The 72,089-nt window shown below is 31.7% G+C and overlaps 4 protein-coding genes across 4 annotated transcripts; 2 read left to right on the top strand and 2 right to left on the bottom strand.

The window, feature by feature from the left end:
• The first annotated feature begins 1,136 nt into the window (after positions 1 to 1,136).
• On the top strand, positions 1,137 to 6,304 carry LOC133304171 (alkaline/neutral invertase A, mitochondrial-like). The gene is made up of 5 exons (XM_061504158.1): positions 1,137 to 1,301; positions 3,897 to 4,265; positions 4,658 to 4,817; positions 4,973 to 5,185; positions 6,096 to 6,304. Exons 1-5 carry the CDS (start codon positions 1,137 to 1,139, stop codon positions 6,302 to 6,304), a joined length of 1,116 nt encoding a protein of 371 aa, XP_061360142.1.
• Positions 6,305 to 24,671: 18,367 nt separating this feature from the next.
• Positions 24,672 to 28,277, bottom strand: LOC133304181 (heavy metal-associated isoprenylated plant protein 39-like). Its single transcript, XM_061504175.1, has 3 exons — positions 28,034 to 28,277; positions 27,420 to 27,495; positions 24,672 to 25,367 (listed from the first exon to the last, which is right to left on the bottom strand). Exons 1-3 carry the CDS (start codon positions 28,037 to 28,039, stop codon positions 24,949 to 24,951), a joined length of 501 nt encoding a protein of 166 aa, XP_061360159.1. The 5' UTR covers positions 28,040 to 28,277; the 3' UTR covers positions 24,672 to 24,948.
• A 14,702-nt stretch (positions 28,278 to 42,979) lies between these two features.
• Positions 42,980 to 43,744, bottom strand: LOC133304170 (uncharacterized). The gene has a single exon (XM_061504156.1). It carries the CDS (start codon positions 43,742 to 43,744, stop codon positions 42,980 to 42,982), a length of 765 nt encoding a protein of 254 aa, XP_061360140.1.
• Positions 43,745 to 55,208: 11,464 nt separating this feature from the next.
• Positions 55,209 to 67,944, top strand: LOC133304182 (C-terminal binding protein AN). Its single transcript, XM_061504176.1, has 9 exons — positions 55,209 to 55,913; positions 58,453 to 58,692; positions 59,754 to 60,340; positions 61,467 to 61,620; positions 61,722 to 61,852; positions 65,805 to 66,581; positions 66,722 to 66,769; positions 66,995 to 67,108; positions 67,681 to 67,944. Exons 1-9 carry the CDS (start codon positions 55,334 to 55,336, stop codon positions 67,750 to 67,752), a joined length of 2,703 nt encoding a protein of 900 aa, XP_061360160.1. The 5' UTR covers positions 55,209 to 55,333; the 3' UTR covers positions 67,753 to 67,944.
• The last annotated feature ends 4,145 nt before the right edge of the window (positions 67,945 to 72,089 follow it).

Below are 72,089 nucleotides of genomic sequence, written 5' to 3'. Positions count from 1 at the left end.
TTTTTTTGTATATTTTTAGGTGATTAGATCGAATTTTGGGACAAAATAAGCATTCTCATGGAAAACATGTTTCCAAACATTAGAAAATTTCCCTAATTCTTTTTTCCGGACAAGTTATTGTATCAAAGATGATGGATTTCAATCTTGAAGGCTTATAGAAGTTGTAGATTTTTCTTATATCTTTTAAATGAGACCAAAATCACATTAATTGAACGAGTATAGTTCAAGTTACGCCTGGAATACAAGATTAACACGGATTAGCTTATTTCCTACTTAGGCATGTCAGTGGTAGAAAACACTAATTGTTGCATGCCAGGTGGCCATCATCATCCACCTAAGCACGTGAGTGGTTGAAGCATATTGATATATTTTGGACTCTGGGCACCTAAGCAAGTGTTGTCTTGTATTTGAGCTCCCACAAACTATAAAAGAGCAAAAGTTGTGATTTTAAATTATTTTTTCGAGAAACTCATCGGTTCATGAGGGAATATAGCTCAAAGTGTGAAAACAATGAGATCAACTTTATCCCTCAATGTTTATAATTGCGTTTTTCTTTAATCTTTCTCTTCCTTTTTCTTTTATAACTTTCTAAATTTCTTTAGGTTAGGGTTAGATGAAACCCAACTAGATCTTCATGAAACTTAATTTATCTTTTTAATACAATATTTCCTTTCAATATTGATTAAATTATTCTACGCATAATGCTTCCATGAGTTTTCCTTTTTGGATTGATCTTGGGTTTATGTTTGTAATGCTTACGACCTTCTAAGATATGCTAAGACTTTAATTTTCTTAAAAGGGAATAAGGAGTTAGGATAGCAAGAAATTGAGTTTTAATTATATGTGTTGAATTGATTGGCGATATTAAAAGGGGAATCAATTGCGAATTTAAATTGAGTTACGCATGTGAAAACTGTGGGAAATCAAAACCTTAACTAATCATTGTTACTCTTGATTTAGTCTTTGAATTCTAAAAAGTATCAAAGGATTGATCATTTCATTGTGGATTCTCCAAATCAGCCGATTGTGACGCTAATTGAAGCTCCAGCAGTATATGACAAGGCCCTTATCCACTACTGGAAAAGTCGCGAATAGCGAGGGAAATTTGCAAGGGAAAAAATTGCTTGCAAACTGTGATGGAATTTGCAAGGGAAAAACATTTGCGAGGGAAAATAAGCAAGATTTCCGTTACTACATTGCCGTCTCAGAATCCCTTGCAGTTCGGTCGCAATTCCGTCGCAATTTGCAATGGAAATGGAATCCCTCGCAAGAATCATAAGTCTGTGACGGAAATAGCGAGGGTAAAAATTGGCGACGGAAGTTCCCTCGCAAAATCTAGGATCTGAAAATTGCAACTGAAATTTCATAGTTTCCCTCGCTGTTTCCCTCACAAATTGTGAGGGATTAATATTCCATCGCAAATTGCGAGGGATGTATATTCCCTCACAAAATTCAAAAATAACATATAAATCAAATTTAAAAGGGCATAAATTAGGTATTGTCATTATAGCTAGGTAAGAGAAAACTATATAGAAAATATGCAATATGCGTATGAGAAAAAGTCATTAAATGCGTCATCGCATCCTTTGTGGCAGACATTGAGTGCATGTAGTGATAGTATCACCAGAAATTCCAAACCAAGGTGGTTTGTGTGTACGATTCTACTGTAGGCAACGATCTTGAGAGAAAGTTCTTTTTTTCTTAAGTTCACCGTTAGATCGTGCTGAAATACTTTAAGCAAGGGTTACACTCATTATACTTCATATCTAACGGTCAGTTTGTCGATTGGAGCTCTCAATAGGAATTCGTGCAATTGCAAACAGAGAATGTCAGTATTCCTACTCTAATTTTGGCAATAAGGTACAAAAGGGAATATGTCTTTGCTCAACCGTTGGAATGTTTTCAAAATTAGTCAGTGTCCTTCCTATCTTGTATTTAACTAACTTGACCGTTGTGATTTTGGAGTTGTTACTTCTGGTAGTTGGAATACATATTGGACAAGAAGTTGTTTATATATATATACCTCTTTAGTTTTTCGTATAACTTGTTGTTGAGTTATTTGTTTAATGTTACTGTTGGGATTGTGTCGTCTCTCCATATCCTTCAATTGTTTACATATTCTGGAGTTATGCAAACGAACATCATTTAGAACGTGCAATTGTACGAGTGTGGGTGAGAATAAGAGTGGAATATTTGAAATAGACACACTCCATCCACCCTTATCGTCATCATTATACAAACGAGTGGAAAGTGACACTCAAATATATATATATATATATATATATATATATATATATATATATATATATATCTTTGAATGTGTGTGAGTAGCATTTTGATTACAAGAGTAGAAGCGAAATCAATCACGACAAGAGAAAAGAGAGAAATAAATTCCAAACTGAAGTGGTGTGTGTAGTAGTATTTTGCTGTAGGCAGCAATATTGAGAGAAAGTTTTCTCTTAAAATCACCGTTGGATCGTGCCAAAATATTTTTAAGAATGGTTACACCCATTATACTTTTATATCTAACGGTCAGTTTGTCGATTGAATCTCGCAAAGAGGGATTCGTGCAGCTACAGTCAGAAAGGGCAGTGGTCTTGGTTTTTTGTTTCTCAATATAACTTTATATGGTAAGGAGGAAACATAAATAGAAAACGCATGAATTTATTCTTAATTTCTATTTTCTCTTCATATGGCCCTGCATGGGGCCCACATATTTTCATATGAGTATTCGTGATCAAATTATCTTGTACAATGAATAAAAATACATGCATTGTGATGAAATACTTTAAGCAGTGTTACACTCATTAAGATGATCGGTACTAAAAATAAAAATTTTGATGAATAATATTATAGAATTTAATTTTGTTAAATAATATTATAACTAATGAAAGTTTTAAATTAAAAATATTATAAATTTTAATATATATTATAAGTAAAAGATATGTTAATAAATATTGTAAATAACATAAATCATACTTAATATTTTAATTAAATGAAATTTCAATTATTATTATACATTAAAGATATATATAATTAAGATTATACATTAAAAATATTTATACAATATAAAGATTATACATTAAAAATATTTATACAATATTGTAAAAATATATGGAGGCTGGTGCACCCACTATGTTGCTACACAATTTACCAATTTGACTAAAGGAAGAGTTGGAACTAATGTCACCGCCCAATTTTATTAAATTATACCAACTTTTCCAAAATTTTAATTATCCCTCCCAAAATTTTGGTTTAGGGTTTTCCCACTTTATCTCTCTCTGACTTCGTCTCACGGTCATTTGGGTGAAGAAAGCATTGAAGCACGAGTGAACCACCGTTACCCACCGCTAGTGAAGAAAGCATTGAACTTTGTCTCTTTCATACTGGACAACCACCGTTCCCACCGCCGGTGAGCCACCATTTCCGTCAAGGTACCATTTTCACTATCATTCCCCTTCTTCTGTATATCTTATAATTTTTGTTTGGTTGAATGTATCTTCATATCTCTTTCTCTTAGGATTCTGGGACGGGACCTTAACTACTCTGTATCTTCACATTTTGATTTTTGATTTTTTATTATTTTAAAGAAAAGTATACATAGAAAAGGAGATGCTTCCAATCCTAGTTTGGCAACCTTTCATCCTATAAAAAAAAAATTAGGACTTGTGGGTGGAAAAATCACGAAAGCGAACAAGGACAAAGACAAGGATAATAAGAAAAAGCGAACAGGTAACCCTTCTTCCCTGTCATCTCTTTCGAGTTGGTTATTGTTCTTTGGTTAGGATAGTGTTCAAATGAATACCTGATTAACGGAACCAGATCTGACCATATATATGTTTGTTAATTATTGTGTTCTATTTTGGTAATATTTCCCCCCCATATAAATTGTTAAGCCATTGGTGGTGGAAAGTATTCATAAGGATGATGAGAAAGTTGTAGGAGAAGAAGAGTTCGGGTTAGGAGTTGGAGTTGAAGATGCTAGCACAGAGAATAAAGATGGTGGTGTGAATGTGACACTGGTCAAGACCAGAGGCGAAGACACAGATGTTGAAAAACAAGCATGGAAGTTGTTACAAGGAGCTGTTGTGACTTATTGTGGTAGCCCCGTGGGGACAGTGGCTGCAAATAATCCAGGTGATAAGTCACCCTTGAATTATGATCAAGTCTTTATTCGGGATTTTGTCCCTTCAGCTCTTGCCTTCTTGCTTAGAGGAGAAAACGAGATTGTTAAGAACTTTCTTCTTCACACCTTGCAATTGCAGGTAGTTTATCCTTTTTAGAGTCACCTAATGATTCAATCATGTGCTTTGTAAGTCTAAGCTATAAATGGCTGGCTGGCTGGCTATCAATTGAATCCATTTTCTATTGATTTTCTTCTCTTTCATATATTCATCCCAACTTTTTATATGAAGAGTTAGAGGTACGTAACCATTGCAGTAAATACTGATGACTAATGGTAAATCCGAGGATTAGATGCTAAAAGAAAGTATATTTATTATGGTGATTACATGCTAATTCACAATTCTGTCTGTACTTTGATTTATCCCAAAAGAAAGTGTATTTATGATTACAAAAGTCACAAGTGTTTTAAAATTTTGTTATATATTGATTGCTAACATTCTACTTTTTTCTTTTCCCTATTTACTTGTAAAAGAGCTGGGAGAAAACAGTGGACTGCTACAATCCCGGGCAGGGCTTAATGCCTGCTAGTTTCAAAGTTAGAACTGTAGTTCTTGATGAAGATAATCAAGAAGAAGTTCTAGATCTTGATTTTGGGGAATCAGCTATTGGTCGTGTTGCACCTGTAGATTCAGGTTAGTAGTTCGCAGTTTCGTATAATATGTCTATAAAAAAATAATGTTATTGAAAATTGCTTGTGCATTGTGAAACATATGCATTTTCAAAAATATTAGTTGAGTAACATTACGAATGACTTTTCTCTATTGTTACAATTTTGTTTCTTTGATAGGATTATGGTGGATCATCCTTTTGCGGGCTTATGGGAAGCTCACTGGTGACTACAGTTTGCAAGAAAGGGTGGATGTTCAAACAGGCTTAAAAATGATCCTTAATTTGTGTTTAACTGATGGTTTCGATATGTTTCCTTCTCTGCTAGTCACTGATGGGTCTTGCATGATAGACAGGCGGATGGGCATTCATGGTCAAACTCATTTAACCCCAAGTAAGCTCAAACTCATTTATACGTCTGTTTAAACAAAAGAAAAAGGTTAAGAACAGAGAGTACTTTATAGTTCATAGAGGAGGTTTTCGTGGGTGTTAGGAGTAACTATAAATATAATGTAAACAAAAACATAACAAAAAAGTCAAATCCCAATAATAATAGCAAGTAGCATGCTTCACACACATTTATATATATGAAATAATTTATATTATGTTATTATATTTAAATTTATTTTATATATTTATATATTTATAATGAGAATTTAATATTTCTAATGTTATAGGAGATAAAATTAAACGTAATAAAAAAAATGTTAAACCCATGTACTGTGTTATTTAGCATTTTTGTTATCCAAATTATCTTATGTGGAAGTGCATTGGAGGATGAGCCGAATCTCGTTTTTTACATGCTAAAATTTTAGTAGCTAAAAAAAATGATCTTCCCTCTAAACATGTTTTCAATAAATGGTGCAAATATGAAATTTTATATTTATATATATATATAGAATAGTTTATTCATAGAAAAAAAATGAGCCAAAATCTGGACAATATATTGATGTATCCTTCAATATATCAACATCAAAAAAGAAAAGAGTAGTAAATACATGGTGCAAGTATGCAGGCTTAGCTAACTTGAAGGTCAATTTCAAACAATTTATTTAATTTGTTAGTATAGAAAGACTTAGATTAATTGGATTGAAATATTTTAAATTAGTTGTTATTGTAAAATGAATATAGATTTTTTTTTGATAGCCAAAATAAATGTAGAATTTTAAAACGAAACCTAAATTGTTTTAAAAGTTTATCATTAAACTCTTAAAAAATAATCCAATTAATTAATTTTTAACTTACTATTTTATAATAATGTATTTGCAGATGAGCTTAAAAGGATGAGAGTGTCCCACTCCCAGATTCAGGAGCAATTGCATGCTGCGACAGAACAGCTAACTCAGCAAGCGAACTTATGAAGCAGCAAGCTGATATTATGAAACAAATGCAGGAACAAGTCCGACTTTTAATGCAGGACAAGGAAGCCAACTGCAACAAGTCGAAGGGACCGGCGCCGGATGATGACCCTGATGATGATGATGACTTTGCTAGGACTTTAGAGGCATACTAGTTGTTGGTTGTATGTTTTACTTCTTTTAGGACTTCAGAGATATATCAGATATTTTTTGTATGTTTTATTTTGTTTAGAACTTTAGAGACATTTTAGTTGTAGATTTGATGATTTTTGTTGTTCACTTTTGTTGATATACTATTTAATTTTAATTTAATTGTTTATCCAGTATTTTTTTGGATTTCTGTTGCTCAATTTATGTATTTATGTTCATTTGGAATTCTTATTGTTTACAGGAAAATTAACAAAAGTTTAATACATTTTTTTTATTTTTTTTATTTTAATTCCAGAATTTGTGGCGGAAATGTTCAAAATTCCCTTGCAAAATTCGTAGCCTTTTGCGAGGGAAAATCAAAATGTTTCCTTGCAAAATTCGTTGCCTTTTGCGAGGGAAAATCAAAATGTTCCCTTGCAAATTTTGCAACGGAAATTTAATACAGCCCTTGCAAATTTTGCTACGGAACTTTGCGAGGGAAATTATACTCGCAATTTCTATCGCAATCTGCGACGGAAAAACACTGTAGATAAGTATGTTGTTCGCGAGGGAAATTTACTTTTTTGCAAGGGAACTTTTCCGTAGCAATTTGCGAGAGAATTGTCATATGACAAATTTTCCTTGCAAATCTATTTGCGACGAGGGTTTTAGCGAGGGACTATGTTCCCTTGCAAATTCCGTCGCAGACAGTTTTTGCAAGGGAATTTTGCTGTTTTGCAAGAGAATTTTTCCCTCGCTGATTGTGAATTTACTAGTAGTGATCTATGATGAATTTGATGGAAAGCATGACATCGATGAGAATCTAAAGGAGGAAAAGGTCCTTTATATTAATTCTGGAGAGTCCCTAATTGTAAGGAGAGTTTAAAATGTTGTTGTAGTAGAAGATGAATTGTTGCTTATGCATGATATTTTTCATACTAAGTGCACTACTGGTGGAAAAGTTTGTAGCATCTATGATAATAGATGTTGGATTGGATCATTCTCGTTATACCATCATTGAAAATTAATGATGAAAGTGTTCACGAAAGTGTCTCACCAAGTTGAAGTTCTACCCACATATTTGGAAGAAAAAAATATTAAATATACGAAGAGTGCACTGTTAGAGTTTCAAGATGAAAGGCTGCATAAATCCCAGTATTTTTCAAAGTTGGAGAAGCAAGTTTACTTTTTCTTTAATATTCATCACTCTTAGGAGAACTGGATAGGTTCTTAAATTGTTAAAAATGATTAACTAGAAAAATCATGGAAAATTTGACAATGATCTAATGCAAGATTATTTTTATTATCTAATTTCAGATGCCATAAGTGATAATCCCTCATTCAAGAAGCCTCCAATTCGAAAGCAAATATTGAACTTGAGTATAATGGACATAACAACTTTGGTTTATATGGAGATAATTATTTAGCTTTTGTTGTAAGTTTGATTGGAGATAACCTGCGACAATGGGACTTCGAGTTACCTGAGCAAAATTTGTCTACAATAGATTACAAAAGTGAACTAAAGTCCTTTTGAAGTAGTCTGTGGGCATAATCCAGTCATTCCTCTTGCACACACTATTGTCAATTCACAAGTGGTTTAATTTAATTGCAAATGATCATGCCAAATAGATAAAAGATTCACTACTAAAAAAACATCAATTAGTGACGGAATAATTCTGTCACTAAGTAAAATATTTCCGTCACTAAGTAAACTAGTGACAGAATTAGGGACGGACAAAAATCCGTTACATTATGGCTCGTCACTAACAGGTTGAGACAGAATTATGAATCTTTCTCTAATAGAGACAAATTTTAGGACGAAACAAATCAGTCTCTATCTGAGACGGAAAAAATTCTGTCACTATCAGAGACAAAAGTATTTCCCTCCCTGATAGTGATGGATAAATTTGTCCCTGAGATATTATTTTCTGTCACTAATTTATACACGTGAAATTGTGTAATCTGTTTCTATTAGGGACAGAAATTGTTCGTCTCTATTAGTGATGGATTTTTTTTCGTATCTATTAGTGGCAAAAAAACTTTCGTCTTTGTTAGCGATAGAGAATTTCCATCTCTGTTAGTGACGAATATTTTTCCTTTCTATTAGTGATGGATATTTTTCTCTCTATTAGTGACAGATTGTTTTTGTCTCTGTTAGTGATCGAATTTTTTTGTCTCTGTTAGTAACATATTGTTTCAATCTCTATTAGTGACAATATTTTCTATCTCAATTGGTGACAGATATTTGTCTCTAATTTTCGTCCCTAATATTTGAATCTTTTCAAACTAAATTACATTGAAAATTTAATTTTTATTGAAACCTAATATTAATTATAATATAATATTCTTGCAACAAACTAACACAAAATATGAAGTAGCTAATACTAAATTAAAATGAAGTACTAAATCAAATCCAACCATTGTTATACAATAAGTTTTAATGTGAATTCATGAAAAATAACAAGTGTATAAGACAACAAATAAATTCACAAATGAAAATAAGAAAAGAAAATATGTATCCTATCAATTATCGTCATACAACTGAGTATCAATATTATCATCATAATCATCACTTTGTGCATCTAGTGCCGGAGCCATAGTAGTGGAAGTGCGCACATCCCCTCCTAAACAAGCTATCAACATCGCCAGCTGCTCTTTCATAATTGTCATCTCTCAATTTGTTTGCTCTTTCATAATAGTCATTTGATGCTGTGTGTTCATATTTTTAGTGGTGCATATTGGGGGGAATAATTCAGATTGTCTCACACACCTCAACTTCCCTAGCCGCTCTAGCAATTTGTAATGGTGGAAGATATGCAATTTCCAACAGAGTTAGTAAAATAAATGTTGCTGCCTGAAATGAAAATGAAGGGATATTAGGTAAACATGAATGACGATTAACTATCAAGAAGTCATGTCAATTTATATATAAATTAATTGTATCATATCACATCAAGTTCATGTTCTTGGGATTATTTACTAATAAAATCTAAAGTCAATGTGAATACCTTTTATTTCTAAAAAATAAAAATTGCCACTCCTAGTGGAAATCCAATATTTCCTTATTTCAAGTGTTTTATTTTTGTCATTGAATATAACATGGTCAAAGTGAGAATAAAGTACATTTTATTATTTTGAAGTTATTCTAAGTTATATTAAAATCAAAACCCGACTCTAATTTCTAGTGGTCCTCATACAAAATTGCAGCAGTGTACAATTACCTTCCCAATATCAATATCCTTTCCGCTTGTGTTCCACCGGGAAAATCTGAAAAAGTAATTATGTATTACTATTTTTCATGAAAAAGTAAGCACAAAGAAAATGGAAATTAGGGAAAAGACAATAAGAGCATGTGAAAATGGTATTTTCTTTTAAGTCATAAAAAGAGCAAATCACAATTTATGTGTACACATGCATATTTTGTTTGACCACTTGTTACTCATACGAAATACTCATTATATTGTGTCTACACGATGTCATAATCATGGTCTTCCTACTTTTGACATGTTCTCAACTTTTTAATTTTTCTTATGTTTCCAAAACTAATTAAAAAATAATTTTTCACTTGTTCATGACCACAATTTTAATATTTCAATACTTAATTTTATAATTTTTAATTTTGACTTAATTTTTATCTTCTCGTATTGGGTATTGAATTACTCTTGTAATGTGCATTTAAGCTAATAAAATAAATAATGAAAAACTTAATAGAAGATAATAAACCTTTCTTAAACCATGAAATCTCATTGGCATGTGTTGAGACAAAATAACCTTGAGAAGGATGATGGTATATTTTTTAAACCATTTCAATAAGCACATTCATCCGCATCAAAACCCAACTTAAACAAGTTGCTATGAATCTTTTGGCTTTGTATTGAATCTAACAACCCATCATACGTTTTTAAATATTGCATTAAATGCAACGAGAAATATTGATTGGAGATATTTCATACACAACAATTTATGTACATGATACTTCGTCAGAAAATATATATGCAAAAAGCAGATGAAAGAAAAAACACACACAGTGAATCATTTTGCATAATTACCAATAATAAAAGGCGTTGTAGCTAGGGCAGTTGAATTACTGTAGATTGACAAAAAACCATGCGTAGGTTTCCTTCCTGCCCGTGTTCCAGTACAAAAAAAATTAGAAAATCTCATACGAACAAATCGATAAGAAATTAATTATGAAAAAAAGAATCAGTTACAATAGACAATTACCTTTGGTTCCGAAAGAATGAGCTTCAAAAAATGATTCAGAATGAGGCCCGAAAGAGAAAATACTAAATGAGGGCCAAAAGTGAGAATGACATAGTGTGCAGTAGAGTTGGCGGCAAAGAAAAATTATGTAACTTGAGGGAGGGAAAGATTTTGAAGGAGGGAAAAATTTAGGAAAGATAAAATGTGGGAGGGTAAAACAATTTTAGTTGATTAGTTTTTTTTTTTTTCAACTTACCATAGTACAATTTTTTAGGATAAATTATATCCTTTTTAATTCAAATATATTAAAAGTTTGTTACTTGAATAAAAAAAATTAAGATAAATATTAGTACTAAAAAAAAGATAAATATACAAACGTTTGTGATGCACTGTTTCCATGATCTCATCCCACCTTCCAACTACCCACCGAAAATGGAGGATGCTACATGAGACGTGCTTTTACTTTTATTTGGTACCTTCCTTTTACTTTTGATACATGCTTTTACTATTTCTTATTTATTAGGTTCATAATTGATTGCTTATATACTCAGACGGTGAATTATAAAACGAGTTATCTCTTTTAATGATTTAAAAAAAGTTTTTTAATAACATAGCCTAGATTCTAGTTTGCTTTGGTATTTTAAAGTATTTTGGAAGGTAATGTACCTGATGAAGTAAACATGCATGTACTTTGATTTATTACTTTTATTTTTTTTAATGTTTAAAGTTTTTAAAGTTATTTTAGATAATTTTATCTAATGTTCACCAAAGTATACATAAAAAAATGTGTGGGGTTCATGCGTTCCTATGTGAAGAGAAAAAAAAAATATGCCCAACACACTTTCATGTATTTGATCACGACATAGAGGGATTGTGTCTATATGTAATTTGAATTTGAATTCAAATTATATGACTACTTCTAGTCAAATCCTATAGAATAAAACTTCATTTTAATTCCATTAAGATATGAATGAATTTTAAACTATTTAAATTTTAAACATTTTAAATTTGAATGAGTTCAAATTTTAAACATATGATAAGATCTCTATCTTATCTTTATCCTATTCGAATTCAAATTCAAAATTTAAATTGAGATAAGGATCTAATCCTTATTTAATTTAAATATTATATTTAAACTTTACAAATACTTGATCCAATCAAGTGTATGAAGTAGCCTCTCTCTACGGTCCAATTCACATGACAAGTTAGTGCCTCCAAGGCCTAGCTAATTTGCACACCATTCGACTCAAGCCCTTGTGTTCATAACACGTAGCCCACTTAGCACTTGAATGATCTCATCTTATATGATCTACATTATACTTTTATAGGCCCAAAACCATATGCTATATTATATTTTTATATGTGTGGCCTATTAGGCCCAAATAGCCACTGACATAAATAAGCTTGGGCTTACTAAACCCCTTTAGTAGGCCTAACATGATCACACAAAGTAATAGGAATACTTTATGGCCTCAAAGCTAAATGAATGATCAAGTGATCAACCTTTCTCGTAGGGTTACCATGTCAATCCATCATTTGATCTCGTTATCCATTTTACGGAAGTCATTCGAGTCCTCCCGATCTCTTGTGGATAACTTATCTCTTATAGAGATGATGAGTCCTATCAGCTTATCATAGGGGTGGCAATTCAGATCGACATGACATGAATACACACAACACGAACATGACAATTTTAAATTTGGGTTAAAACCTTCGTCACAAACACGACCAAGAGGCATAAATCAAGAACAACCACCCCATTAATGAAGAAGATTATGGAAGAAGACCAAGAGGAATTCCCCTTCTATAAAAAGGATGAAAATCTTTGGACATTCTATTCTTTTATATTATACTATTCTTTTGGATTCTTTCTTCTATATCACATTATTGGATTTTAAAGCTCTGTGCTTCCACAAGTTGTCGTATGAAAACTTGGATAATCTCGCTATGGGCCCACATAAGTCATCACTCCAAATCTTGAATTCTCTTGCTTTGTGCCGGCACAAGTTATCGCTTCAAAACTAAGATTTTTTTACTCTACGGTTGCACAAGTTGTGTAAGAACCCGCACCGTTAAATTAAAAAATTAATTAAATAATTATGAGGTTAATGAGATAATTCCATAATTGACCCTAATAATTATGAGAGGGCTTAAATAATTATAGAAAGTGATTAATAATATTGAAAGTCACTTTTCTGACGAAAATTGCGGATACCAGTTCTGCTCCACGGTATAAATGTGTACCGATGAAGTATCCCGAAAAATTATAATGAGTGTGGAAATATTCCTAGAATAATATATAGGACTAGCATAACAAGTATGGAGTCAAAATAAGGAGAACTGGTGTCAGAACTGATACTAGCTTCGTAAAAGCGCATACCGGAAAAGTACTGCGAAAAATAAAATAAAAATATGAAAAATCTTAGAAAAATGGCTAGGTTTTGAATCTCAAATTCGAGATTAAAATGTTAAGCGTAGCAATTAATGTTAATATTGTGATTCTGAGTCTTAAACAAGTTAATGAACATCTATTGATGGAGTTCTTGGACTCCAAATCGAGTTTGGACATTTAAAATGGGACTTATGCAGAGAATGCACGAATTTTTGCATTCTGTCTGATAAGTATTCGAATACTTTTCGTGTAGTATTCGAATACTTATCCCTTGGTAGTCGAATACTCCTTGAAGGAGTATTGAGATACTTTTCTGGGAAAAAAAGTATTCGAATACCATAGTGTAGTATTCGAAGACTGAGTAGTATTCGAATACTGTTGGGAAAGTATTCAGATACCTTGTGGTATATGAATACTTAAGTGAAAGTAGTCGAATACTTTCTGGAGACAGGGAGTATTCGAATACTCATCGAGGAGTATTTGAATACCTCCTACAGAAATTGCATGAAATGACTTAAAATGAGTTGGACAGCCTTAATCACTTAATGAAATCTTGAGCAATGATTATTGATGATTAATTATTGTATAAACAGATTGTGATTGTGCTGTTTGTGGGCATTGAGTTAGTGTGAGCTTGGCTTGGATAGTTAGCTTGTGTCCTCGGTTAGCTATTGTTGGTTCCACCATACCCCATGGGGGGATGGTTTATATGCATGATGTGTTTTCATGTATTGATTTTAAAATGTTGTTGAGCTGTTATGTGCAAGTGCTTATAATATGCATGTGTTGTTTCACCTAGATGGTAAGCCTGTGTATGTAGTAGACATGCCATAGGGTGATTATGTGGGTGGGTGTAAGTAGTGACTTGCACTGAATGTAGGTAATAGACGTATGTAAATCCTGCATTTGTCTGGCCAGTAGAATAGTTGACACACATGACATGATTGTTCTGCTGCATTGCACTGATTTTGGAACTTATATTATATTACTGCTTTTGGAACTTATATTGCACATGTAAGTGAGCTTGGGGTGGAGAAATCCTTGAGGACCCCTTGCCTTACTGAGATTTCTGTTTAGAGATCTCACCCCACGTTTGGAGCACATATTTCAGGTTCAGATAACTCGGGGTTGAGACATCTGGCAGCAGGAGGCCGGTGCTGATGTGATATGCTTGTTGTTATACTTTATGCTTGGCTGCTGATATGCTTTATGTTATTATTATGATTTTGTTGGTGAGACTCTGTTGGGGCTTTGTTGCCTTATTTGGTGAGCATGTGGGTTGTCCATGCCACATTGATTGACTATGTCTTGTTTTAGTTTCGAGTTGTATTAAAGTATCAGGATATTGGTCCGGACTACGTGTTGTAGTTCTGTGACTTAGATACTCGCTTATTTATATATGAGGTTATTCAGTGTATTTAGTTTTATTGCAATTTACATACAGGCGATGTTTTGAAAAGGAACTAAGTAATCAACTTGGTTAATATTAATGGTGTCATAATTGAAAAGAAAAAGTTTATTCCGCATTTTTAATTAAGCGTGGCTTAATACGATGATGTGATAACAAACCGGGTATACACGGAGTGTTACAAGTTGTTGATTCAAATGCAATTATCTGCCTTCTGAGCTCTTCCTTTTTATATCTAGTGGGTTTATTAGATGTGGTTGTCTCTCTTTATAAGTTTGTGATTTGATTTCTAAAGAATCATTTTAATGAATCCAAGTTTGTACTATTTTGAATATGGGTCAGTGACGAATTTAGAGATGGAATATCCATTTTTGTCTCTATTTCCGTCACTAATAGAGACAGAAAAAATTCCATCTCCATTAATGAGGGATCTTGTTCCATTCCTAATAGAAACGGATTATTTTTCGTCCATATTTAAGACAGAAAGTGATTTATCTCTATTAGAGATGAATTTTGAGACGTATCCTTTACTTCTATCTCAAAATTTAAACCAAATAGAGACAAAATATTTTTTTGTCTCAAATAAGGATGAAATAGAATCCATCACTTATAGATATAAAAAGATTCATCTCTATCAGTGACGAAATTGGAGACGGAACGTGTATATTCATCTTTAATTTCGTCACTACTAGATACAGAAAAATTCCATTGCTATTAATGAGGGATCTTGTTCCATCCCTAATAGAGACAAATTATTTTTTGTCCCTATCTGAGACAAAAAAATATCTATCTCTATCAGAGACGGATTTTGATATGGGTCATTTACTTTCGTCTCAAAATCCGTCCCAAATAGAGATACATTACTTTTTGTTTTAAACAGTGACAAAAAATAATATGTCTCTATTAGGGACGGAACACGATCCCTCGCTGATAGAGAAAAAAATTTATGTCTCTATCAGTGACGGAATTAGAGACGTAAATACACATTCTGACTCTAAATTCATCGCCGATAGAGATGGAAAAAATCTGTCACTAAATTCCTTCACTAAGCCCAAATGTATATCCTTAATACTATCAATTTTTTTACATGTTATGTTTCGTCTCTAAATCTATCCCTATTAGAGACGAAAAAATAGTCATCTCTATTAGAGACAAATTTAGAGACAAATTTGTATTTATTAGAGAAGGATTTGTTTTCTGTCTCTAAATTCGTCAATAACGAGGACACAAATATTTTCGTCTCTAATTCCCTCCATATTTGAGAGGGCTTGTTATTCCATCACAGAATCCATTTCTATTAGAGATGGATTGTTTTCCGTCTCTAAATTCTGTCTCTAATCCATGTTTTTTTAGTAGTGATTTGCATTCACGAGCTCTACCCTTGCTTGAGGAATTTGCCAATATATAGTACCAAAAGAGTTGACACATAGGTTAACACCCGAGGAGTTTATCCATGAAGATGAAGGAGATTCAAGAGCAAATTTTCTCTTAACAAGAGAGGATAATCCACCGAAAATTGACTTAGAGTTGTGTGAACGTGCTTGTGTACTTCATTTTGGGTTTTTATCCTTAATTTTATTTTCAATGACAATATTAATTTTGTATTTTTATTTTAATTGTTTTCTTATTTTAATCATGTTTATTTCTAATTCATTTTTCATTAGCTATATTTATTTTTAGAGACATTTTTTTCTGTTCTTTTATTGGAGCTTTTAATACCAATGTGATTGTAATAAGCTATCTTTTATTTTTTTAATTTAAAAAATAAAAAAGCCTATCTTTAAGTATTTTTTTATTTTTTAGGTGTGTTTATTTTTTATTAATTTATAATTAGCTTATAAAAGGATATTTAAGACCTTTATTGCAAGGTAATTGAATTTCTAAATATTAAACATCCTTTTTCGAAAATAAAATTTTCCTCATCATTTTCAATTCATCTGTTTAGATCATTTTGTACACATTTTTGGATTTTTGACAATTTTAATTTAATTTTTCAAAAAACATATATCAAAATAATGCAAAACAAAAAGTTTACTAAAAAAATACAGTAAGACGCACATTACGCAAGTGCGCGTTCAAGTTGCGCAGAGGTTGATGCGTGTTTAGGCATTTGAAAAATCAACATCTATCAAGTGGCACAAGCAAAATTTACAATTAATTTGTTGCGGTTCACCGTGGCTGATTTTTGTTCGAAGAGGTGGCCGGGTGGATAATTTGCTATATATGTTGACCAAATCACGCATGAGATGGTTGTATGACTTAAAAAAAAAAATTAACCACGACTAAATCGTAACAAACTAACCATAGCTAATTTAGTTTGCGCCTGTTAGCATATGCTAATTCGTCCAACGCCCAAATGCGCACTAGCGGCCCGTATACAACTTGAAGGTTCACTCATTCAACGTGCATCTTACTATATTATTTTGATATTTTTTTTTTAATTTTACGTTATTATAACATTTAAAAAAAATTACATCAAAATGGTCAAAACAGTTACATTTTGACATTAAATATTTATTTATTATTATTTCATTTTATTTATAAAAAAAAAGCAGAAGGCATGGTGAGTGACAGAGCATGTCTACGTATATATATTCTTGCCTTGTCATGCAGTCTTCATATTCGCCACACTGACTAGACTAATGTCATTACATGCCTCAGCTTGGAGAGTAATCAAATATAATGGAAACCCTCCTAATTTATTAATTCTATGTGCATGTCTACTCATCCAAACTCAATAATATTCCCACTCAAAAAAAATATTAGTTAAAATATAATTACAGAATTACCGTTGAACGAGTTACTCATTATATAGAGATCATGAGCTCATAATTTACCTGAATTAACAACTTGGAATAATCTCACAAGAACTTTATGTTAATTAACCTTTATATCTTGTATCTTACATAAAAACTGTATTTTTGTCGCAATTTGTATTCACTTGCTGGACTACGTGATTGCATGAAATGCTCAAGAAATTTCCCTAGTGAAGATGGTTAATTTTGCTATTCTAGTGGTGGATACTTGACATAGATATGCCTTTTTATTAGGTGGGATGCACATTGAATTAAAGGGTATGGTACCTTTCAGTTGAGGTCATTTTCCACCATTAGAGGGGGACAGAGAGACCGACACTATGGATATATGATTTTAGCATTTACTGTTTCTTATCCATAATTGGTACACAGAGGCAAACTAAATCTGATTGCTCTGAAGCTTTTCTTGCCGTATGGGACATTGCTGTTCTTCCCTGCTTTGCCATGACAATGATCTCACTAAAAAGAAAATTGCATCATATTGGTAATTAACTACTAAGCCTTGATAGTGATCTCACAGAAGAATTGACTTGCTTTTAAGGTTTTCTTGCCGTATGGGACATTGCTGTTTTTCCCTGTTTTGCCATGACAATGATCTCACTAAAAAGAAAAACTGCATCATATTGGTTATTAACTGCTAAGCCTTGATAGTGATCTCAATTCTCACATAAAAGCATGAATATAGAAATTTGCTAGAATACTGCTAATTAAATACCACGTGTAAATTCTTACTGCTTTTCAGAAGTGTCCAATGGCCAATGGGCCATATATAGTTTCGACGGACCTAGTTTAAAATTCCCTAATCCACCAAAAGCCCTTGCGTTTTTTGTTCTCTTTCCTTCTCATTATAACTTCTAACTTAGCTACTAAAGTTTTCCACACACAAAAAAAAATATACAGGGTGAAGCTATCCCATTCCATATCAAAGGCATGACAGAGAATAAGGGTAATAATTTTTAACACGATATGCCAATACGATTAAATGAGATACGAAATTTTCGAATTCGTGTCGAATTTACGTAAATTCAAACTTAATTTATTAACCCGAATTGCTATCCCTGGCCACAAGGGATGAGATGGTGTTTGCATGGGCTTTTCCTAGAAAAAAAAATGTACACTTTTTTTTGTTTAAAAAAAAGTCCTTTTTAGTTATATCACTTATTTGGATACCAAATTGTTTTTTGAAAAAAAATGCTATATTTTTTTTCTAAGCCAACATTTTTTTTTGACAAACAAGCCAACATTTCAAAAAAAATTAAAAAAAATTATAATTAAAAATTAAATATTTCTCTCAAAATTCAATTTCATCCCACTCCACTCCCATCACCTACTACTACTATTACTATTATTATTATTATTATTATAATATGTCCATTTTAGTAATTTTTGTTGGAAATAATCAAGTATGAGTTGTAAAGAAGTATCACATAGACTAGACATAGACCAAGTGATGACCATATAAGTGCAAAAGACCCATAAACCTACAGCCTTAAGGTTTTGGGTTGAGATGTGGTGTCGGCCCACTTATTATGGTTTGTCATTTGGCCCATTTGGTGGATGTACCCTTTGCAAAGGGTTTTGGGCTCCCTCGTTGCATTTCCAACAATTTTATATATAAAAATTAATTTTTAATTTATATATCCATATAATTTTATACTTAAAAAGTATTTTTAAGTACTATATTTAAATACAAAATAATTTTAACTTTTAAAAATATATTTATGAAAAAAAAAAAAGAGAGTTCAGCTCGGTGGGTTAAGCTTTACAATCCACTTTTAAAAATATGTGGGACGGGTTAGTTCATTTTTTGGTGGATTGATAACTGGACGGGAAGGGTTAGAGTAAAATAGGTTCGGGACGGGCTGATTCGTTTTTTGGTGAGTCGAGGGCGATAAGTTTATCATTTTTATAATCAAGCTAATCACTCTTAGATCAGTATTAGATACAACGGCTTCAATCAATTACAATTTTTTAATCTCTCTCCCGTCTTCATCGTTTCTAACCTCCTTGCTATCGCCTTTGTTTTGCTTTATCTCCCTTACACCAAGCGTGGAATTGCGTTTGCATCAGCGTTACGTGTGGCGATAAAATAAAAAACACACATAATTGGAGATCAAGATCAAAAGCGGAAGTGGGGAGGAGACGGTTGTCATTTCTTAGCAAAAGCTTAATCGCAATTATTTGCTATTTTGCCTACATAAAATTTGCAGTGATGTATTGATCAGAAAATTGTGATTTGAATTGCAAACTAAAAGCCACTTTTTTCAATGATAATGTGACAGTAGTCTTTTCATTTGCAGGATTAGTGAATATTGTGATTCGAATTGCATAAATGACAAAAAAGAAATTAAGAAAAAAAATGGGAAAAAATTGAAACCCCCCATTTCTATGAAATAGTTGAGACAAATTTAGATTTTTTTTAATCTTCTTTTTGCGTAACAATGATTTGGTTTGCAAACCTAGAGGGGGAGGATGGAGAGAAGGTGAGAGAGAGAAAGTGAAAAATTAAGATTATAAGAATTGAATTTTAGCCATAATATTGGATTTAACTCAACGGTAATTAGTTTGGTTATAAAGTGATAAATTTAACTGGTGGTAATTATAACATTTTTCAAAAAATAAAAATAATATATAAGAAAAAATAGGAATGTCCTTTTAAAGAACAGAAGATTGTATTCTTTTAGCCGTTTTTAACTATATATTCTCGAAAATGCATAGTTATAATATTAAAGTTGTACTTTTATCACTTACTAAATCAGTAGCCAATTTTTGAAAAGAGAAAAAAAAAGTACAACTTTAATATTATAACTATGTATTCCCGAGAATTTATAGTTAAAACTGTTAAAAAAATATAACTTGTGTCCTTTATCTTAAAAAATAGTTTTTTAAATGGGTTTGTTTTTTCTGATGTTACTTTAGATAACTTTATTTAATGTTCATCAAAACGACGTCGTTTTGGGACGGAAATCATGGTATTTTTGTAATTTTAATTTATTTCAGGGTTATAATAGTCTTTATCACTCTAATTTTTTAATTTTTCAATCCCAAAACGACGTCGTTTTGATGAACATTAGATAAAGTTATATTAAGTAACATCAGAAATTTTTTTTCCCTTTTTTAATTAAGAAAAAAAAATAAAAGTAATTTTTATGAAAAATTCTCAACAGCAGCTTCAAGTTTTTTTGTTTTTGTTTTTGTTTTTTTGCTTATTTTAAAAAAGCACACATGCAACTCATGATGTGATTTATTTTCCTATCAAGTACAGGTCATGTAACTAAGTCTCATGTGTAAGTTGCTACAAATATTTATTTTTCAATATTTAGTATATTAAAAAATAAAAATTATTATATCGATAAGTATATTATTTATAAATTGATATATCAGTATTTAAATACATTTTTTTTATTTTTAAATGTATTAAAAATAAGTATTATTAAAATTTTATCTTTTTCATTTTCAAAATAATATTTGTATTTATATGAGCCTTCCTTAGTAATGTATATATTTGTATTTATGTACCATATATGATAATTTTAATTTGAATTAACAATATTTATATAAATTATTTCACCAAACACCTTATTTAGAGCTTCACCTTTAATGTAGGTTTGAAGCTAAGCATTATTTTTAAGCTCTTATTTTATCTCTAGCTTTTAAGTTAGAAAAAAGCTCAGCTAAACGGCCTCTTAAGTTATTAATGAAAATAATGCTTAGAGATATGTTATTATTAAAAATAAAAACTATTTCTAAAAAAAATAGAAATGTAAAAATGTTAAATCATATTGATTCAGTATGAAAACTATTTTATGATACATTAAGTCTGGTAAAACACTATCCTTTGTGTTCATACTCCTTTTCTGCATCAGTGTTGACTCCAACTCGTTGCATCAACAACTAGCATAATCAAAACCCAAAAGTCTTGACACTCTGCTCAATTTCTTTTAGTCACTACATTATTGGATATAATATAATACCTTAAGGATAAGTTTCTTACGTGTTTGCACTTGTACTTCGTATGCACACTCCCCCCATACGGAACTTAGTTATCATTCCATTATGGGATCTATTAATCTCATATGTTGCATGAAATAATTATCTCATACAACAGATATAAGATTGTGGGATCCACTACTTTTTTTAAAAAAGAAAAAATAGTGAACTTCATTATTTTGTCTCTGTTGCATGAGATAATTATCTGATGCAACATGAGATAATTATTTCCCTTCAATTATACACGTATATTCAACACTGACAAGCTGTTTTTAATACTTTACATGTATTTTTTTTGTACATCCATGAACTTATATATTTAGATATTGATAAAAACCAAAGATAACATGCTTCATTATGTGAATATTTGATTAGAAACGTGTTTGTATATTTTAAAACAAAAATAAAAGAGTAAACACTTAACATTTCATTTAAGGACAGGTAAGGTAATTTACTTATTTTTTAACATTTGCTTTTGCTAACTTGTAACTGCTGGATATTTCCTGCCATATATTTATGAATATATTTCATACCTTTTCTTCTTCTTCCTTTTCTTGAAATTGATTCCAATAGTGGAATGACAAAGGACAAAGATTAATTATGAACTCACCGACCAAATCAAATAGTCAATTCTACACTTTTCCAAAAAAATAAAAATAAAAAATAGTCAACTCTACACATATCACCAATGACGTATAATGATTAAGATTGTGATTAACTGTTGCAGTTCTGCCTAAAGTATGCTTAAGGGCGTTGAAATTGGAAAACATAGGCATTTTAATTCGCTCTTCTGGAGTATATATTCCGATAGTTTTGATTTATTTTTTAATGAAATTCCCCATTATATCCCTTAAAATGAATAAAATTTTAGTGCATCAAATGTACCCAACTTAATACATTAATTTTTTTAACGTGGAAGAATTTTTAAAAAAAAAATAGTGAAAAGTTTTCCAAATATGAAAAAAATGTATCAAATTATATACATACGATGTACCAAAATATTTTCTCTTAAAACCATGGAAAGTGAAAAATAAGTTAAATCAGACTCTAGCTCTGAGGTAATAGGAGCGAAGTTATAGTGGTTCCGAATCAAAAAAAATTTGGTGAGACTGAAGTGAGAGAAATAAAAAAAATTTGAGAAAAGAAAAAAGAGAAGAGAAAAAAAATTTAAATTAAGTGGAAGAACCACGATAATTCTAAAGCACATTAAGAAATTCCGAGGTAATAGATAGTTCAAACGCTAATCTGTACAGCACTATTTACAATTATTTAATCACACGCCTTTACCTTGTAGTGTATAAGAAGTACAAACAGTGAGGGTTGTCTCCATGTGGATTGAGGATGAAAACAAAAGCTAAGACGACCTGCCACCTAAAAGTTAAGGTATAGTAGCTTAGGTTATTGTCTTTAGGGAGGAAGAAAAAAAAAAATTAAGAATGAGGCGATTACTTTAAATGTACACCACTAAGTAATGTAGTAAAAAATAAAGGTTTAGTGGTTGTGAGTTTTGGTAAGTTTTGTATTGAGTTATTTTTTCAGTTTACATTTCTATCTAAAAAAAAGTATTTCTTATGTTATAAGAGATAGATTTATCTTCTACACATACATAAAAATATGTGAGGTTCATATGAGCTCATGTGACGAGAATAGAAAGAGAAAAAAATATGCGTCTCACATATTTTTATGTGTGTATGAGAGATAAATTTATCTCTTATAATATAAGAAATAATAAACCTAAAAAATAAACATATATATGTAATAAATTCTTAGTTTATCAAATGATCTAGGATCTTGAGTTCTGTATAAAAATTGTAAATTTTTCTTTTATCTTTCTAACCAGATCAAAATTATGTAAATCGGACAAATATATCTCAAGTGATACCTGAAACACGAAAGTTGTGTGCAGACTTGCCAGTTAAAGGATCATAATTGCAAAATTACTCCTAAAGAGCTTCAGAGATCGCGGAAGGCAAGATTGAGTCAGGAAAGCCTTCTTTTTTTTTTCTTTTTTTTTGGTATGCAAGCCTTCTCTATTCCTATTGCTTTTGAAATTGTTATGTCTTTCTAATTTTTTTGAGTTAGGATTAGATGAAATCCTATTGAATCTTATGCAGCTTTTTTTTATCTTATTAATACAAGATTTCCTTTTAATATTAAGTGAATTATTCTATGAGTAATGCTCTTAGTAAGGTTTATGTATGACAATAGGATAAATAAATATATATATATACATATATATATATATATATATATATATATATATATATATATATATATATATAATCTCAATAATTCTTTATTTGTAATGCTTAATCCCTTCTAAGAGATACTAAGACATTACGTTTCTTGAAAGGGAGTAAATGGTTAGAATGTCAAGAAATTGAGTTTTATCTGATTATGCTAATTTAGTTGGGGATATTGAAAGGATAATTAATTATGAATTTAAATTAAATTTCACAAAAAAAAAAAAATCAGGCAAAGTTGAAATTCCCACTATTTATTTTTTATAACTCTTGATCTAATCTTAACATTCTTAATTTTATTCTTACTTTAAATTAATTTAATTTTACTTCTTATTTGAATTACTTCTAGTTATTTTTATATACCCAAATTTATTATTTAAATTAATCCAATTGGAAACGATATTTTTCTTATCCCTTTTATTATTTTTATTATTTGTATGACTCATACACTTGCCACTTATAGAGCACGCAACAATGTGATAGATAGATAGGCATGAACCACACCTTCCAAACAATCAACAAAATAATGATTCTACGAGCAGAAAATTCCATAAGCTACATGCTTCCCAACAAGCTAGATAGTGTGATGGCTCAGGAAGCCAATGAAAAAAAAAATGATGATGATGATAACTTACACCGACCAATTACAGCATGGGGACCATGAAACTTCAATCATTCAATACATATATGAACCAATGGGACCAAAGAATCCCATAAGCCGTGTAAAGTTAAAAAGAGCAAGAAAAAATGTACGAGTTGTAATTTATTTTTAGTAAAACATTTTCTATTCTTATCTGTAATTTTTTCTTTCAGCAGTTTAGGATTTTTCACGTTAAATAAAGTATGTCAATTATTAATTGTTTTCAATTCTATTTTAACTGTATAGTCTTCACTGCACTTCCTATTTGCGACACAAATGCAGGGGAAAACAGAGTTCTGAAAAAAGGAAACAAAAAATAGTGTCCCACCCTCAAATCTCAACCCCATGGGGAGTACCTTGCTTTTCAGCCACCATGTCCCACATGACAAAGGACATGACAATGCCACAGAATAAAAAAAAGAAAGAAAGAAACATTTTCTTCATGTCATGAAGTGGCAATGAGTGTGCTAACATTTCACTATTATAATAAAGGGACAGGATCCGTTTACAAATTTTTTTTTGCAAATTACATTACGTACGACCGGTTGTACACTGTATGATTAAAGTATGACCGGTCATACTTAGTGTAATTTGTAAGAGTTTGTAAACAAAAAAGTTTGTAAATATAACCTGCCATGTAATAAAAGCATAAGCCTAGCGTTTTCAATTTTCTCCATATAATTTTTCTTGACATCACCATACAAACTAAGTACTAATTCTAATTTAACTGAAAAATAGTATGAATTACATTTCTGTTCTTTTCAAAACAAATTCCCCAAAATTTTATTCCTTCTCTCTACACATTGCTAAACTGGTCTCAAAACAACTAAACGAGGCATCACCACATTATATACAAGGAGTATCTATCTTCTTGATTGTTGTAGCCTCCTATAATTCATTAAAGATAGTTGATTCCATTACAAGTTGAGAAAGCTTTTATATATATGTCTTTCCCTTATGTTTCCACATCTTTTTTATTTAACATATGACACAAGCATTTGGATTCTCTTCCATGCTTTGAACATGGTAATATGTGGTCATGTGTGGATTATATGCTTTATAAGCCTTAACCATTTCTAAAATAGGATCTGGGGCAGGCTCTTTCTTCTTCTCATCTTCTTTCTTTTCTTCCTTCTTCTCTTCTTCTTTCTTTGGTTCTTCCTTCTTCTCCTCTCCTTTCTTGTCTTCCTCACTCTTTGGCTCTTCTTTCTTCTCTTCCTCCTTCTTTCCTTCTTCTTTCTTTGGCTCTTCTTTCTTCTCTGGCTCCTTTGCTGGTCCTACTAAGACTATATCTGTTGGCCAGTATTTGCGCAATTTGCTCACCACATTCACAGGATCTACAGTTCCTATCACTGTTAATTTCTTCTCCTTCATGTCCATGGAGATGGCATCAATCCCTACATGGTTACAGAGGTTGATAGTTAGGAGTTCTTTGTTAATTTTATGAAAATGAAAAATACTTTTAAGAGAATAAATATGTTTCTCCATATGAATACTGTTATACAAATTATCAAACTACAACTTCAAATGTGGAGGAGGCTAATACAAACACAAATAGAACAAACAAGTCAAACAAGAACTGTCTTCCTATAAGACAGTTATGTTGTCTTCCTATAAACCTCATCTTTTGGGAGCAATATGTAGTAACCAAGGTCCATGTAGATAACGGTACCTCTCTTCAGTTGGAATTGCTCTTCTTGACCTTTAAATTTTTCATTCAAATTCAAGACACAATGTTGAATAAATTATTAGTTAAAAGTTGACTAGTAAAAACTATCATGTTAAAGCCGTTACAATTGATTTAGAGGTAAGGGATTTGGGTAATCTACGTGAGGTCATAGGTTTCATTCCAAAAAAATAAAATAAAAAAATATCATGTTAAGTGAAATTACCTGAAAGTAGGCATGCGAAAAGTTTAAGCAGAGCATTAGGATTTTCTTTTTTCTTTTTTCTTTTTTTGAATTGGATCTTGTCTTTTGATTATTTTAAACACCACATGTATTTTTCTAAAATTCGCAACTCAATTAACCCCATTTTTTTTTACTTCATTCATAATAAACTGTAAAAAATTAGAGGTACCAATAACAAGAAACACCATAAAATTTCACTATTCTAAATTATTTCATGAGCTGCCTTGTGGTACCCATTTAAGTACTACAAATATGAATGCAACAAACCATTTTTCTTCCGAAACACGTAAACCCATTTCAAAATATTTTAATATAACCCAAGGACAACATGATGACATCCTAACTTTTTGTTGGATATATGCTCTTTTGGTCACTAAAGTCCTATTGGACTTCAGTGACACTTGAGCCCATGAGGCTTAGGGTTGAGTTATGTCTAAGACCTAAGGTATATATTCACAGTTTTCTCCTCTTGTGCCTCTAAGGTGAACAGATCATTAGAAACAAACCCAAGAGTTCATCATCTGAACGGTTGCCCACACAACCATCTCATCCTCCTCGAGAGATAGTCTGGAAGATCGATCATAGAGGGAACAACTATTGTTCGTGGTCACACAACTACGCCCTTCCAGGTAATCAAAACGATGAAGGTTAATCTTTTCCCTCGTCGTGTCGGTTCGATGCGCTTCCGCGTTTCTGATGATATACCTACACTTTTATCTTGGATAGTTGGATTGTTTGCCTTTTTACTTTTCATCAATAAAAATAATAATAAAATAAAATAAAAAGATAAATATTTTTTTTAGATGAAAGAAAGAAAAATAATTATTAGATAATATCAAATTAGTTTGTTAAGTATAAGTGTATAACGCATTTGGTATGTCTTCGTCCTTAATCCGAGACTCGAGATCGTATGCAATATAAGATTTCGAATATTTAACGAGGAGAGATATTTTTACTACCAAAATTTTTTACTATCAACTCACTACCTATCTAATCATCATTGGATCAATATTTTCTTTTTTTTCAAAAACTTTTTAGCATTCTCTCTCTTTGATCCAATGATGATTAAATAGGTAGTAAGTTGGCAGTAGAAAATTTTGATAGTAAGAATTCTCTCTCACATTTAATATGGTTATATCTAGTAAAATAATTAAAATAAGATTTAATTTTTATTCACTTTTAGAAAGAAAAAAATTATAATATTATCGCATCATGTGTAGTACGCATTTAACAAGTTTGATTATTATAATAATTAAGTATTTTAAAAAATTAATTTTTTTTTCAAGAGCATGACATATAATATGATTAGAATTATAGTGCTAAATTATTTTACGGGACCAAAATGAAACTTGTTAAAATAACCATATAGGTTGCTGCTCAAATGTCTAGTATCAATGATATTGTAGGTTTCCTCATCTATCAGATTAACTATCCCTCTCCCACACCCAGATCTCAAAATTTTCTAACATTCACTTGATTTGGGCACCAACAATTTAGATATTGAAGTATCTTAGAAAAGGGTGAACAATGATTTGGTACCTGAAAGTGTAGAGACTATTTTCAGGGCCTTCTGTTTCGCCTTGTCATCTGGCAAATCTAACTTGAGTACAAACTTCTGCAAGCAAAAATCAGAGTGTGGTTCATTTGGCCCAGATTCAAATAATTAACCTTATCATGCGGGAAAATATTTATACAATAACACACAAAATCTGAACCATCCAAACACCAAACAAAAGTGATATACTTGAAACCAAAAGTTCTATATACCAAGTACCAACCATAAGCACTGTCAACTTTACATCTTGGAAAAGATAAAAAATCTAATCCATCCCACACAGATACCCCATAAGCTCAATCAAATCGAAAACCATGAATCTGATTTAGGATACATAGCAAAATTCATTTCAGACACATAACTCAGATCTTTATATAAGGAGGGGGAAAAAGAAAGAGAAAAGAATAGAATATAAAAAAACAAAGGAAAGGAAAAGAGAGAAAGAAAATTAGAAAAGCATAAAGTTCAATGCGAATCAATAATGAATCAACGTTCTGAGTCAAAGTTCAAAAGTGAATTAATTATCCGTTTTAGAGAAGAAAAAAAGAAAGAAAGAATGAAACAACAGAGAATCAAAACTAGAAAGTGGGAATCATACCTTCATTTTTATTTTCCCAATATGTTTTGGAAGGATATATATATGTATATGCAGATTAATGGCAGAGAAATGGAGAAAAGGATGGAGAGAACTGAGAAGAAGAAGGAAAATGAATAGTGGGAGATGAGAGAGTGCAATACGAAATTGAATAATGCTCTGATGAAACGATAAAGAGAAGGACTTGGCACACTTTAATGCCAGAAAATGCGAGTCAAAACAAGGCTTGCTGAATAGGAGAGAGAAAGAAAAGGCTGAGAGAACATGTGTGAGAAGGAAACTATGTACTATGTACTATGTAGTGTGACATTTAATACAGGATTTGATTTTGAGGAGTGTAATGTAACGCGTGTAGGGTTACAAATTATAGGCCATGAGAGAGAGAGGCTGAGTGAGCCCCTCTCTACGCATGAAACACTGATAGCAAAGGCATTACTCTCTCAGCATAAGGCCACGCAAACCTGGTAAGCGTGTGAGTTGCACGTTAAGGCCGCCCCACCCACAACGTTAAACTTGGGGTCTTGGTTTTTTTTCCCCTTTTATTAATTTCTTGAAACATGTTAGCATGCGGATAAATTGATAGATGCTTTCAAAACAACATTTTTATATAGTCAATTGTATAATATATTTTTTCCAAACCATTTTAATCCAATTGGAACACTCTAGGGCTCTAGGCCTACACACATATATATATATATATAAAAGAAAGGATCTCAATTTAGAAAGTCTTATTAATCTTAGTCATTGATTTCTATTGCTCTAATAGTTATAATTTATTGAGTTATATTAATTAATTAGCTATTAATTCTAAAATTTTAAATAAATTATAATCATTAGATAGACAAAAATCAAAAACAAAAATAAAAAGTAAAATTTCTTAATTTTATACTAAAGTCAAAAAGATCTCTCCTCATACACACATATATATATATGTATATTTCAATAAAGCAATTAAAGCCCTTGTTTTAGGCTTTTCTTTAGAAGGATTCAATTTTTTTAATATTATACTTAATTAATAGAGTGAAAATGTATTTATTTTAATAGTAAATTATGTCATACTTATATTTTTTAATAGTTTTTTTATGAAGTTATATTTCATCAATCTAATTATTAGATTCAAAGTTCTTATTAGATAAGATTAAATTTACAAATCATATAATTTAAAAACTAATGGATACTTTGTTGGACATCTTTATTGTTATATGTTTTTTGAAACATAATTAAATGTTGACTGTCAGATTATATATCTATACATATTTAATTCATTTAAAATTTGATATACATAACAGTCAAAATAATTTTACAATGATTAAACTATTAGATTTGTAAAATTAATATTTTACAAATAATTATTAAATAGTTTAAGTATCCAAGACTTACTCCTAAAATAAGTAAATCCCTTCCCTAATTTCATATTATTTAAAAATATTTATATGTGTTTTTTTAATGCTAAATGTATATTTATTCACAAAATAATAATAATATACTCTCTGTTTATTGTTTAGTTAAAAATTTCATTATTTTTTATTTATTCCTATTAATTAGTCTATTTTTTATCCAATCTAATGTAATTTGTCTTCAGTACATTCATTTTGGGACAGCTCTATCAATATCATTTTTACCATTCTTAGGACTCCATATTAATTAGTCTATTACTTTATAATTATTATCTATTTTCCATTCGTGTTGAATATCTAATAGTTATTCAATGGGAATATATATTTTCCTATGATACCATTTTTTCAACGTTTCCTCTCTCATTTTTTATTCTCTTATGTCTGTTTGATGCACCCGGGATAGGAATATTCTAAAATAAATGAAGTTGGAATATAGTTACTCATCTTACGAGAGCTAGCTTTGATTGTAGTCCTATAGATATTCCAAAAGTTATCTATTTACGAATTTTTTTGTAATTAGGGTATGTTTGATTAGGGAGTACTGGCAAGGATGAAATTAATTTTAAGGGATTAAACTTTTGTGAAATCAGGAAAAATTTTCTAGTAAATGAAATTAGGGATTTTATGTTTGTTAGCAAAGTGTTCAGTCGAACATATTATACTCAACAGATAGTTGATTGTGGACGTTTCTTTCTGTCACTTTCCACGGATTTTTTTATTTTTTTTTTGAAATTTTCAATGGAATTCTTTTTTGTAAAAAGATTTCAACGGAATTTTTTTTTACGACAAAAATTTTCACTGAATTTTCTGAGTAAATTTTATTGCTCAAGGTAATCTTATTATGGTATGAAGTTTGGCATTATGAAAATTCATAAACTTCTTTTATGCAAGAATCCAGTCATTTATAACTGTTTATGATATTGTAAATACATATTTGAACCCTCACGTGTGAATGCAAATAGTGATCGGTATGGCAATGTTGAAATAAACAAGTCCAGAAGATATAACAGATATGACCCATTTAATTATATTTGCTCAACAAGCCGAATAAATTTAGTACACAACTTATCCTGGTCGTCAACAAGAATGGATAATGGTTATCAAACCAAAGCACGAAACATTATTCCGGTGACAAGGGTTAAAGAAACACATAACATTGATGAACCTTACCATGGCTCGGGTTGCTCTGTTGCTGTTAGTCAATATAAATTTATATCAAAGCAACCTAACAAAGCTAAAAGTAAATTTTACACTCTTAAATCTGTGTCCAATATATTAAACCCTAACTTTTTCTTCCTTATTTTTTAATGTAATACAAAATGTAGCCTCAAAGAATTTTCTTTTTGTCCGTGTTCGTGTCTTCAAACTTTATTACTAAAAATAAAATAATGCAGAAGAAAACATATCTTGTGTGAATAAGGTAAAATTCCTCTCACTCTTAGTGTTTGTCCTTTTAAAAGATATAGAGTTATGTCATTTTAAGTGAGAGAAAGATATAAGCAATGAAAATCATAGGAGAAAAATATTGGACGTGCATGGCTTATACTACTCATACTGATAAGGGCCCTTGTTGTCGGGGTCAGCAAAAAGGCAACTAAGATCTCATTCCTAGGTGAGCAGGGGGTCCGGGAGGCGGCGCCCCCAACCCATAGAGGTTAGACATTATTGTGCGTCTCTGATTTATTGTATTTTTTTCTTTTTCTTTGTAGTTTGGATCTGAGCCCATGAATAGCTGTTGTTAGGGTTTTCAAATCCTATTTATATTCTACTTGTAAATTGAGTGACTTATAATGAGTGGCGGCGAGGTGAATATAGTACAGACAAACTGGACATAGCCTACAATATTGAATGAATCAGGGTAAATTAATGTGTCAATTCTCTCTCTCTCTCTTTCTCTTTTCATTTGCGATTTCTGTGTGATTATCGATTTTCAACAAGAAAGCAGGTATTTTTTTTAATTTAAATCTTAAATAAAAAAATACTACGTTGTGTTTTTCTTTATCTTAAAATGACACAACTCTACGTCCTGTAAAAGGAAAAATATTTTTTTCCATAAAATAATGTAATTCTAGGCTTCTAGCTAATATAAGCATCTTCCAAGATTTTATCATACTTTTATTTTATTAATTTATAAATTATATCAAACTGTTTATTTGTACCGTATATTAGTAGAAATATTATGGAACTATTAATCTGACCATTTTATTAATTTAATGGGAATTCAGGTTGATTAAATATTATATTATTTAAATATGTTGCACACTAAGAAATAATATCATGTTGCCTTATAAATTTTTTTATAATCGCGCATGGCATGCATTACAATAAATCATCATAATGTCATACTGGACTATTAGTATTAGATTTTTAAATTGCCAAATACATGCATTTTATTTAATTTGTACTTGCGTGATTATGTAGATTCTGGCCTTTTCTTAAGATTTTATTCCTGACTTTGTGTTATATTTAGTCCAATCACATGAGCCAAACTATCAATCAAACGGGAAAAAACTAAATAAAGATTACAATAATCCTAACATATTTGTGTTAGTACATAATGTTGACATGTTAAACGCTAAATATGAAGACTAGACAACCTTTCTGAACAATTTGACTTCAGCTCCAAATGCTGCTTCTTACAAACTCAGAATATGATCATGTTTGGTTATGCAACTGAGACACCCAACTGCATATTTGATAGTGTTTAATGTAATTTTGTCCCCAAAAAAAATATGTTTGATTATTTTTTATCAAAATTAAGTTTGTTAATAAAAGCACGTTTGAATAAAAAAGTAACACAAAAGATAGATTCAATGTTAAATTGATATAGTTTCATATTAAAATTTATTAAAATTTATTTTTGAGATGAAAGTTTTAAATATAATTTATTTTAGTTACTTTAATTTTTTTTTTTTACTAAAATCAAACTTATAACACTTACTATAAAGTATACATATTTTATTGTAATAAACTTAAGCTTTGTTTTACTTAAAAAAAATTCAAATTTAAATTTTAAATAACTTATTTCAACTGAAAGTGATGCTACAATTATTTTTAAAAATTTCATCAAAACCTGAAAGTGATCAGTGTTATCGAAATAAATTGTTAATTTTAAAATAAAAGGTAGTTCAATAAATTTACAGCACGAAATTAAACTTGATTTCAAATTACGAAGAATGGAATCTTATTTTCCAGATTGATAAATAAATAAAAAGCACACATACAAACCAACATGCGTTTGAATGTAGTGAGTATTTTATGTTGGCTAATTGTTTATGTGTTTGCGTTCTATATTGGAGAATTTGTCATGAATAGTACGACGTCTACTCAGTATGCATGTGGTGTAATATTATACAATTATTTGCAAGCTTTATGTCTAATAATTTCCAATTAAATTAATCATAATTTTAAATTTTTATAAAAAATATTACGTATATTTGATGATTAGGATTCGATCGAAGATATACATTATACAATTGTATTATTCTGTACTTTAAATTATACGACAAAAAATCTCCAAAAAAAAAAATTCTAACAAAAAAGTTACATACTTTCCTTCATACAAAAATTCATTGTGGCAATATAAAGTTCTGCATATATTTATATTAAAAAACTTCATAACATCTAATATTTATTAATAGAATAAAAATACTAAAAATTAAACTTATAATCACTGAGTCACGTCAATTTGTGGGTAAAAAAATTGTGTCTCGATATAATCACAAAACTTATATTTATAATAATAGAATATATGAACTTGGTCTTATCTACTAGATATGAGATTAACAAAATATACCTTCTAATATTATAATATACATTATATTCTAACTAACATTCATTAAGAAAGGAAAAGAAATCATACATGATGACAATTATTAACTAAAACGTCTTTTAAATGCAACATTCTAGAGCACAAACAAAAAAAATATTTGCAATTATACACAAAATATACAATACAATTATTTTTTTGGAAAACTGCATCATAATCTAAACACTGTTCATTACAGAGCAAGAAATGGAAATTTGAGAATGCCACGTCTAGTGGGCCATGGGGCGGTGCTTGCAGAATGATAGTTATGTCGTTTTCACTTTTTTTCGGATACTGCACAGTACAGTATGGGATACGGTATGGTATATTATAAGATGCTTCTACCTCCTAAGAACTTTCCTACGCACACATGGTGGCAAGTGAGCGCGTGGAACTACTTTCACGTGTATAAATTCGGCCCGTGAGAGAGTGGTCGTTTTGTGGTGTGTGGACCCCACAGTTGAACCTCTAAATTACAGTTTCGAGTTTTTGCAAATTTGGCGGCGACGCCCGCCGTATATTTTAGAATTGCCGCCGGCTGCCGTCATGGTCAAATGCTAATTTTTCTTTAAAATGTGCATACTTCGTTATTAACTCCATTTTGTATTTTAAATTATTCCATTTTTACTTTTTGTTTTCAATAATGTAGCACCCCATAATGACAAAGCGTTGTTGGTAACACTAACATCGAACATATACACAAATTGCAATTATATTTAGCTAGAGAATTTTAAGTAACAATTGGAAAAAGTTGGTGTATCTATATGCATGCTTTATTGTATATATTGGAGCATGTCGGAATAATGAATTTTTGTAGTCAAGGCAAATGGTCATGGATTCACTTTCCCATTTGTGAATCATGCAATGCCATTGTGCCAATTTGTACTTTCCCTTTTTGTGATTTTCCTTATTATTGTCTAATAAATTTCTTCTTTTATCAAAAAAGAAAAGAAAATTATGGTAACTTTACATTGTATATATGAGTAACGCAAAAGGAGATAGCATAAATAACAAATTTCAATATTATGTTAATGACGGACTAAAGTTTATCTAATTAAGAATTAACGATAGCATTAAATAATTGGTGATTCTTTCGTTTGGCAGGACTACAGCAAATAATTGTTCTTGCAATTTACATAAGTATATTGTAACCTTTTCATCTTTGACACATTAAGAAAGTAAAAAAAAAAATGTATTGTGGAGCATAGATTTTTTCCTTATTATGAGAATGTATTTATATGTGCTTGTTTGGATTTAAAGATAACCAAGATATAACCTTCAAAAAAAAAAATAACAAAGATATCATTAGTCATTATTAATGCTTCACGATCGGATATAGTATTTATTGTATTTTGTTTGCTGGGGGCTTTCTTAACCTCTAAAATTTCTTGTAGTATATTGAGTAGATGTTGCAAAAGGTAAAATCGGAAGACTAGCTAGATATATGTTGCTGATGTTTCGCTAACAACTTTCGTTGTTAAAGATAATAAAATGTGAAGATAACAGTTTCAAAAAATGTGAACGCTTCAATGTAATCTCTCTATGGAAAATTAATATGGCTGAAGAGGATGTCAACTTTAAGGATTCATATTGTTTTGAGAGGCAATCCATGATAGGGAACCATCACCAATTAATGGATTAAGTTATATTAACTATATTAAATGTGTCTCATAATATATCTCAACTCAAAATTTGAAGATATTAAGTTCATGTGTTTTTTTTTTTTTTTTATAAATTTCATTTAGTCCATTATCAATTAATATGAGACTTCATCACACTTGAATATTTCAACTATATTTTTATTGAGTTTAACTTTTCTTATGTTGTAGGATTGTAGGAGAGAAAAAAAGTAGAGAGAAGTTAAATGTGGGTCCCATATTTTATATTAAAAAAGAAAAGAAAAATTATTTGGCACAAAAAACGAATTTGTGTAAGAAAATGATAGTATCTCATGTGACATGAGAGTATTATTTCCCATTTTTATTATCTCAATTCAAGTATAAAAAGTTATCTAAAATTATTGGACTTCAATAAGCAATATTATATCATAAACTATATTTCTAGGGGTTTGACAAAAGTAATTAATTAGAAGTATTCAAAGCATTCATGCAAGTCATATCGTAATTAATGCAAGCGCTTTTGCTTTGAAATATTTTCTACTTTTGAGATTATTGTTTGATTTTGTGACACTGATACGTAATCCTATTTCTGTCGAGCAATTTAAGTGGGCATTGTGACAAGTAGCTAGCTATCCAGAAAACCCGCCCAACTTTTTATTTGATGATATGATGATAATCACATGAGTGATGGTAGCTTGTAAGGCTCATAAGTGGTTTGCAAGGAATATGTTTTGTCTGCTCCATGCTATCCATGCAAAATTGGGAACTTTTTTTTACTATAATTTTCCAATGACACCCTCTTTATCAAATTAATCCATTGCCACAATAAATTGTAGATAATGAAGTTTTGCAATTATTTTATTTATTTTAAATATAATCGTACCAAATTAGTTGAGGGTGAGATATGTATGAGTCAACATTCCTTCTTTTGTCTAAATTACTTTTTGAAAGCACTATACAAATTATAATGATTGCTAAAATCCAAAAAAAAATTATGATAGGGGGCGAAAATAAATACTAAAATTACAAAATTATTAAAACTAATAGAAAGAGCTAATTATTACAAAATATTTTGAAGAAGGGCTAACTATTAGGACTTATAATCTATTATTGTTATTATAAAAAGTATAATTATATATAATACTAAACAAAGTCAAAGTTTAGGGATGGGTGATCGCCGACCCACGCCCCTCCCTATGTCCGCCTCTACCGCTTTTTCTTAGCAAACTCTTTTCTTAATTTGTGTTAGAAATCGACAATCACACATAAATCGAAAAATAAAAGAAAAATGGAAGAGAAATTTGACACAATGATTTATCCCGGTTCACCTAATATAGACTACGTCCAGCTTGTCTCTATTATATTCACCTCACCGTCATTCGTTACAAGTCACTCGGTTTACAAAGGAATACAAATAGGATGTAGAAAACCCTAATAATAGTTATTTATGGGCTCAAGCCCAAATTACTAAGTAAAAGAAAACTAGAATAAGTCAGAGACACATAATAGTACCAGCTAACAAGGGCCCTCATTAGTATGCGAAATATGAACTATACCTAACAAATTGCAAGACAATTTTTATTTGTTTAAGCCTTGTGCGTGGAATTATCAATTACCATATGAAGGAAGAGGTTGCACTTTGCTACTAATTTGTTAAGGGACGATGAGAAAATACAAAATTTAGCAAGTCCAAAATGGTATACGATGGAGTGGATACCTTCATTACTAGAAAACTCGCGAATACCAAAGAGAATTTGTGAGGGAAAAATATCCCTTGCAAACTGTGACGGAATTTGCGATCGAGAGACAATTGCGACGAAAAATAGGCTGAATTTCGTCACGACAACACTGTCGCAGAATCTGTTGCAATTCCGCCGCAATTTGAGAGGGAAATAAAAATCCACGAAAACTAGTGATGGAAAATATTTACGAGGGAAGTTCCCTTGCAAAACCTAGGATCAAAAATTGCGACTGAAATTTCATAATTTCCCTCGTAATTTGTGTCAGTCTTTGCTATGGCTTTATTTGCGAGGGAATAACAAGGGATCTATTAAAAATAGATATTCCCTCGTAAAATTAAAAAAAAAACATATAAAGTCAAATTTAAAAGGGACAAGGGTATAAATCGGGAAGGTGCCATTATAGGTATGAGAAGAATATATAGAAGAGATGCAATATGCGTATGAGAAAAAGTCATGGAATGTTGGATCCTTTTTGGCAAACATTGAGTATGTGTAGTGACAGTAGTGCCTATGTTAGCTAATCTTATGAGAGATAAGACTCTGTTGAAATTTAAGGTGTGTATACAAATGAATGAAAAGTGAGAAGCGGATGAAAATTAGGGCTGGCAATATGGGCCAGCCCGCCCCGGCCCGCCCCGACCCGCCACTAGCCCGCCCAAAATGGGCTGGCCCGCCCCGGCCCGTTTTGACAAAATGGGTTGAATTGAGTAACCCGGCCCGTTTTATGAGTGGGCTGGCGGGCTACGGGCCAGCCCGCCTAAAATAAAAAAATATAAAAATAAAATACAAAAAATTAAATTCTGCATAAAATCACATAAAAAAATCTGCATAAAAGCATACAAAAATTTGCATAAAATCCTAATGTGCTTATGAAACCAAGAAGATCAGTGTTTAATAATCTGCATATAAATATGCATCTTTCAATCCAAAAATAATAATAAAAAAATAAAATCATATCAGGATAAAATAGAGTAACAAAACAAGTAACAAAGTGTTGTATGAGCAGTCCACAACAATTCAAAAAAGCCACTTGCATGCAGAGAAATCTAAGATACGGAGCTACATAACAATTGGGTAATCTAAAAAAAAAAAAAAAAGGACTTGGCGGGCTGACCCATATGGGCTAGCGGGTTTGGCGGGCTGGTGGGTTGAAAAACTCAACCCAGCCCGCCTTATTTGGCAGGCGGGGCGGGCCAGCCCGGCGGGCTCAGCCCATTTTGCCGGCCCTAATGAAAATGTCTGAAAGAGACACATTCCAGCACCTTCATCGTCATCACTGTACACATGAATGAAATGTGAGAAGCAAAGGAAAATGTCTGAAAGAGACACGTTCCAACCACCCTCATCGTCATCATTGTACAAATGAATGAAAAGTGACACATGTTTCCACTGTCACCAAAAAGGGCACTGGTCTTGGTAGTTGGGCTTTCACCACTTAATCAAAAGCCAAGTCCAACCCAATAAGGAAAGCTAGGGTTCCCAGTTCAAGACGTTCAGCACAATCATTTTGAACGTGTGTGAGTAGCATTTTGGAGACAAGGAAGTATGAAAAGCAGTCGCCACAACAGAAAAGAGAGAGAACCACTTCAGAAAAATTGTTGGAGAAGAGAAGAAGGAGCAGTCTTTGATCATTCTTCGATATCTCCTTCATCTACCATCCAATCAAGCTGAGATTTTTTTGGCATATTATTGACTCATTATTCTTCATATCCAACGGTGGCTTTTCTAGTTGGAGGTAAATAGCATCATCAGAAATTCCAAACAAAAGTGATTTGTGTGCAGGATTTTGTTGTAGGCAGCGATCTTAAGAGAATGTTTTCTCTTAAGTTCACTGTTGGATGCTACAAATTTTTATTAAAGTTCTACACTCATTATACTTAATATCTAATGGTCAGTTTGTCGATTGGAGCGCTCAAGAAGGATTTCTGCAACTGCAAACAGAGGGTGTCAGTGTTTGTGCTCTATTTCGGGCAATGAGGTTCAAAGGGGAGTATCTCTTTGCTTAACTATTGGATTATCTACAAAATTAATCAGCATCCTCCATTGGAAATGTAAACTCCCTCGCAATTGTGAACAATTTTGCGAGGGAAATGTAAAATCCATCGCAATTGGAAACGGTTTTAATGTTTTTTGATAATTTTCAAAATATGAAATCTAGAAATGTACGTACACTTTTGCGAGGGAAATGTAAAATCGCTTGAAATTGTGAATGGTTTTTGAGAATTAATAATCGTTAATGATTTTGAGAATTTTTAAAATTTGAAATTTAAATAAGTAGGCACGCTTTTGCGAGGGAAATCTAAAATCCCTCGCAATTGTGAACGGTTGTGAGAATGAATAATCATTAATGCTTATTAATGAGTACTCTGTGAGGGGGAAAATGCACTCCCTTGCAAATATGAGTGGTTTTGAGAATTAATGATCATTAATGGTTATTAATGAGGGATATGCGAGGGAAAAATATAAAATCCCTTGCAAATATCAACGGTTTGTGCTATGCGAGGAAAAAACGTAAAATCCTTTGCAAATATGAATGGTTTTGAATTAATTATCGTTAATGGTTATTAATGTGTGCTTTGCGAGGGAAAATATAGTTGTCGCAGTTTGAGGCAGAATTGGCCACTGATTTGTATAATATTCTGTCGCAAGTGTTAAGTTAGGGTAAAAAAATAACCTTTTTCCCTTTCACTTTCATTTTCACCATCTTAGTCCCCTGTAAAAAAGTTTACTGGTTTCCTTTGTGTCTGTTCATTTTTCGTTTCACGATTTTCCTCCACCACTACAAAGGTGTGTCCTGCCACCACCCCCGGCCACCAATTTCTGACAAAGTTACAATCCATTTTCGTCGCCATTCGATCTTCTTCTTCTTATTCGTTTCTTCGAATTTGATGGTTTAAAGTTTTAATTTTTCAGAAAATACCAACTTCGAACCTGCCCATTTTTGTCTCTTCTGTGGTTGAAATACCTCACCTATTGTCTGTTGCCCTGTTTTTGACGGAGGTAAAATCCATTTTCGTTGGCCATTCTTCGATCTTCTTCTTCTTTTTATTCGTGTTTCTTCGAATTTGATAGGTTAAAATTTTTAATTTTCAGAAAATAACAACTTGGAACCTTTCACGTTTGTAAGCCTCCTTATCAAGAAAAAGGTTTTTTTTTTGTTAACAATTTTTTGTTCGCGATACTAAAAATTTGGGGAATTTAAGTTGGAACCCTTGACATATGTGCTCTTATTTCCCAACCTCTTGAAAAAGCAGTCATTTTTGTCCTTTTTTTCTTTAATTTATAAATTGATTATAAGGAATTTTAACAAAGCATCCACCACATAGGTATGTGGCATGTGGATCTTTGGATTTGTAATAGATTGTTGTGTGTGTACCAAAGAATACTGTGCTTCATGATTGTTTATTTTAATTTGTAATGTGAACTTGTTTATGATTTTCTTCTGTCATGTTTCAGAATATGATGTTTTCTGGCTCTCCGAAGGTACAAACTTAACTTTTAAATAAAAAATTATTATTATTTAGATGTTAAACTCCCTCAATTCTCTTTCTTTTCTTTAAACAAGAAGTTAAAAAAGAATAATGTAGTATTATATTTTCTTTCCATTATTGCTCGCATTGTTTGTATAATCTCCACACTATATAATTGACTCATTTGTAGGTGAATATTATGTGACAAGTAGATTAGGCATTGACTGTATTATGTGGTGTAAAGACTGAGATGTATAGCAATGTAGTAGGATTCTGAATATTAGACCCTATACTTAGAGCCTGTTAAAGCAATGACAATGTAAAGGAATCAGCGTAATAGACGTACAACTTCAAATTAATTTTATTTTATTTTACATTATAACTTCTAATTATTTTAGTAAAAGACAACAGTGAATTAGTAACAATTAATAGAATGCGTCCCATAAAAATTACAACAGACGTACAATCTTTATTGTATTTATATTAAGGATAAAATTTAACTTATTATTTTATAATAATGTATTCGCATATGAGCTTAAAAGGTTGAAGGCGTCCCAACTTGAGTATTAATAAAAGACGTCCCAGCTTGAGGAGCAAGTGCATGCTGCGACAGAGCAGCTGACTCAACAAGCGAACATTATGAAGCAAATACAGGAACAACTCTGACTTTTAATGTAGGAGAAGGAAGACAACTGCAAGAAGACGAAGGGACCGACGCTAGATGATGACCATGATGATGATGACTTTTCTAGGACTTCAGAGGCATACTAGTTGTTTTTTGTATGTTTTATTTTGTTTAGGACTTTAGAGACATTTTAGTTGTTTTATTTATTTTTTAGGATTTTTGTTGCTCACTTTTGTTGATACACCTTTTGATTTTAATTTGGCTGTTTATCCAGCATATTTTACGATTATTGTTACTCACTTTATGCATTTATGTTCATTTGGAACCTTTGTTGTTTACAGGAAAATTAAAAAAAAAAGTAGTACATTATTTTAATTTTTAATTTTTTTTAATTCCTAAAATTTTGAAGGAAATTTTAAAATTCCTTCGCAAAGTTTGCCGCGAGTTCCTTATGTTTTTCTTCCCAGATTCCGCAGCCTATTGAGACAAAATTTTATAAATTCCCTCGTAATTTCTATGGATGATTTAGTATATTTTTCGTCCCAGTTTCATCAGCTTATTGCGATGGAAATTCAAAACATTCCCTTGCAAATTTGCGAAGGAAATTTCCCCCACAAATTTCGTCGCAACCTACGACGGAAAAACACTATAGTCGGATCTGCTATTTGCGACGAAAATGCAGATTTTTGCGTGTGAAAATTTTCATAGCAATTTGCGAGGGTTTTTTTTCCACAAATTTTCTTCGCAAATATCTTTGCGATGAGGCTTTTAGCGACAAACCATTTTCCCCTGCAAATTCTATCCCAGATTGTTTTTTCGAGAGAATTTTGCGATTTTACGAGGGATATGTTCTGTCGCTGATTCTGAATTTTCTAGTAGTGCTTTTATCCTTCCCATTGGCATTTTTACCTGCATGGTAGACAATAACATTCAGTTTGAATATTTGTCAAGCCTGTTTGGTATACGATCATAATCACTAAGCACTTGTATTTTGACTAGCGAACTAGGGAGCAAATTTTTCCTAAAATTTGGAAAATTTCAACACTAAGTAGACTTAAAAGAAATAAAAAATAAATAAATTTGACCATGCATATGGATTCAAATTGTGTTCTATTTCACTTTTTTGAAGTTGAAAATTATGGTTTGTGCTAATATTTGTTGTGGTTGGTGATCTTTAATCAATCTATGTATTGGATACAAGAATCATGATTTCTTGGCTGGCAAGAAATATAATTTTGATCTAGATTTTATAGTAGGCACAACTTACAATAGAAAAAAAGTTAAACGATTTGTTTGACATAATATGAGTATTTGGTTTATAAGATATGATTTAAAGGATATTTTTTAATTTTAAATTTTGTTTTGTGTGTGAATAACTTTTGAATATAATTTTTGAAAATAAAAATATTGTGAAAATATTAAAAAATATTTCAAATTTAAAATTTACAAGTATAGTCAGTCCTTAAAAGCTACATTATTATAATAGTTAATAATTTAATTTATAAAAGTGTACAATAATATTTAATAAACTAGTTGATTACCCGTGCGATGCACGGAGAAAAAAAATCGATTTGTGTGTCCCGTAAATGAATTAATAAGAAAATCGGTTTGTTCGTATGACATAAACATGTAACTTTTAAGGTAGGAACAAAAAAAGAATATAATAATTTAAACACAGTAAATTTCATGGTTGACAGCAAAATCTCCATTAATAAAATATAAATGTCATGTTGACAGCAATATAATAAGAAATATGACCAACCGATACCCACGACAATTGTAAAATATCGTCCACCATGCACTATTGGTATTTGCTGCTGTTCGAAATGAATCATAAACAATATATAAACAATATTTGGAAAAGAAAAAATTGTTGAAGGGAATTATATAGTTTAGGCAGATGAATAATTCATAATTACAATGAAAAACCTTTGACTCTGAAAAATGACAAGGGAATAATATACTGATTGTGCCTCGAATACTGAATCTGCATAACAATAAAAAATTAGCATAAAAATAGGCATAACAACTAAAGAAAATCAACAAAGAAGATTAAAAAATATTTTCTGATAAAAAATTGAGATCTTACCTGATACCAAACAACAATGTTATCTCTTTGTAGAAATAACCAAGTATACTACACTAATCTTTGAAATACTTCCTTGTAGACGATGTTAAAGGTAGTACTTGTAACGCAACCATTTTCATCAAGTATCAGCATCTTCAATCCATGTCTGCTCTTTAATCTAGATAGTGCCACATATAATTTCCCATGAGTGAAGACAGACCTAGGAAGATAAATGCCAACATGAGACAGCGACTGTCCTTGACTTTTGTTGATAGTCATCGCAAACGAAACTACCAAGGGGAGTTGTCTTCTTTGGAAGTTTACTGGAAATGTATGACGGGCTGATCGTCATTCTAGGGATTAACACAATATCTCCTATATTGTTTCCTGTAAGAACAATTGCCTCAACAACATGATTCCCCAACTTTGTAATAAGTAATCTCGTACCGTTGCATAAACATCTTGATTGATCAATATTTCTCAATAGCATCACCGGTACTTTAACCTTCAAAGTTAATTTATGATCAGGAATCCCCGAACATGAGAATGTATTTAAGATATCAGGGGAGATTTCGTCATCCTCAAGAGATGAATTACCGTCTTGTTTCAAAACCTTATCTGAACTCAATAATGTCCTTTCTTCACCCGGAATCACAGCCATTAGGTGCTCGTTTAACATGGCAACATCGGACAATTTAGGAGTCAGAAGAGCACGTTCTTTAAAGAAAGTAGGATCTAATATATTATCCATCAAATTCGGGCAAACAAAATCAACAATATCTGAAAGTGGATCTTCTGAACCTTTGATCAACAATTCATCTGGAATTGTTATAATAGATTCTCCATCAACATCATCCCCAAGATCATCATCTCTTATTTTAAGCAGCCACTCAGAAAATTCTTTTATTTCCAACAAATTATTAGTGCTACTTCCAGAATTGAGACGTATGTTCTTGGTCAAAATAACAGATGACAATGGGACCATAGATAGGAAGAATTGATGGTTGCATGAACTATATCTTGTCTACTGCCATTTGGAAAGACAGGTAATATTTGCCGAAAGTCACCTCCTAGAACGATAACTTTTCCACCAAAAGGCATATCAACACAGCTAAGAACATCTCTAAGTGTTCTATCAAGAGCCTCAAAGCAAAATTTGTGTACCATCGGTGCTTCATCCCAAACGATTAACTTTGTTTTTGACAACAACTCTGCCAAAGTAGAATTTTGTTTTATATTACATGTTGAATCTTCGGTGATCTGTATAGGAATACGAAATCTAGAATGTGTCGTACGTCCTCCAGGAAGAAGAAGTGAAGCAATTCCGCTAGAAGCAACATTAAGCACTATTTCAGCTCGAGATCGAACAAATGCTGACAGGATGTTCCAAATAAATGTTTTTCCAGTCCCACCAGAGTCGTACAGGAAAAAAAATCCTCCTTTACCTGCCGAAACAGCTGAAATTATTTTGTCATAAACAACCCTCTGCTCATTAGTGAGTGAATTCAATAATCTGTCATGCTCTTCTTTCAAAGACAAATGGTGGATGCAACTTTAACAATTTAATTATTCGATTTAAAGATTAAAATTCGATTTTTAAAAGAATTTCTTTTCCCACCATCCATATTTAAATTCAAGATTTTAAACCATTTCAAATTTTGAATTTCAGATCAGACGACCAATTCCAACATAAAAAGCAATTAAAACACTTGATTATCCAATTTAAATTTCGAAATTCAAAACTATATTTATTAATTAATTATTCTTTTATGTCTGCCACCACAAACAGTCATTTAATTATTCAATTACAAAATTAAAATTCGATTTTTAAAAGAAATTCTTTTCCCACCATCCATATTTAAATTCAAAATTTTAAACCATTTCAAATTTCGAATTTCAGATCAGACGACCAATTCCAACATAAAAAGCAATTAAAACACCTGATTATCTAATTTATTTTGTCTATCAGCTCTCTTGATTCTTGATTGTTATGATATTGAATCAATTATATAACAAAGATAATGTCTTTGTTATATCATTATTGTATATATATTTTTTTAAAAATAACCATAACGAAATTGTGAATTGAATGACGATCAGGTCTTCAACAATTGTGAAATTTGTTTTTGTTTCTATTGATCTCCATGAATAGAGATCGTGAATGCATGTCCGTGAAAAGAATTTTCTTTTTATTGAATCTAAAATTTTGAATTTCAGATTGTGCAAAATAAATACATAATTTCGAAATTTAATTGATAAACCATTTAAATTTTCGAAAATTCAATTTTTAAAAGAATATTGGTATGATAGTTTATCTGATAGAGTTTTCTTTTTATTGAATTTAAAATTTCGAATTTCAGATTGTGCAAAATAAATACATAATTTCGAAATTTAATTGATAAACCATTTAAAATTTCGAAAATTCAATTTTTAAAAGAATATTGGTATGATAGTTTATCTGATAGAGTTTTCTTTTTATTGAATTTAAAATTTCGAATTTCAGATTGTGCAAAATAAATACATAATTTCGAAATTTAATTGATAAACCATTTAAAATTTCGAAAATTCAATTTTTAAAAGAATATTGGTATGATAGTTTATCTGATATGATAGTTTTGGTTTTGGGATTTAATTTATTTTGTCTGTCAGCTCTCTTGATTCTTTATTATTATGATATTTGAATCAAATATATAACAAAGATAATGTCTATATAACAAAGATAATGTCTTTGTTATATCATTATTGTATATATATATTTTTAAAAATAACTATAACAAAATTGTGAATTGAATGACGATCAGGTCTTCAACAATTGTGAAATTTGTTTTTGTTTCTATTGATCTCCATGAATAGAGATCGTGAATGCATGTCCGTGAAAAGAGTTTTCTTTTTATTGAATTTAAAATTTCGAATTTCAGATTGTGCAAAATAAATACATAATTTCGAAATTTAATTGATAAACCATTTAAAATTTCGAATTTCAGATGAGATGACCAATTCCAACATAAAAAGCAATTAAAACAGTTGATTTTTTTTTTTTGATTTTTTTTTTGGATACAATTTTTAAAAGAGTTTTTTTTTTCAATTTACCTTATAAAGAAAGTTTGTATATAACCAAATTGTAGAATTAACCAGGGAGTGACACTTGGCAAAACTTTCCAGCAGTGAACTCTCCTTTATATATATATATATATATATATATATATATATATATATATATTTAATTCATTTTAATGTATTATTTATCAGTTTATATAATACAATTTAAAAGTATTAACTTTTTTGCATTTTTTTAGCAATTTAATGCACCTAATTAAATTCTATTTATTCATTAAATAGTAGTTTTTTTTTTGCAAACATTAAATAGAAGCTTCTTCGGCTTTTTGACTCTTGTGCCGTTCATTAATTAATTAATAACCATTTTGCCCTTTATCCTAAACTATCTACCAATCTGTCCCAATTTAATCGATTACCTTCAAGATTTAATCGATTAAATGGTCAAAACTGGAAAAAATAGTTGACTTGAACATTTAATCGATTAAATCTTCAAGTTAACTATTTTTTCCAGTTTTGAATTTTGAATTTAATATAATAGGAGTTGATTGCGATTTGTATTTAATAGGAGTTGATTGCGTTTTGTATTTAATAGGGGTTGAATGTGTTATTGATTGATTACGTTTCGTATTTAATAGGAGCTGATTACGTTTTGTATTTAATAGGACACAATCAGATTTAGGAGTTGATTGCGATTTGTATTTAATAGGAGCTGATTGCGTTTTGTATTTAATAGGACGCAATCAGATCCTATTAAATACAAATCACAATCACCTCCTATTACATTAAATTCAAAATTCAAATTGACAAAATAGGTACGAGCGGCCAAGTCAAATTGTTTCATCCATATTATTTGACTGATGGGGCCACACATTTTAAACAACAAATTCATTATATATAACAAATGGTGTTACAATTTTTCTTCATTCTACTCCCCTCACCCTTTCTCACCCACTTGCTAGTTCACTTTCTATAATCCTACAATCACCACACCTCCATGCGCCACCCTTGAGAATGGCTCATAGTAGATACAAGAAGAAATGTGAACATCATCTGGTTATCAGCAATGTGTAGCAAACTATTGTTCAGGTTAATTCATCAAATATAATATTAATATTCAAATCCACAAAAGCTCTCTACTTGATTTTCATTGTCCGTGACCAACTTTTATTATTCATTTTGTCTTTCTGATCATCTATAGCGTCATATGGTGCACTAAAAGTTATGTGGCGAGACAATAATGTGACTCTAAGGACTATTATAAATTCATCTTTTCTTTATTAAGAATTTTTTTTATAAAAAAAATAGACTTTTTGTGCTATCAAAGTCTCACCATGTAACTTTTATGCACGATACGACGCCATAGACTGTCATATGGATTCATCAATGATAAAAATTTGGTTATGGACAAGAAAAAAAGTGATGGGGGATTTTCTCTGGATCAAAATATTGATGTTATATGGATGAATTTGAACATAGTTGGCTACATATTGCTAATAATCAAATCATGTTCTTGTCAATCATGTCGGCCATTACAGGTTAGGAGTCATAAATGTGTATGGTGGACTTGGATCTATGGAACAGTCTTCTTCTCAGCTCAACGAGATGCTGCATTCGCTAGTTTTGCTTTTATGCTTCTTTTTTCTTTCCTGATTCACCAAAACAAAACAAAAATTATTGTAATCTTTGATAGTCATATCAAACAAGGCAAAAAAATTAAAATATTACACTTTTAATAATTAATTATGAATTAGTAGTTGTTTGGAAACTATTTTCATATTTATTGCAGTCATTTACGCTCAAATTAGGCGTGACTATTCACGCTCAAATTAGGCGTGACTATTCACGCTCAAATTAGGCGTGACTCCCAAGGCATTTACGCCTAAATTAGGCGTGACTCGTCTGATGTTGACACGTGGCACAAAAAATTAATAATTTAACCGTAAAATTTTATAAGGCCATAACTTTTGACTCAGATATCCAAATGAGGTAATTCTTTTTTTGATTCCACATAACTTTTCGAGATCTACGCAATGACATATCATTTGATATATTTTATCTCTCAAAAACACAATTCAAATTTACAACAATGATACTATAAAGATGGCACCAAAGTGGATTAACTCATCTATAAATAAGATGGCACCAAATTTCCTATTAAATACAAAACGCAATCAGCTCCTATTAAATACAAAACACAATTAACTCATTTAACATTAAATTCAAAATTCAAATAACCACCAACAAATTTATTTGAATTAGCGACAATCTGTAACCAATTCATAAAATTAGAACGCAATGAACTCCTATTAAATACAAAATGCAATAAACTTATTGGAGGTTATTTGAATTTTGAATTTAATGTTATAGTACCATTATTGGGCGTGAATGAGTGCAACATATTCGTAATTAGGTTCAAAACGGCAACTTATTCGTAATTATTTATTAAAAAAGCAATATTTTAAATTTTTTGCCTTTTTTGAAAAAAAAAATAGATTACAAGGTTATTTATTTAATTATCAAAAAATATTCAAGTTTATATAATATTCTACCTAGTGTTTAGAATATATATTTAATTATTTTCTTTATTAATACAGATTTTTCAAATTGATTTTTGAGTTTAAATCACAAAGTAAATCTTTATTTTGTTTTTTTATTAATAATAATTTTTAAATTTTTTTGGTAATACACTATATAATACAATTATTGCAAATTTGAATTGTGTTTGTGAGAGATAAAATATATCAAATGAGATGTCATTGCGTAGATCTCGAAAAGTTATGTGAAATCAAAAAAAGAATTACCTCATTCGGATACCCGAGTCAAAAATTATGGCTTTCCAAAGTTTTACAGTTCATAAGTTGACTTTTTTGCCACGTGTCAACACAAGATGATTCACGCCTAAATTAGGCGTGAATGCCTTGGGAGTCACACCTAATTTGGGCGTGAATGGCTGCAATAAATTCAAAAATAATTTTCAAATTGCTACCAATTTGTAATTAATTATTAAAAGTATAATTTTTTAATTTTTTTGCCAACAAGAGGAACATATGCATTTAAAAATCTATGGTTCAGATAGATTTAAATATTTTTTTTTGTTATGTTTGCATTACACTATAAAAATTCTAATGTACGATTTTTAGGTTTAGCGTTTGTTTTTTTAAATGACACAAAGTTGTGTCATTTTTAATGAAACTATGTTGTTTTGGTGTGTTTTATCATTTTTTCTAATTTATAAAATTAAAAATAAAAAGAAAATGAAGGAGAGAGAATATAAAAACACACTAAAACAACGTAGTTTCGTTAAAAATGACATAACTTTGTGTCATTTAAAATCACAAACATTTTTCCCTTGATTTTAATATAATATTCTCATTTTGTATGGTGAACGTGTAATTAATGCGGGTAGGATGTGTTGACTTAAAAAAATAGGTTTATATTTATCGAGATTTAGCAAAAATTTAATTTTTTTTATTCATTTTTCAAAACAATATAATTTGTGTTAAAATACTGATATTTTTACAATTTTTTGACTGTACACTTCTTTTAAAAATAGAATAAGATAATTCAAAATGCAATTGATCTAAAAAGCAACACCAGAATAGGAAATCATATTTTATATTTTGAATATTATTAAAACTTGAATATTCACAAATAATAATATATCATGAAAATCATTTATTATTTAAATGTAAAATTAAGAAAAATTAAAAGTTTAATATTCAAACTAAAAGTGTTACGTATCCAAAATGTTAAATAAAAAGCTAAGTTATAAGAGTACTACTTCATGGTCCATAACTTGAGGAATCATGACTAGCAAAGAAATACAATATTATTGATATTACCAGTGAGCTCAATATATGGCAATGTAAAATCACTATATCAAAATAATAATATATTACCACAAAATATGTGGATTAATTGGTAAGAGATTTTTTCAGGTTAATTAGTGGTTTCAAGTTTGCATTTTTGATAACACAGTTGTGTTAAAATTTGGTAAGAAGAATTTTGTCACCTATTTGATCTTACCTACTTAAATTGAATTAGTTGAGTAATCAATGAATAATATAAAAAAATAATAATATTTTCGAATATGAATTATTTCATTAGTAGGATTTTCTCTTGTCGAAACACCAAGCAATAGTGCCCATTATGGTATGAAATCTTTTTCTTTATATATATTATCTGTACTAAGAAAGAGATTGTTGTTATAGATATAATTATTTTAATTTAATTATATAAATTATATCATCAAATAATTGAGATTAACTTGAAGTTGATCTTATGATTTTAGATTATAGTGGTAACTCAAGCACCCTTGCTAACTAATTTTGCTTGTGTTTAATTTCACCTACTTTTCTTTAAATTATTATATTATCTAATTATGTGTTATTACATAATTAACGAATTTAATTTTAATTCATGTTAATGTTAATGTGTGAAAATAATTTATATTATAATTCAATTGCATATGTATAAATTATATTAATTAATAATTAATTATAAATAAATGATAATCATTTATTGATGAAAATCAATGGTTCGAATTTGGTATCAAATTCCAAAATTTGATACTGGTATGGAAAAATCCTATCTCTTATGTATTGTCATAGTTAACATCTTTAATTGATAGTATTAAAATTATTAGCCTATTAACAAACACGTCTATATTTTTTCTTTGATCTTTTTAATTAATTACTATAGTGATAATTTTTTTACTAAAATACATTATTATTATTTATTTATTTTGGTAAAGCTAAAATACATTATTTTGACGTTGACGAAGAAGTATAAATTTTGCATTATCAAATTTGCTGGCCACAAAACCATTTGATACATATAAGAAATGAAACTATCGAACCATATGCCCGGCCTTTAGGGCTTATTGAATCCATAATGTGATTTAAGTAAGAAAAAAATGTGTATCATTTTGAAGGATACAAAGTTGTGTTATTTTAAGTAAGAGAACAAGATAAATCATAGGAGAGAAAATGGATGAAATTTTTTTAAAAAGTGTGGGTCTCACCTCTTTGTGAGAGTGAAAAAATATAAGGTGTGTCATTTAAAATGACACATCTTTTTCCCTTTGAGTAATTTAAAAACATAGCTAGGATGAATACCGGAAGCAAATCCCGGTGCTTGTTTCATGTAAAGTAAATGTTTCTTTTGAAGTATATTTGTTCTATGCGATTAATGTTTCTCATATTGTAACAAATAATTTTATCTCTTATACCCAAATAAAAATATGTGGGGCTATATAAAAAAAAGGAAAAGAAAACATAAATCACACATACTTTTTTTTTTTGGTAAATAAATCACACATACTTTGTATGTACAAGAAATAATTTCATCTTCTATAATATGAAAAATATTAATCCCTTATTTTATTTATTTATTTATGTTAGAATTTTCGGAATTATGCGAAGAAAGTATCCATTTGAAAGCCCAAACAAACCCATCTTTGAATTGGGCTCTATATAAAAGATAGGATCTAATGGTAATTGTGTAGTTATGGAAAAAAATGCATTTTGGTCCTCGCTTGATCGTAATTTTATTTTGTGAATTTAAGCCCAACACTCCATGAAGCTCAAAATAGGAAAAAAAATAAATTAATCTTGATTTTAAAGGGAATTTAAAAAAAATTAAAAGGCTTATTTTTAAACAGAAATATATTTTTAAAAGGAAAAAGTTCACCAATGCCCATGTGATTTGCTTCAGAATTACCTATGCCTTTGTGATTTTTTTTCTATCACATATGTCCATGTGATTTGCAAAAGGGTATGTTTTTTTATCACATATGCCCCTGTGGTTTTTTATTTTTTACAAAGCACATGGGTATATGTGATAAAAAAAATCATAAGGGCATAGGTGATTCTGAAGCAACCACATGAGCATTGATGAACTTTACCCTTTTTAAAAAGTAATACAACTTAAAAAAAATAAATTTTATCAAAAAACTTGAAATTTATAAATGAATCAAAACAATTATTTACATTGAAAATAACATAAAAATAATTAATCTATATCAAAATCAAAAACAATTTAAATGATCTAATTTTTATAATGATTATTTACTAAATTTCCTTATAACAATAAAACTCATTACTTATTTTTAAGATTCTTTTTTTCAAACACATCTAAAAAAAGCTTAAAACAAAAGAACTATTGTATCTCCAAAAAAAAAAAAAAGAACTATTGTTTAGAATCTTTTCTTAACCAAGATGGATTAAAATTAAATCAAAACGGCATTTTAAGTCCTACAAATATTTATAGCTTGATTTTCAAATTAAAAAATACATGAAACTACCAAGAAAAAGGCTTTTGTGAATAGTTTTTTTTCTAAATTTATCAACATCACTTTTATTTTAAATTTATAAATAAAAATGTATTTGTCCTTAAATTTTTAGAGGATCAATATCTACATATCTTTGTATTAAAAAAAATATTTAAAAACAAATTTTACTTGTGCATATGAGTGAGAATGAATCATATCAAGTTAGGTCTTACTTTGAGTGGGTTTAGTGATTTTAATTTATTTCAGAGTTATAATAGTTTTTATTATTATTTTTATTTTTTTGGAGCGAACGCAGATAACTTATTTTATGTTTTTTTATACATAAAGTTCAAGTTAAAAGTTTGACCTAATTTTATTAAGGAAAATAGTTATCTTATGTCACATAAGATAGTTGTCTTATGTTGCATACTCATAAAATCTTGTACCCATTTTTTATTTTTTAAATATTGTGGGCACCATAACTTTGTTTCACTCACATAAGATAAATATCTTATGTGACATAGTATGAGTTGACTTAAGAACTTATTTAAGACCTTTAAATAGGTTTAAAACAGGTAATGAATCGAAACAAATAGAATAAGTGCTATATATGTACCCAAAAAAAAAAAAAGAATAAGTGCTATATACCTTTGGTTCAAGTGAAAATAACCACTATGTAATTTTAAGATATTACAATGAAAGTTTAGTGTACCAAACTTAAACCATTTTACAATTGCAAATGTTATTCATGTGAAAAAGTTATTAGAAGAATCTCCATTAATTTATTTCACAACTTTCATGCTCCAATTTTTTCATTCACCTTTAGGGAGCGTTTGATAGAGGGAAAAACAATTATTCCATGTTGCGAAAATGAATTTTCCAGAAATGTTACTAAAAAGTTGTTTAGTAGGTCAAAATATTTCCAGTAATGTTGGTTCGAGTTTCCTAATTCTATATTGGGGGAGATTATAGTTACTACCTCTCTTTTTTACTACTTGTTACTACTAAATCTTAATCGTCAATTTCCGTCAATCTGACGGTTGTAATCTATTGGGTCAAATTTATTAATTAATTATTAAATTTCAATAAATTATAACCATTAGATTGACACAAATCAACAGTTAAGATTTGGTAGTAAGAGGTAGTAAGTATAACCTCTCCTTTCTATATTTGGTAAATTGTCAATGATTACTAAGAATGTAAGCTGATTTTTCGAAACTAACTTTTGATGATTTTATTTTTTTTAGGAGACAACAGGAAACTAAAATATATCAAAAAAAAAAAAACTAAGCACATAGCTTAGCCCAACGGACACCAATAGTGTCACTATACAGCTCTTCCCTGCAACCAGGAGTAGGAACATAAAAAACTTGCACTACCAAGGAGAATCCATACGAGTAAAAGGCAAGAAAGTCTGCCACTCTATTCCCTTCGTGATGGATGTGAGACATACGGACACACCAGCAACGATGTAACATGTTTCTAATATGTTGCACCAAGTTTGCTGCAGGATGATCAAGATGACTGCTGGGCTAATAGGGAATCTCCTTCCAATCACACTTGTCTAAATCCTTTATCCTAAGCCAATGGCAAACCAACCAAACAGGCCCACAATTCAGCATGCAAGACAGTACATGATCCTAAGTTTTCACATAAACCAAAAATCCAAGCTCCTGATGGGTCACGTAAGACACTACCACACCCGGACCTGTTACTAGTTATAGTCCCATCAACATTTAGCTTGACCCAGTGCATAAGGGGACAAGACCAAGCAATCATCCTCTCCACTCGATCTCTTGGTTGAAGCCCCACTACATGAAAGGTAGATGCTGCTAGGACAACTCTATCACAGAACCCCAAAGCTGAACGAAAAGTTGAGAAGACATTCTGGTATTTTCCTTCGAAGATCCATTTGTTTCTATCCCTCCAAATACTCCAGGCAAGAATCCCAAATAAAAGGGGCCAATCCGATTCTGAGCTCCAATCTTTGTTACTTTCTAAATTTATGTTGAACTAATCAAGCAAGTTTAGATTGAAGAATTCTCGCCATCTGTCTTGTCGCACCGTCAGACACTAGATTGATTTCCTTAGACTGAGGACAGTCCTGAATAGCATGAAGAGTAGATTCACTCGACTAGTTGCATCTAGGGCATAAATCTGATGCAGCCAAATGACGCTATAGCCTACGGTTATTAGTCATCAGCTTCTCACCGACCATTAACCAAAGAAACATGCACAAACTTTCAGATCCCTGCCATTTCCAAACTCGATCCAAGTGACAAAGTGGAGTAGAAGTGATGATGCGGTTCAACAGTGTATAAGTTAACTTTAGCGTAAACCTCCTGTGTGCTGTTTCGTTCCAAATAATGTGGTTTGGACCATCTTGCTCAGCGGGGGTAAAAAATTCATAATTCGATGTATTATGAAATCAGGTAATATAAGCTGACTTTAGTGTATAACTTTTGATGAATTTTTGAAAATATTAAAGCAAGATTCCTACACACACAATATTTTGTGGGGCTCACACTTTTTAAAGAAAACAAAAATAAAAAAATTAAGGCACGCAAAACGAATCTCTATAATATTACACAATCACTTTTCTTACAACATAACTCTTATAAAACCCTTTATAAATTATGTAAATTTTTTCGAGAATCCAATATACCTCTCACCTGGTGATATTATTTCATGAGATTCTTATTCCCAATTTTAATCCTCAGAAATCTCAATTTTTCAGGAAAATTTTAATAATTTTTGTACTAAACTAAACGTAAATAACTAAGATTTCCAATATAAATTTTATGTGAATTTAAAATTTATCTCTCTACTAAATTGCCACTTAAACACGTGCCACACCACACCCATTCACTCATGTTCATTCACAACAAAACCTCACCTTTTCAAACCCCAAAACCCTAATTTCCCCAAAAACATTGATTCATTTTTTTAAAATAAATAAATAAATCCATTTTCCCCACACCTTTTCTCTTTATGGACATTTAATAGAAGGGAATTTTTTTTTTATTCAGAAACATGTCTGAAAAATAAATTTATCAAAAATATTAGAATTGGTCAAAATATTCTGGAATATTGGATTGATTTTAACTCAACATTTTCTAACGTTTTTTCTACATTCTCCAGAATCTGAAATCGAATTCCTTAATTCCCTAGAAGACCCAAATTTCCCATTACAATCCTCAACATTTATGGGTTTCTGAATCACAGGAATTTTCTAGCAATATTCACATGGATCAACAAGACGAAGGGATTTCTAAGACTGCAAATTCGTATAGTTTCCCATCGTTGAACCATTCGGCGTGGCTCGAAATCAGGCTCTTCTATGTTAGGGTCTCGCCCTGCGCCACCGACCACCTCGTCCTCCGCCACCCCCGCCGCGAAATCGGGGCCTCCGTCGAGATCAACGGCTCCCGCGTTCCCGCGGCCGTCACCCTCCGCCGCGATCGCGTCGACCGGGAGTCTTCGGAGGTGACCTACGTCAGCACCGACAGCGTCCGCTTAACCGGCAGCGTCGAGTTCGAGGTGTACGAGGACGAGGTCTTGGTCCTGTGCGGGTCACTGGAGCGAATGGAAGCTGATTGGAGTGTGGATTGCCACGTGGCGATGCCGTCGTCGGCGGTGATTTTCCGGCCGAAGCTCGGCGTCTCGGCGGCGGCTCCGTCGGTGGAGGTTTACGTTGCCGGGTGTTGCTCCGGCGTGCCGGTGATTTTGTCAAAGACGATTCAGATGAGCCCGAGGAGGAGATTGGCTAGGCATGGCGTGCTTGATGCCATTCCTGAAGGTGAAGAAGTGGAGAAGGAACAGAAGAGTGTGATGATGAACGGTTTGAATCGACACAAGAACTCAAAGGTATTACCTTATGGCTACTCCTCTGTTAGTTTACTGTTTTTGTTTGTCAATTCCATTCATTAGTGAATTCAGAATGTGTTTGTGTTTGTGATGAGTATTATAAGGCTACTGGCATTTGTGTTCTGAAATTGAAATGATTAAATAAAAAGCAGAAGTAATTGGAAATCATAGCCCCCTTTTATGTTCATAGTCATAGAGTGTCGTTCAATGCTTTTATTATGGGGTAATAGTTTTCTTATCTAATAAGAGATAAGTATTATCTCTTACAACTCATTTGTGTAGTTGAGGTCCACTTTGAGGAGGAGAGAAAAAATAAATAAAGTGGGACCCATCTTAAATTTTTGTGTGTAGGAGATAAATTTCATCTTATGTAAGATAAGAATAATAAATTCTTTTATTATAATAGTGGTGTCGTGTTTACCAATTTTAATTTGTATTCAATTTACTTCATGTTGGCATCCGAAAGAAAAATTAATTTAAAAAAAATTATGGCCCAATTTTCAAAATAAATCCTTAAGGGAACTTTTGGCGGAGGAGATATTTTTTTTACCGGGTAATCATAATTATTGGGAATATGGTAGGAAAATAAGTATTAGTGGGAATATGGTAGAAAAGTAAGTTTGATGGAAAAGTTTTAAAAAAGTTGTTTGGTTGAAGGGAAAATTTATTTAAATAAAGTAACTTTGTCGTTGATTGGGAGGTTCATTTGTTTGAATTAAATTGATTGATTGAAACTGTTTTTTGTTGTTGTTGTTGTTGGGATTATTCCTACTGCTAATACAAGAAAGTGGCTGTGTTTGCTTGGATATATGTGCAGTTGCTTCTTCGCTACTTGGTTAAACTTGTTTTCCTGAGGCTAGTGGCATGTATTTAGTCAATTGTTTTCCTTTCTTTTTGCATTCAAGTATTGACACTATAAATAGAACCATATCTTCTGGATTCAACCTCAACCACGAGGGGAATCTCTTTTGTGTCTTGAAATTAGATTTCACCTCCACACCACGAAGGAAAAAGGCATAGTTTGATAGCTCTATTACTATCTATCTCATTTTAGGATTTATCTTATTTTGTGTTCTAAACAGCTTATAATTTATGATTGAAAGCTTAACAAGAGAGCTTTTGAAAAAAAAAAAAAGGAAATTTTTTTTCCCTTAAAATCAATCTAATCCAAACATGCTACTAATTCTTACAGTTAGATTCTCTTATTGTATCACGATCATTCCTCTTCCAGTTATATTATCACTTTCTGAATGAACCCCGTTAGTTGCATCTAGCATTAATTCTTAGTTTAGGACTAGGCACCGCTTTAAACAGGTACTATTTGGAGCTAGTTTGGTATCATGCTGATAAGTGAATAAAATGAAGTTATCTATTACTGGTAGACTCAAATCATATAGATTTCATGCCAATTATTGTGTCTATAGAGTTGCCTAATTGTTTCCTTTTTTCTGTCCTGAATACTGATTATTTAAGCAAAGAGGGCGAGTTTGGAACAGTGGTAAAACTATTCTTTTGTGATTGAAAGGTTGCGGGTTCGAATCCGAAAAACAACCTCTTTGCAATTATGCAAGGGTAAGACTGTGTACAAGTATTGCCCTCACTCCATTTTCGCTAGTCGGGGTTTAATGGGGAGTGGTTAAAATACTGATTATTTAAGCGTTATGGTTGAATGGAAGCAAATGCCAAATAACAGAAGACGTTTTTTGGGTTGTTCCCTATGCTTTTAATTTGAAACCAATGATTTGAGTTGCTTTATATTTATACCACTTCTCCGTTAAAACAATTGAAAAGAAAAGGGGAAAAGGGTTCATAAAAGGTAACTTTTATGTGCAGCCTAGATCTGTCCGGTTTTTCTTAGGCATGAATAAGTCTAAAAAATGTCTGAATTGAACATACATTTATGGCTATAACAAACCATCTGTTTAATTGTGTTCTGTTCATCAAGTAAGTGGCATTGGTCTCTTCGGCAGCATACTCTCTTTTCTGAACTGTGAAAACTATGGGAAAATATTCAGTTAGGAGTTTAGTCAATATACTATTCCCTACCATTTTCTAAACTGTGAAGTGATAGAAGAATCGGGTTAATGCTCTGTAATTTGAAGTTGTTTTATTAATGGCCAACTCTATGGAGCAGCAGTCCACCTGTGCGAGGCTTGTAGTTTATTTACTGTTGAGTTCTGCATCTGGTTTCACATAAGATTTGTTTCCTGTGCAATTCGATAGTCAATGTACTGCCAATAGGGCATTGCATAGCTACAACTGTTGAGTCATAGTTGCCTAGATAGACTGATTTGTTATGAAGAATGTTTCTGGAAACTCGTGTAATTGCTTTCTCTTTTTTGGGAGTGGGAATAGAATAGTTTCGAAAATCTGGTTGATTTGATTTTTCTTCCTCTGGATTCATGATGTTAGTTATGATCTTTTAATTTTGTGGTTGTCATCGGTTCTGAAATTCATTGTCAGCCTTTTGATTTTTGAAATTGAAAATTGTTTTATAGCTGATGATATCCTTCTTATGCAGATCATGGTGTCGGAAGTTGATGATTCTGAGTTTGATGGGAAGATGGGGAATGGTTTCTACTCTCAAGACATGTATCTGGGTGAGGATGGACAACTTTCCTGGTTTAATGCCGGGGTTAGAGTTGGTGTTGGAATTGGTCTAGGGGTGTGCCTGGGTATTGGAATTGGTGTTGGGCTGCTCATGCGTTCATATCAAACAACCAGCAGGAATTTTACAAAGAGATTTTTCTGATATGGTTTCACATTTTTGTTACTCTAGTTCATTGGCCAGTATAGGTTTGCGTGAGGTTTTGACTCTGAATATATACCCTTTTTTTTTATTGTTCATTTGTCTTGTAGATATCCTTATAAAAAAAGAAAAGAAAAAGGAAAATATAGATGATATTTTTGTTTCACTTGATGCCATTCTCTTAAATATATATGATGACTGTTCCTATGCAACACTTCATCCTGTAAAGTTTGTGCATATTTATATGAGAAATATGATGCCATTTGTTTTTTCTGCGATTTTGCCTTGATTCTTAAGGTTCTAAGTTGATTTTTTCTTTAGTGTTGTAATATCAGGAACTCAATTTGCTCTTAACATTTTAACTTACAATCTACTCTTATAACTCCAACCTTTTTATATTCAATCTTTCTCAACCCATTTAATTATTGATTACTGTGGATTGTCAAGGCCCAAAATCTGGTTCAGTCCAAAATCAAGGCAACATTGAGTTATTATAAAAATCCCGTTTTAGGAATGTGCTATTAGCTAGGTTCATTTACTTGCATTAATTTGAGCTAATAAATAATGAAAAATTATTCTCTTATTTTATATGAGAGTTATTTTATACTCCTCTTGTGCCGTTATTATTATTATTATTTTTAATAAATAATGGATTTCATACGAGATATTTATCTCCAATAGAAAAAATAGAACCCAATAAATTATAATTTCATTAGTGTCTGATACGTGGAGAAGTACATAATCAAATATAGAAAGAGTGTTAAATGAAATATAACTGACAAAGTGTAAGAACTTATTTAGTTTAAATTTAAAAAGATACTCATGAGTCGAATATTCGAAATAATAAAATATTATAAATGTTATATACAATTTTATAATACAATTTATAATGACAATTGTTTAGAAAAAAAAAAATCAAAAAAAGAAAAATGTTCGTATTTGTAAGTGCTTGAACGCGTGCGACCTCGTCTTGGTCCTTGGGAGTGAAAAGCAGCATAGCAATAGCATAACTGAGGAGGCAAGATCAGTAGAACTAGAAGCAAAGCAATTGACGAAGTAAGATCCAATCGTGTGCGGCAATGCCTCACAGTAACAATCCTGCACCTCCCCCCTTAGTGGTGACCCTAAACTGCATCGAAGATTGCTCCCTCGAACTCGAATCTCTCGCCGGCATCGCCGCCGTCGAGCATGTCCCCCTCAGCCGCCTCTCTGACGGCAAGATCGAGTCCGCCGCCGCCGTCTTACTACACTCCCTCGCCTACCTTCCACGCGCAGCTCAGCGCCGCCTCCGCTCCTATCAACTCATCCTCTGCCTCGGCTCCGCCGACCGCGCCGTCGACTCCGCCCTCGCCGCTGACCTCGGCCTCCGCCTCGTCCACGTTGACACCTCACGCGCCGAGGAGATCGCGGACACTGTGATGGCGCTGTTCCTCGGCCTCCTCCGTCGCACTCACCTGCTCTCCCGCCACGCACTCTCCTCCTCCGGCTGGCTGGGCTCCGTTCAGCCGCTCTGCCGCGGGATGCGGAGGTGCCGCGGCCTCGTTCTCGGGATCGTCGGTAGATCTGCTTCGGCTAGGTCTTTGGCCACTCGCAGCTTGGCTTTCAAAATGAGCGTGCTCTATTTTGATGTTCACACGGTACCTTCTTTTTCTTGTTCTTCAATCAGTGTTTTTCTTTTTTCTTTTAATTAATTTAATGTTTTTTTTTTTTTAAATTTGAAATGGTAATTTGTGTTTCACTGTTTGGATTTCGTGATTAACATGTCAATTGTTTGTGACACTTGATTAAACAGTATCTTCTTCCATTAATTTTTTTTTTTTTTTAATTTGGAATGGTAATTGGTGTGTAGCAATTTGGATTTCATGCTTAACATGTTAATTGTGAGAATTGATGATTTGTTGCTATAAATTCTCTTTTTGGGTGAATCAATGAGAATAAGGTACTCTGTTCCTAACCTGAGGCTTTATTTTTACTCTCTTTTTTTTTTTACTTGTTTCATAATTCCTAAGGATTTATTTTATTTTATTTTTTTGTTTGAATTTTGAAATGGTAATTAGTATTTCCTGGTTTGAATTTCAGGGTTCGCATGTTAAGTGTGAGAGTTGATGATTAGTTGGTATCAATCCTTTCTTGGGTAAATGAATGAGCTTGAAAATTTTCTTATCCAAAGTATTTTGGTTTTTATTTTTAATTTGAAATGGTAATTAGTATTTGTTTTAGTTTAGGTTTGATGATTAACATGTCAATTGTGAGAGTTGATGATTAGATGGGGTTTAAATCCTTATTGGGTAAATATGTGAGAATAGGATCCTCTGTTCTAACATGGGGCTTGAGTTTTGCACAGTTGGGTATACTGTATAGTCGTATACGTAAATGTGGGCTATTGTTGATGTTGATGGGAAACGGATCCAAGTTCTGTTAGGCTGATAGAGCATTCTTATTTCTTCTAACAATTATGAAATGTTATATTTGTTTGGGTTTCCTCGTGCATTAAGGTTTCTGTTGCCCTAACATACGTGCATATGTGTACACATACTCAATCAGTCGATTATCAGTAGCTGGATTCAGTGAAGGGGGTTACTGAAGATAAGGCTTGGTTATTGTAATCGTCAGCTTCTGAATGTGTCTTTCATAGTCTGCTCTTTGACTTGCATTTTTTTGTTTCTTCGGATTATTGGAAATCATTAGCAACTTTGCATCACTTGAACTAAGGACTGGCTACTGTGTTTTTGGCTAATTTTGTCTTTAACCTTGCACTCACAGGGAAAAGGAAAAGTAAACTTCCCCTCTGCAGCACGAAGAATGGATACTCTTAATGATTTACTTGCTGCAAGTGACCTTATATCACTCCATTGTGCTCTTACAAATGAAACAATGCAGATTATTAGTGCTGAATGTCTTCAACATATAAGGCCTGGTGTGTACTTATTTATATTTTAAAGATTTTCCTTTCAATCTGTTAGTTATTATGGTTTGAATTCTCTTCATGAATTTATAATGTTTCTATTGTTTTGACAGGAGCTTTTCTTGTAAATACTGGTAGTAGTCAGCTTTTAGATGATTGTGCTGTAAAGCAGCTCTTGATTGATGGAACCTTAGCTGGATGTGCTTTGGATGGCGCAGAAGGCCCCCAATGGATGGAAGCATGGGTATGGTACATTTAGGTTTTGATTCTTTGAATTCTTTAATTTTTAAGGTATGCTACGGGCATTCACAGATGTCTAAACTACTAACTGATTCTCACTCCCACTCTGATTATTAAAAGAAAATTTGCGTTTTTTTTGTTCAAATTATTGTTCCCTTCCTTTCATTATGGAATATTTCAGAGGAAGTTTTACACTTTTACCTCTGTCAAAAGAACAAAACTACCCTCCAGGATCCCTTACAACATCTTTTATTTTCTGTTTGGAGTAATAGCCAATTTTAAGCTAAGGTATGCATGGTCTTATGCACATACATGCAATTATTGTCCTTGCATCAATGTATTTATGTATTTGTGTGTGAAATCATCGACGGCTCATGGTAAACAACACCATGTCTGTGGTGGATACAGTGATGATTTAAGCAGCCATATTGAACATAAGAAATGACATCACAGCCCATCCAGAAAGAAATTAAAGACATAAATGATTGTAAATAATAATAGTGTTCTACCCTATGGATGTTTGGGTACTCCAAAAATAAGAAAAGAAAAGAGAAAATAGAAAAAAAGAGACCTGGTTCAAATTGATATAATCGAGAAGAAAGTTTCTTTATGGAAGTTATATCAACCTACCTGTCAGTGGTACATTTATACTTGTCTTTACCCCATCCACCATGTATGGTCATCCAGTAACCTGATTGGTCATTAACCAATTAGTGAGTTTTTCTTATGAAAAATTTCATAACAAGGAATTTGATAATTCTTTGTTGAGTAAATTGTTAAACTAGTCCTTAAAAGATAATGAATCAGTTATATTAGTCCATGAAAGATGGAAATTACTCCTAAGGACCCTAATTGTGCAATTCATTGGTCAAATTAGTCCTTGCATTAACTAGCGTTAATTAAAGCTAATAAAGATGTATACATGGCACGTTAAGTGCCATGCATGATGCACACAAGGCAAGCAACTCTCTTTCATCTCCCAGACGAAGTTATTTTATTGTTGAAAGGTAGAAAACGACATTGCTGCGTGTCACTATGTTTTTGCATAGCACAGGTAAGATCTTGGAGAGTTATATGTTCCTTGAAGCTCTCTTCGAGAAAAGCTAATTGTCCCTTAGATGCCGAGTTCTTCCAAGTTGAGCCATCTTGCTTGTCATCACTCGCCTTGGAACTTGCTGTCTCGGTCTCACCTGCATCCTTGTGTTCCCTCTTGTTTCTGCCTCTGTAGTCTGCATTTCTTTTCCTAATATTAAAATCCATCCAAAAAAGTGACATGACACTGATAGGGGATGATAGTGAGGTGTCATGGCTGGCATCTTCTGCCACCGGAAAACAGTTCCCATCTAGCATCCTAGCCATTTCACTTGACATGACACGTTCCATACCCACAATGGTGAACAAGCTGTTAGGCACCAAGATTGTCGAGTGATATCAAATTAGCATTTACTAGCTTTCATGAATAAAAAGGATTAAATTGTTGTCAATTATTCCTGATTAGTATCAATTAGCAACAGTATTTTTTGGCTTTACTTTTCTTCTGCATTTCAATTATCATTAATAAAATGATTAGATTGATATCAATTAGGATTAGCATTAATTGGTTATAGCTTTTTAGTATTTCAAATCCTTGTTATAAAAGACCAAATGGGTGTATGGAATATACAAGAAGAAATTTACTTCTTTCCAATAATTCTTTGATTCTCTTCTCTTTCTCCCAATTGATCTCGCCCTTCTCTGTCTTATCTCTCTGCGATTCTTTCAACTATAGAATTATCCTTAACAATTAGTGCTTTCATCGACTCTTGCCTCCACCGTGCCAACAACTTCATTCTCAAGAGGATGAGGAGCAATTGCAACGGTTTAACAACTAGCCAAGGCATTAGCCACTGCGGTTGAACAGTTACACAATGATTTCATCGACTTTCAAGCCAACCAACTTATAGCAGAAAGTTTCATGGCATTTTTGGACAAATGTGATCAGTGCCTCTTTGTCACTCTTTGACAGGAGCTACCAACACAACCACCATAGCCAATCGATCCTACTTTGGGCATCCTTGGCAGCGCTTCGCACAAGCCTAGACCTTTGGACATTGTGCCATCACATACACATACCATCCGCCTCAGGCTCCCGCATTTCTACTTAGATTACCTAATTGTTTGGCATTTCAACATAGAGCACTATTTTCAATATTATAAATGCACCTGGAGGATCGATTACTTCTAACTGCAATGCATCTCAGATCGACTCCATCCTTGATTACCAAGCTGCCTTCGAGAACCTCGCCAGCTAGGTTTGTGGACTCTTGCATTTATGTAATTGGTTTATCTTTGACTTGCTTAGGGAATCCAAGCTCATTAACACGTGGACTTGCATGATGCATTTGCATTTGCACACATGTATGAGTCTCAATTTCGTGAGCTACACCTCAGCAATTCACCATTTCAACTGCTGCTCTCAGCAACACTTATTGCCTCCCAAATCCTTGTCACACGGCTTCCCATCAAATGCCTAACAGAGGAAGAGATGTAGTTGCAACATGACAAAGGACTATGTTTCAATGATGAGAAGTTCGTCTGCAGGCATTGATGTAAAAGCCTGGTCCTTTCATATTTGGAGGGTCTTTCCTCCATGTCACCACCGTCTAAGTTTGTTGAACCTGATCCACTTAACCCATTCAAAAGCTGCCTCTCGACTTGAGGAAAAGTTGGATTTAGAAAGGGGGGGGGAGGGGGGGGAATGTTAGGCGCCAAGTTTGTCACGTGATGCCAAATTAGCATTTACTAGCTTCCATTAATATAAGTATTAGATTATGTTATCAATTAATCCTGATTAGTATCAATTAGCATTAGCATTTATTGGTTTTACCCTTTTTTAGCATTTCAATTAGCATTCATAAATTGATTACATTGATATCAATTAGGATTAGCATTTATTGGCTTTACCTTTTTAGGATTCCATATCTTTGTTATAAATGGCCAAATGGCTGGACGGAATAACCGAGAAGAGAATTACTTCCTTCCAATAGTTACCTAGTTCTCTTCTCTTTCTCATTCAATCTCTCATTCTCGCCTCTCTCCCTTTTTTTCCTTCTCTCTATGCAATTCTTCCAACTATGGAATTACCCTTAACACAAGCTCATTCAAACCTAGAACCAAGATTATGCAAAACTGAATAAAAATCCCATGACGAGAAGACTTGTGGATAAGCATAAAACTGGTCTAAATGATGAATATTCCATCATCTATATGGTGATTGGTGAATGAAAAATAAGGCACCAATTTTCTGAGTCAATGGAAGACAAAAGAAGAGATTATATGCTTTCAGTGAACCATGGAATTTGAAGCTAAGAAGAAGGCTGGGGTCTTAGAACCGGAGTGAAAAGAAGAAGGACGAGCTGAACAGGTTGATTTGAGGAACCCCTTCTCTCATCATGGCCACTTTTCTACCCTAAACCCTATAGTGAAACTAGTTCCCACTTGTGCTATGCAATACCAGGTGGATGGTGGAAAATGAGAATGTAATTTTTTGACCTATCAACACCAAAATTGCATCATGTGGGAGAAGGAAGAAAGTTGTTTGCCATGTGTGCATCTAGCATGGCACTCAATGTGCCACGTATATATCTCTACTGACTTTAACTGATGATAGTTAACGTGGGGACTAATTTGTGCGATACGGATTCCATGAGAGTAATTTTCATCTTTTAGGGACTAATATGACCGACTCTATATCTTTCAGGGACTAATTTGACTTTTTACTCATTCTTTATCAGAGCAAGAATGGAATGAATGAAAAACTGTTATAGGTTATGCAAAAGTTTGTCAACTTAATTGAACTGGCGTTTACATTTGCTACGAAAAACGGTATATTTATTAGAGTCTGTCTATTAGGGTACAGCAATGAGAGTTTTCATAAATGGATGATATTAACATACTTTGCCATATGTCTGCTTCAGGTTAAGGAGATGCCTAATGTGTTGATCCTTCCACGAAGTGCAGATTACAGTGAAGAGGTTTGGATGGAGATAAGGGAGAAAGCTATATCTATATTACAGACATTCTTCATTGATGGAATTATTCCAAAGAATGCCCTGTCTGACGTGGAAGAAGAGAGTGGGGTGGATGATGAAATCGAACAATCCGATCAACAATACAAAGAAAATGCTTTACAGATTATTGTTAGAGAGCAAACAGATGATGTTCCAGTTAGTCCTGAAAGCTCCCAAAAGAAAGGAGGTAATCAAGGGAAAGAGTCTTCATCCCAGCTTCAGGTTTCAAGTTTGACTCAGAGTACCTCTGCTCGATCCGAAGGAAGGCGCTGCAGGTCAGGTAAAAAGGCCAAAAAGAGGCATACCCGTCAGAAGTCCCAACAAAAATCAGAAGATTCTTCTGTACTGGAGAAAGAAGGCACATCTCAGAGAGATGATGCTGCTATGAGCGGCACTGATCAAGCTTTGAGCTCCAGCTCTGAAGACTCAAGAAGTAGAAAAACTCCAATAGAATACATGCAAGAACCAATTGCTACTCAAGTTCTAAAGTCAAGCATGAGGCTTAGTGGAAATTGTACTGAACTTTTGAGAGATGGATATGTTATAGCTCTGTATGCAAGAGACCACCCTGCTCTTCATGTCTCAAGACAAAGAGTTAAAGGTGGAGGTTGGATCCTGGATTCCATGTCAAATGTGTCAAAAAGAGACCCTGCTGCACAGTTCCTCATCATCTTCAGAAGCAAGGTTTGTTTCAAAAGAACTTTCTACTTATCCATGGAGCATATATTTCAAATAGTAATTTAGAGTGGTATAAGTTGTCTTAATTTATAATTCAAGTTTGATGCAAGCTAGCTGATATTTGAATGTTGATGTGTTTGCTTCAGGAAACAATTGGCTTGCGATCTCTTGCTGCTGGTGGAAAATTATTGCAGGTAGTTACAGAGTACAATGCTTAAGAGTTTCTCAATTTGATCATAGATTTTCCTAGACCTCTTTTTTTTTGTGAAATAGATTTTCCTAGAGTTAATTATTATGTATGTTATATGATGATTCTTTTGCATGCTGTATTGCAGTATTTGAGTAGTGTATTTTAGTTTAATATTACATTGCTAATACGATTGATGCCTTTAATATTTGGTTATAAACGTATTTTGCAGATCAATAGAAGAATGGAGTTTGTATTTGCCAGTCATAGTTTTGACGTTTGGGAGAATTGGACACTAGAAGGTTCCTTACAGGAATGTAGACTGGTGAACTGTAGAAATCCATCAGTAAGTTCAATATTTGACACGTATAGGCATAAAATTCAAATGTTTTCCCTTCCATCTGGTAACTAGTTGCAAAACGTTTGAGTTGGCTGCATATTTTGCAGAGGCTTTCCAAAATGGGCTTTACTTTTACAGTCCCATCTTTCTAACTTATTTTTCTTCAAAGCTGTTCTCATACAACATGTGTTGGAGAGATTTGGAGATTGTTTTTGAGTCCTTATTTTGTTTCTTCGTTTGTCTTTTTGGCTGTCTGGATCTTTGATTGACATCATGAAATTTCACTGTAAACTCAATTTTTTGGGCATTTTATAGACGATCTAGGTTTTTCCTATGAACAGAAGTCATGTCCTGACAAGGCATTGTTTTAGTAAACCATTAGGTTCTTTCATCAGTTTACTAGAGCAGGTCATCTCCCTTAAACATTACATTATACATATCTTAATTTCGGTTGCTTCATTGTTATATCCGTGTTTGTCGGATTGCTATGACAATATGTAAGTTATAACTTGGTCTATAAAATTTCTGCAAACTGATCAGTTTTTCTCTGCGTTTGCTCCTATTGACACAAACATTAGGCTGTTTTGGATGTACGCATCGAGATTTTGGCTACTGCAGGCGAAGATGGAGTTACACGTTGGGTTGAATAGACTAGTATGAAAAGTTTGTTCTACTTTATCTATGTAGAGTGATTCCAGTTCTGTATTACTCAAAATGGATGAGCTTGTAAATCATTTCTGTCCGGCGACTTGATGATCTTTCAAATGTTTCTTTGTGAAAGAATGGAATGTATTAATAGAACATTCTTTCTTTAGCCTTTTTTTTTTTAAAATCATTTATTGAGGAACTTTTATGAGATTTCATTGGAGTGATGATCTTTGCCCTCATGTTGTTAGTGAGATATAATATAAAAATAATAAATAGACCTTCACTTTTAAGCTTAAGTTGTTAGGGGAAATAGTTGTTTAATGGAATTAAAATAGAACAAGATAAAATCAAAAAATGGATTTTTGTAAAATTTATGCCTCAAGCTCAAAGGACTTATGCATTAGAAAGATATAATAGAAAAACCATTGATGATTTATCAAAAAATTTGAGTTGAATTGGAAATAGTTGCTTAATGGAATTAAAATAGCACAAGATAAAATCAAAAAATGGATTTTTGTAAAATTTATGCTTCCAGCTCAAAGGACTTGATGCATTAGAAAGATATAATAGAAAAACCATTGAAGGTTTATCAAAAAAATTTAGTTGACTTGGATTTGTACACATGTAATTTTATTTCGATTTTGCCTGTTGCACTTCGACCTGTAATTCCTTATGATCAAGCTTCTGAAAATTGAATCGGATATGGAGCCCATGTAGGGAACTGGGTTCGAAGATTTAATTGTGGTCAGGATGGGGTATAATTATCGGGAGAATGATATCGTAACAATCAATTAATGTTATTACTAATGTTACTACTAATCAATTTTACTGTTAGATTGATTATGTTGATTCAACGGTTATATTTATTTTCATCTTTGTATGGTTATGATTTCCCATATTTAAAGTGAAAACATTAAATATGAGAAATCATAATCATACAAAGGTAGAAATAAATATAAAATATTAAATATGATGAATCATAACCATACGAAGATGGAAATAAATATAACCATTGATCAACATAATCGATCTAACGGTGAAATTGATTGGTAGTAACACTATTTAATTGTTAGAATATCTTATCCCAAAATTATTATGTAATTTTATTCCAATATAATTTAATAAGATTTTAAATACTTGTTTTTTTCTCAACAAAATTAGCATATTATTCTATTGCAAAAAAAAATAAAGCATATTATTCCATTAACATTAAACTCGATATGTAAAATTAGTTTTGACTTCAGAGTAAGATTTTTAAGTTTTATTCCTCATCTCAATCATTAATTTCTGTTCATTCAATTGTTGTCATTATTTGAAATTAATAGTTAATTAATTAATATAACTGAATATAAACTATAACCATTGAATGGACGAAAATCAACAATTAAAATAATAAGTAAGATTTAAAATCTTACTCGGAAGTCAAAATCCCCATAAAAGTAGTATAATAAATAAATTTAACGTGATACAATATAGCGTGTAAAAGTATCTAGTGAACATCTCAAAGCAGTGTGCAAGTGATATATAACATTAATAAAACCAATACTAAACAAAGGCAAATCCATTGGACGGGTTAATGTATAGTAATATCTCATTAGTCACCGTAGGTACTTATCAAAGGGCAAATTGCCGTGCACAAAGTTTATCGACTTGTGAGGAGAGAGATGAGTGTCCATTGTATTCAATTTTATTCTTATATATATATATATATATATATATATATATATATATATATATATATATATATTTTTTTTAATAGAGAAAAATGTGTGTCCTTTAAAAGAACACACACGTATAAGTTATATCCTTTTAAGAGAGATAAATGAATAAACTATGGGAGAGAGAGTGTGGAAGAAAAAATTTGTAATTTAAAATTTAAAAAAACACATTACATTCATCTAAAAAGACCATCCTTTTAAATAATAGACATTTTTCCGTTTTTAATAATATCGTTTCTCATGCTCAAACATATAACATTTTAATCATAAGAAATAACTTCATCACTACTTCAAGGCTTATTTATCCTCACAAGGAGTAACCCTTCGTCACAATAGATACTTATCAATCAAACTAAAATCACATACTATATTTACTCTTAAAAATCTCACACAGAATTAATGATAGACAAAAACATGTTAGACAAGAAACTATTCTTACTCCAGTATATTGTGTAAGGATTTAGTATTATTTGTTCCAAGAAGATATATACCTTGTATTCTTCTAATATTAATATAACTCAATCTTATGTGGAATATGAAGGCTTTATCATATGCTCTCACTGTGGGTGTCACGGCCATGTAACCAGCGATTGTAAACTTGGGAACCTTGCTATGCCTTATCGTACACAAGCTACTTTTACTATCTCTACAATAGAATTTTTTTTTCCCCCAAGCTGTAAATGTAGTGCAATTTATGCTAGTCTGCAAGTTTACAATCGAAGGCAATTGAAAGCTATGATATGTATGGAGTCCAAGCTGTAACACTGATGTTAAAACAGAATTGGAAGACAATTGAAGGCAAGTTCTCACATTCAGAGAAATAAAAAGTAGAAACTTATTTATTTTATGGGAAGGATATACTTACCACAAAAAAATTTTATCACTTTTACAACTAACTTAATTACCGTTGATTTCCGTCAATTTAACGGTTATAATTTATTGGAAATTATTTGGTAGTATTTATTAATTAATTATTAATTCCGAATAAACTTAATAAATTATAATCGTTAGATTGACAGAAATCAATGGTGATTAAATTGGTTGTAAATGTGATAAACTTTTTTGGTGATAAATATATCCTGCCCCTTTATTTTATGGGGGAATAACTTCTCACGTTATAAGAGAACTATTCCAATTTTTGGTGGTAAGTACATATTTTGTTGCTGGAAACTTCATAAGGTGTAAGGCGTAGGTCTGGGAGACTGGGGCTATAGATTTTTGGCTCTAACATGGCACTTCGTTTCATAGTGTAGATTATGTCAAATTGATCTTGATTTTTGACATTATGATATGGAATTTCTGATATTGAATGCTCTTCTGTGGCAAGAAAAAAAAAAGGGTTCAATCATATTGTTTATATTTGCCTATAGTTTAGTGTTGACAATGCACCATTATTTAAGGCTGTCAATAATAAAACAAGCACTGTCTAATTCTCATTTCTGAATTTGTATATTATATCTGATCTCGCAATCCTCAGCAGATAGTGGACATTATTCCCTTGAAAGAGCAATTCCTTAGCACCATGCTTTTTTTTTTTTTGAAACTGATCATAATTATCTCTTTGAGGCGAATCAGAATCTCCCGGTATCTCTACAGGTTCGACTCTTTGAGCCGTCTATGGCACTAATCCAGAGTTCGGGTGCGAGTCCAAGGATTACGGTACTTATGCCCCTCCCCAGATGGTGTTGGTGGAATTTGAACTGAGGTCCTCTCCCACCACTCATGCACCATGCTTTCTTCATGTCCCATGATCACATGTACATTTCACATGCACACTCATATGCAAAAGTGCAAAAGATAGCCAGTCAGGAAATTAAATGACAGATGAATTTTTGAAGAGTTTGTATAGTTCTTCAGCTGCATTTTTCCCAATATTCTGTCAAAGATAGGGTGTATTTTCAAATTTAGTGTATGCATTGCTCCGTTTCTTTTGCTAAAAGTATTTTCTTATCATTTGCTGAACAAAATCATGGCAACATTTATTGCATTTGACTTTTCATAATATGGAATGATAATATGCTTAATGATTCACTTTTCACCAAACCTTTGAAATTCATGCAGAGGAGGTTGCTGTCATCATATGATGCTGACTCGGAGAAGGCAAAGTCTAGAAGTCATTGCAGCAAATTCCTCACTGATGAATCAGAGAGTGCTGTTCTATCTGCTTAGGGTGTTACCAGCAGTTTCTCCTAAACATAGATATTTTTCCAAAAACACATAAATTTCCCTCTCAGCTACCACTAAATAGTAAAATATTGGACGCAAGAGGGATAAAAGCAAAAGGTTTCCCTAAGAGAAGTTGTAGGGTGCAGATGCTTGCATGTGTATAAAAGTATTGTTGATGTTAATCTTACTCATGCATGTCCACACGACTCTCTTTTTTCCTAAAAGAAATAAAGTTAGAAGTACTTCAAAAATTTGAGAGTTAATGCATTTTCTTTTCTCACCAAAAATAGATAACTATTTCCATAAATGAGACTTAATTTAAAAATACATACGGGGATCACATTATGCACTTAATGACAACTATTTTGTTTTTAATTTCAGTTTTTGAATAGAAATATATTTTTTAATATATTTATGTGCCTGAGAAGTGTTAAAAATAATGTATTTGATAACAC

This window comes from Gastrolobium bilobum, unplaced genomic scaffold, assembly GCF_033153095.1.
Source record: "Gastrolobium bilobum isolate Gb01-03AN ecotype WA unplaced genomic scaffold, APGP_CSIRO_Gbil_v1 utg12837, whole genome shotgun sequence".
NCBI lineage: Eukaryota > Viridiplantae > Streptophyta > Magnoliopsida > Fabales > Fabaceae > Gastrolobium > Gastrolobium bilobum.
The sequence above is the reverse complement of the archived record's forward strand: the minus strand, read 5'-3'. Positions and strand labels throughout refer to the sequence as shown.

Excerpts from the sequence above, each read along its gene's own strand:
- LOC133304170 (XM_061504156.1), bottom strand. The coding sequence starts at position 43,744 with ATGGTCCCATTGTCATCTGTTATTTTGACCAAGAACATACGTCTCAAT.
- LOC133304182 (XM_061504176.1), top strand. The coding sequence starts at position 55,334 with ATGGATCAACAAGACGAAGGGATTTCTAAGACTGCAAATTCGTATAGT. Across the intron at positions 60,341-61,466 it reads TCTATTTTGATGTTCACACG|GGAAAAGGAAAAGTAAACTT; the intron begins GTACCTTCTTTT and ends TTGCACTCACAG. Across the intron at positions 66,582-66,721 it reads TCATCATCTTCAGAAGCAAG|GAAACAATTGGCTTGCGATC; the intron begins GTTTGTTTCAAA and ends TGTTTGCTTCAG.
- LOC133304171 (XM_061504158.1), top strand. The coding sequence starts at position 1,137 with ATGGAATTTGCAAGGGAAAAACATTTGCGAGGGAAAATAAGCAAGATT. Across the intron at positions 4,818-4,972 it reads TGTTGCACCTGTAGATTCAG|GATTATGGTGGATCATCCTT; the intron begins GTTAGTAGTTCG and ends TTTCTTTGATAG. Across the intron at positions 5,186-6,095 it reads TCAAACTCATTTAACCCCAA|ATTCAGGAGCAATTGCATGC; the intron begins GTAAGCTCAAAC and ends TCCCACTCCCAG.
- LOC133304181 (XM_061504175.1), bottom strand. Across the intron at positions 25,368-27,419 it reads AATAGTCTCTACACTTTCAG|GGATTGATGCCATCTCCATG; the intron begins GTACCAAATCAT and ends GTAACCATGTAG.